The sequence below is a fragment of the Podarcis bocagei genome (assembly GCF_964188305.1).
Source record: "Podarcis bocagei genome assembly, chromosome: 5".
Taxonomy (NCBI): Eukaryota; Metazoa; Chordata; class Lepidosauria; order Squamata; family Lacertidae; genus Podarcis; species Podarcis bocagei.
In genome coordinates this window covers 69404200-69476288 of record NC_138129.1, presented here as the reverse complement: position 1 = coordinate 69476288, position 72089 = coordinate 69404200, and the positions used below count along the sequence as shown (strand labels likewise).

At 42.8% G+C, this 72089-nt stretch overlaps 1 protein-coding gene and 1 long non-coding RNA gene across 2 annotated transcripts; both read left to right on the top strand.

Annotated features, from left to right (window-relative positions):
- Nucleotides 1-29593: 29593 nt before the first annotated feature.
- On the top strand, nt 29594-30894 carry LOC308587453. The gene is made up of 3 exons (XR_014008397.1): nt 29594-29745; nt 30645-30662; nt 30781-30894. It is a non-coding gene; the product is annotated as an uncharacterized lncRNA (long non-coding RNA).
- A 957-nt stretch (nt 30895-31851) lies between these two features.
- On the top strand, nt 31852-71449 carry LOC308587765 (vitellogenin-1-like; the record flags this gene model as incomplete). The annotated part of the gene is made up of 32 exons (XM_081195528.1): nt 31852-31968; nt 32439-32690; nt 35098-35259; nt 36334-36494; nt 37524-37671; nt 37796-37956; nt 38070-38235; nt 40479-40604; nt 41838-42047; nt 42804-43021; nt 43123-43220; nt 52328-52452; nt 53111-53182; nt 53950-54069; nt 54295-54481; nt 55079-55172; nt 55312-55497; nt 59112-59244; nt 60075-60261; nt 60917-61032; nt 61834-62382; nt 62432-62517; nt 63064-63190; nt 64552-64758; nt 65476-65618; nt 65721-65859; nt 66850-66982; nt 68074-68272; nt 68955-69058; nt 69528-69622; nt 69740-69905; nt 71183-71449. 32 exons carry the CDS (start codon nt 31852-31854, stop codon nt 71221-71223), a joined length of 5028 nt encoding a protein of 1675 aa, XP_081051654.1. The 3' UTR covers nt 71224-71449.
- Between the last annotated feature and the right edge of the window lie 640 nt (nt 71450-72089).

The window sequence follows — 72089 nt, the reverse complement described above, 5'->3', positions numbered from 1 at the left end:
AGACGCTAAGACGCTTATCAGCTGATCCGATCAGCAGATAAGACGCTAAAAGCCACTAAAAGCCGCTAATAGCGCTAATCCGCTAATCCGTCAATGGGCTTGCTTTGCAAGACGAAAAAACCGCTAGACAAAGAGAATCACAGAACGGATTCTTTTCGTCTTGCGAGGCACCACTGTACTACTCTGGCAGGAAGCTAAATGGTGTTTCCGTGCACTGCTCTGGTTCACATGACCTGGAAGCTGTATGCCCACTCCCTTGGCCAATAAAGCGAGATGAACGCCGCAACCCCAGAGTCGTCCACAACTGGACCTAATGGTCAGGCGTCCCTTTACCTAACCCTGCTTACCTCTCAGTCTCACTGAATTCAATAGGAATTACTTGTGAGTAGATATGCTTAAGACTGTGCTGTAAAGTATTGTGGAAAAGAGAACATTACCCAAATCGGTGCAAGGAAAAGAGGGATGGCTACTTCGCTTAGGCAATGGCTGCCTAGCTGATCTCAAAGACTGCATAAGCATAGGCTCTCTCTGTGCAATCAAAGTCCATGCATTGCAGATGAGCTTTCCAGCCATGGGAACAAGGTCAGGAGCAAAGCCAGAGGATACAGTCCCACTTCTCCATACAACGTATTAACACTATGTCTCCCTCAATCAAGGGCTCATTTAGTCACATTCTAACTAGCTTTAATTCCTACACACACACACACACACACACACACACACACACACACACACACGTGTCTTGGTGAGGGGGCTGGGATCTGGAATTATATCCAAAATCAAAGACTGCAGAATTATCTCATTTAGAAACACATGGTCTTTATTTGCACATGACAACACAAAAAGAAAAGCACTGGTGGTAGTGGAGGAAAGCAGATTTATGAATTATTGGGGAAATGAGAGATGCATTACATGATTGCAGTTTGAAGGGATATCTCCCCTGAAGCTAAGCAAAATTGAAAAGGCATAGGACTGGAGCTTAAAAGAAACTCCAGTGATATCACATATTCTACCCTTTTAATAGATGATTTGTATGCAACACTTCCAAGAGAGATGAGGGTATTAGAAGCTACTGAATCGGACACAATTGCCTTGTAGACACAGCATGAAAATGTTTTGCTATAATGGGGAAAGTCTATGAGCCTAGATTCCAGCAAGCTGTCTTCAAAGCCACCATCTTTGCAAAGCTTTGGACTAATTAGATCTTCAACACATCTTCTAGTTGAGACCTTTGACCCCATTCCCTTTGCCACTGCTTTGTGAATATTGTCAACAATATGTTGGTCTGAGATGCCATCCTTTGAGACATAAATATCAGATGGATTCACTACTGTATGGCTAGTGACTTTGAGGTGGAGAAACTAACATGATTTTTAAGACTTGATCCTATTATCTGCCATGCCAGTTGTTAGGGTATTGGAGTTGGCATAACAAAAATGATGTGTGGCTTTCGGATGTTATTGTTGCAAGCCAACACAAGACACCACCACCAAGGGATTCGGGTGGATTAGGAGAGTGCCAGATTTACATATGAGCTGAGCAAACTGCAGTCCATGAAATCATAATCTTGGGGGAGGGGTTTTTTGGCCTCTTGCAATTTGTTTTTTTTTTTTTTAACAGGCAGGTTATACTATCTAGGCCCAGTTGGTCAGTAACAGTAAAGAAGAGAACAAGGTTTTGTTTCTCATGATCAGATGTATTAAGTTTGGGCTTCCCAAATTCTCCTAGCTCAGGCCCTCCTAGCTTTAATCTGGGCCTCGGTTGTGCCATAAAGCTAAGGGAAAGCTGTAGAGGTGCAGCTCCTGATAACCACCCACTCATATAATGTATTTAGTACTATTTCAATCTGCACCAGTTCAAATTTAAATGCAAAACACAGAGCGACAAACTTTCTGTTGTCATTTTTTCAAGGGGAAATAGCGACCAAACTGATAACCACCTTGCTATTTCTTCACAATTCTATATGCAAAATGAAACTCCATAAAGAACAATATAGTCATGGTGTTTTTGCTTTCCAGTTTTTAAAACTCATAACATAATAATATTTTTCCCTCATTTGCCAAATCTGTTTTGTGGCATTGCCTCGATCATCAATTTTGTTGCAAAATTCTTATAAATAGTTTGAAGTAGGTTTAAAAGCAGAGGAATTTATAGGAAAAGGTAATTTGGTTTCCTTCATTCTGTTGAGGTTCCTTGTTTCAGTATTAAAAGAAAGACTTTGTAATTCTTTACCGCTGTCTCATGATAACTAGCAATTTAGTTTACTGGGATTTCACCATGACTAACGTTATTGGACCTAAAAGCCAAATTACAGCTCCCACATCTGTCATTTATCACGGCAGCAAATCTTCGGAGAATTCTGAAGGCCATCTGGAACCACGGTAACCATAGTCTCTGGAGACAAGTGTCCTATTAGAGCTGATGATAAAGCTAACTAGAAGGGAGCCTTTGCATCAGAACCTCTGTAAATGAAGGATTTTATTTCAAGTAACGTATCTTTTCCTTCACCGAGCTTCTGCTTTTAAAATCATTGCTTACTAAAATATTATAAGCATAATGATTGAATCATAAAATCATTGGGTGGGATAGGATCTTTCATATACCTTCTGGCTTCAGTGGACCATGACACTAAGCCAGCAAAAAGGAAATATTGATGTAGCAATACCTTTGCACTGACAGGAGACTACCACTGGCATGGCTGAGGAAAGTTTACTCAGAAGTCAGCCCCACCCCTAATAGCAGCATAATGGTAAACAGGTGGGTGTATGCAGTGGCATAGTAAGGGTTGCCAGCATCCGGGGCAGCTCTGAGGGAGGGAAACAGATGGAATACGCATGCACATTCGACTGCTTTAGGTGTCTGCATCACCCAGGGCATTACAGCTGCAGAGATAAGAAATGAAAATTCATTCCATTTTCTGGCGCAGTCACTTCCTAGTTTGCGTGGAGAAGCTATTTACAACGGAGCCTGATGACTGATGCGTGCAGCTGTATTGAGGCAACACCAGGTGTTGAAATTTTGTGCCCCTAACAAATTTTGTGCCTGGGGCAACCGCCCTGTTGCCCCGCCACACCATGCCACACCACTGAGTGTAAGTTAAAATATTTCCAAAGAAATCAATGGAGACCCCCCTGGTTGAACCTCTCCCAAATCTTCCCTCTCTGCCACACAGGCACAACAGAGGATAAGACTGTGATTTACTGTGCACTCAATCGTGGTACTCCAGTGAGGGTATACATAAGAACCATCCAACAGATACAGCCACACAGTTGTAGCGGGGGGGGGGGGCAGTGCTGCTTACCTGGCTTCCCAACATGGAGGCTGCTAGTAACCAAGAGGGTAGGAACAAGGTTACAAGGAAGTTGGTGTGGTGTCATCACAGTGGTAGGAGCATTGGGTTGCTTCTGCCGCTGCAGCTACACCATGCCAACCTCCCCACTGCATTGCCTTACTCCCCCTTGCCTTGCCATGACCTCTGCATTGGGAAGCCAAGTGAACAAGCCCACTCCACCCCATTCTGCCACACTGATCACTACTGCAGTCACTACAACCTGCATATGGATGACACAATCCTACACCACGCAGGGTCCAAGTCTAGACTAGGAGTGCATAAGGGAGAACAAGGATGATAGGTGACTGAGTACTTTGCTAGAAGAGAATGCTTTCCACAAGTGTCAAAACACCAAAAAGTGACAAAGACAAAAGAAACCGAAAGGTAGATGAATAATGATTGAGTTTTCAGAACGCTATTATGAAATCAAGTGAATTCTGATTAATTTTGACAAGGGTAGCCTGCATCAGCTGAATGAGGTTTCATTCCAGTAATAAATGGCGGAGGAGAGGCAGCTCTGCCATTACCTCAAGGCAGATCTCGTCTCAAGCAATAACCCCTGGCAGGTCTATTGTTCTCCACAACTTGCTCCCTAATGTCCTGTGCTCCTCTGGAAAAATCACCTTCTAAATTGAGAAATCATGCCTTAAGGCTCCTTCCTGCCTAGAAATTCCCCAGGAGTGTTGCTTCAGCTGAATGTTAATTTTTACCCTCCGTTGCTATCTCAGGAAGAGGTAGGATTACTGGACATTTCAGGTAACTTACCGTACTCATTTATCAGGATCCTGATGGCTAAAGAGATAAGGTTTTTATTTTGTCTTTAAATTTTAAACCCAATTTGAGTGTAAAAGAGGTGATTGTCACATTATCAACTAGGATCCCAAAGAGACACCATTTCACTCCAGAGGAACTCTCTGGTGGTCTTTCTCCCCCTCCATCACTTTCTGTTGGCTAAAGAGGTGCCACACCAAACCCCAGCCTCATAGAAATGGCAAGTACAAAACAGTTTTAAAGACTCTCTCAAGGCAAATCTTTAAAAATGTAGTATAAACCCCGACAACAGGGAAACACTGGCCTGCGAGCGCTCCAATTGGAGAACAGCCTTTATCAAAGGTGTCATGGACTTTGCAGACACTCGAACTCAGGATGAAAAGGAGAAACGTGCTAAGAGGAAGGCACACTTGGCAAACTCTCATTATGATCAACTCCCGGTGGTAGTCCCCACTGTGGAAGGACCTGTGGATCCAGAATTGGCCTCCACAGTCACTTACGGACTCACTGTTAAAACCACATTTATGGAAGACTATTATTGGAGTCCCCTTCTTTGGAGGTCTTTAAGCAGAGGCTTGACAACCATATGTCAGGAGTGCTCTGATGGTGTTTCCTGCTTGGCAGGGGGTTGGACTCGATGGCCCTTGTGGTCTATTCCAACTCTATGATTCTATGATTCTATGATTCTACTGTCTTACTTGGCTGCAAGTGATCTCCAAAGAAGAAGAAAGAAGAAGAGTATAGGAACATGACTGTTATGTTGAATTAGCCTGGTGTAGCAATAACCCAGCATACAGACACAATGGGATCCTCCTCTCTGAGTGCACCACTGGAGCAATAAAAGAAAACTGGATGTAGGTCTTTATCCACAGTAGTTGAAAGGACACTGCCTGTCTATTGTTTTGGGAAAGGCAGGGGCGTTGTGCTTCAAAGATAAATTCTCACAGCAAACGAGTGCTGGGTGCCTCTGTTTAGTTATTAGCTTTTAGATGTTTTGGCTTGGCACTAGCAAAATCTATTCTTGTAAGAAAGATATGTCTCTATTACAGATTTGTTTAAATGAGTTCAAAAGTTCTTTGCTTCCTGATGTTTTCCCCCCTCTTTTGTCTTATGTCAATCGGTGGCAATTTTCTAGCATCAGCCTCACTATCTTATCGTCAGATTTACACTGTCTGGTTCCCCAGTGCCTTTATCATCAGATCACAGTCAACTGAAACATGAAATGGAAGTGGTGGATGTTGGGTCATATAAGATACAATGGAGGGTTAGACAGGAACAATTTGAGAGCAGGCAGGCAGTCCAGAGCTCTATCAGGTAGTCACATAATAAAACAAAGAGAAGCAAACCTATTATCTAGGCTACCTAACTATTCTTCTATGACACTAGTTCAACATGCTTCCCATATATACTTGGATCCAGGGCTTTTTTTCAGCCAGAACTCATCAGAACACAGTTCTGGCACCTCTCAGGTGGGCACCATTGCCATTGTAAAAGAACAAGGGAGGTGTTCATGGGGAGTTCCAGCCCCTCTTTTTTTCTAGAAAAAGAGCACTGCTTGGATCCATCCCAAATGGGTGGTCGTACCACTTCTGAACCTGATTTATGTTCAGATGCACCCCACTATTCTAACATTAGCTCTGGTTTTGTAAGCACCCTGGTTAAATAAATTTGGGAGCTCCTGTTGTAGCTTGTGCAGGACATATGGATGAACAGATCACTTCTGGTCCATGCCACTTTCACATGTGTCCATTCATTAGCCTGTTTCATCTCAGGTTTTTGAAAAACACAGCCTTAAAAAAAATACATTTTTATATGCATAATAACCTGCATTTCTGGTAATTGCATACCAACAGCTGCAACCATTTGATCACTACTCAAAGTGATATGCAATTCACAGGGCAGTGAGCAGACTGCTGCACTGGAGGAAGATAGCCTAGTCAAAGGTTTGAATCCAGGTAACTGGCTTATTTTTTTAGTAAGCATGAATAGAACAGGAAATGGAATGGGTTGCCCCCCCCCCTTTGCAGATACGTTGGTTTTGTTTTGTTTATTGCTTTAGGATTTTCTTCCATCTGTGCCTGGACTTACTTTAAATGAAAAGCAGAATACACATTTTAAAATAAATAAATTGCAATGCAATTAACCATCAAGGCAAATCTGCAAGTCAAATTAACAAGGTATTCTTGTTGTTGCCAACAAGAATATAATAGAATGGCCTTCCAAACTGAAGACGATTTTCTAATAATAAAATTGCTGCATTTGTGTTGTTGAATCCGGCTTTCAGCTTCTGCCAACCACTGTCAACAAACTCCTTGTTCCCCTTGGCAAAACAAATTATTGCAGCAATGCTGCAGCAGCTTTTCACTGTGTTTTAAAGAAGAAGAGAAATGTATTCTGTTTCAAAGTTTCATCTGGACTTCAGAAAAGGGGGAAATATCCTATGTATGTATTAGTCAATCATAGATCTCATTGAATTCAAAGGCACTTACTTCCAGGTAAGTGTGTTTAGGATTCAGGACTCAGTTCCTGCTTCAAGAAGAATAGTGGGGGCGGGTAGTTGTTTGGGGGGAACAGCCAAAGCAATGCAATACTTGAGGAATTGCTTATGATGTGAAGCCACAAGATGCAGATCAGTAACAAAGAGGCATAAAGAAGTCTAATAAGAAGAACAAAACTAACTTGGTTGCTACTTCATTTCTATCTGTTAGCAACCAATGTGTACCTGCAACTGTCCGGGCTGGCCCCTTCATGAGTTGGAATGAGTCAATCATCTCAACCATCACTCACTGCAGCTAGCCACCCACTTACCAGAATGCCCCTTTGCACCATGCCACGTGCAGCTGTTGTGGCTCTGACATGGCCATGGTGGGGGCTGGACTTTGGCATGGTGGGAAAAGGCACTTCCACCTCCTCTTGCTGTGCCAATTGCAGAAGTCACACCAGCATGGCCCTTTGGCCAATCGTGGGCATGTGATATGGCAGGGCTTGGGAGCAGACCTCAGAGGTAACCTTTTCTCTCTGCCCTGCTCCCTGGCCATATAAAGACGGCCATGCCAGGGCCCAGTCATCAGTCTACACTGGATGCTCCACCCTCAATTTCAGGATTATGGGCCACCAGATACTTAGGAGGAATGACCAGGGAGGAATTTTCCTGTCTGAGAGTTTTGCTTGCCTCTTAGCAATCGTCACAACTTTTTGGCAGAAAAGGCATTGAGGTGGGCCAGTGTGGTGTAGTGGTTAAGAGTGGTAGACTCATAATCTGGTGAACCTGGTTCGCTTCCCTGCTCCTCCACATGCAGCTGCTGGGTGACCTTGGGCTAGTCACACTTCTCTGAAGTCTCTCAGCCCCACTCACCTCACAGAGTGTTTGTTGTGGGGGAGGAAGGGAAAGGAGAATGTTAGCCGCTTTGAGACTCCTTCAGGTAGTGATAAAGCGGAATATCAAATCCAAACTCTTTTCTTCTTCGGCCACACAGGCAAGGTGTGTGGCCACCCTGCTCTGCTGTCATGGCGTATCCCAATAAGGAAGCCTGGATGGATGCTTCATGTCCAAATATCCAGCTGAGGGGTGCATGGGCCTTAGGAAATACCCCCTCAGTGATCTTGGTGAGTCAGCCAGATGTGACGCATAGGCTGACTCTTAACCTTGGTCAAGCCTGTTTAGCGCTCAGCCAGGAGTGGCTGATATTGTGATACACACCCGATGCCTGTGTCAAACCACCTGACATCTGTAATCAACAAAGTTGTGGCCAGCCAACTGACCCGCCTGCCTGCCACTTATCTGCTGCTTGTCTGCAACTCGTCTGTTCCCTCCCTCCTACCCACCCACTGCTGCTACTCTTCCCTTCTTGCCTGCCCACCCATGCACCCTCACTGCTGTGATGCGGACATTCCTAGCATTGCCGAGAAAGGCACTGTGAGGTTGCCCAGTCAGTATCTGCTGCACTGCATCTGTAAACCACAACTTTATAGCACAATCACCTTAAAACTTTGAAATTGCTATGAATGTTCAAAGTGTTTTTTAAGCTGTAGTTTGAGGTGGAGCAAAGTGCTGGATAGGGGCATCATTGCTCCCAGGGTGACCTCACCCATAGTGCCTTGCTCTGAGCAAAGACCCTTTTTCTGAGCAAAGCTAGCAATGTGCAAAGTGCAGAGATGGCAGTAGCAGGGGGGGGGGGAGATTGAGTAAATGGAGGGGGGAGTTAAGGAGGAAGGAGACAGTGGATGAGGTGGTAGTGGTAGGAAGAGGGTTGGAAGGAGAAATGGTAGCTGCTTGGCCTGTCTAAGTAACCTAATGTCTTGCACTGACTCTGACTTAAGTAATTAACAATCACAGCCCTGCAAATAAGGGTTGTCCAGGGATTAAATCTACAACATCTGACCAAGAATCAACCAGAATATTTAAGAAGAGGAAGGATATCACTTTTCATGGAAGAACTCCCTCCGGTTTCTCATCAGAGAAGTGAATTCATGGAGAGGGGGAGACCAGAGGGAGATTTTGGGTCACATGACTGGTATTTTTATTTCCCTTCAAAAGAGGCTTGTCAGCTACGCAGATGTTTGTATAGCTCAGTCTATTTTCATCTTTCTACTTTTCTGTAAAACTTTCCTGCCTCAGGCAGTTAGCAAAGCAGATTCTCCTCTCCCCTTCATAAAGTATCAAGAAAATCAGCTACAGATGTAATCCTTAGAAGGCCTGCCTCACTCACATAGCCCTTCATGTGGCAATCTTTTCATGAAAAGAATGGATCTCTTCGTCTGATTAGTTTAAGTGAGTTTGCGCTGGGAAGAATTTGTTGTCTTGCCTCTGTGGCAGGAGTTATCTCATGAGATTCAGGGATTTGCACATATAATTTGCATTAACACTAATAGGCCATGGAGTATGTGTATAATTCCTTCCTCCCCTTGTTTCAGGAAGAGAGATTCTCTTGCCCTGAGGATATTAATAAATATACTATTTTATTTCTGGTTCCATGCAGATTTTCTTTTATATCACATTCACCCAGACATAACAAAGGACTCTTTTCAGAAAGCATACATTTTCTCTCACCTCAACACATCCCTATGACACACCTTCTCTCTTTTCCCCCCATCTCTGTTGCATTTCTTTTCTTTCGAATAGGAAGGCCAGCTCAAGATAGTTACTGAAAGATCTTTAAAATACATATAGTGAAGGAGCCTTTGTTTGCAAGTACACCTTTTCCCCATCTTTGCAGCCTTGTGACATTCGAGATGTCATGCCATATCATTTTACTGCCATCTGCTGGATAATCCTTGTGAAGCAACCTAAACAGCAGAAGCGGCTGTAGGTGAAGAGTTCTAAACCAAACATGGACCAAATATTGTTCCCCAGTTTTCAGGAAGGTGGTCTTGCCTTTAAATACGAGAAGACCAATGGTCTTTTATAGTTGCTTTCATAACACAATAACAAAAATTTGAAATGACCCTGAGAAGACGAATTGTTGTTTTTCCTAAATCTATAGAATAGGATTTTGTCTAATATATACTGTACGCTTTTGTAAGCAATTTCCCCCTAGCAGAAAGCTTACACACACACACACACACACACACACACTTTTCACTAATATATGTGCCTTTATGCCCACTTTATTTTAGTATATGCATTTTTGTACACAACTCTTGGCTGGAGAACTGCATTGCAAAATTCAGAAAAGTGTAAGTTTTGAACGGTGGCTGCATTTCAGTTCCTGTACTTACTGTTTTAGGAAGCATGAATTCTGTATGTCTGTCTTTAAATGCAAATTGATATAAATTTCTCCCTCATTTCTATTCTTATCCCATCCAGCACCCAACAATTCTGCTCTGTGAATGCTTCCTCAATGCCGCTCTTCCTCATTGCTGTATTTCTTGCAGTCTCAGACCCAGCTGGAGAGAGGGCAGCAAAAAATGTTGGAAAAGAATCTGTGAATATAAGAGGGGCAAGTGCCCCTTGCTGACTTTCTCCAGAAAAGGTAATCCAATTGTCGCAATGTTCTACAAGGTGCCTTTGGGGAGCCTGCATGTTGAAGAAGAAGAAGAAGAAGAAGAAGAAGAAGAAGAAGAAGAAGAAGAAGAAGAGGAGTAGGGGGAGGGGGAGGAGTTTGGATTTGATATCCCGCTTTATCACTACCCGAAGGAGTCTCAAAACGGCTAACATTCTCCTTTCCCTTCCTCCCCCACAACAAACACTCTGTGAGGTGAGTGGGGCTGAGAGACTTCAGAGAAGTGTGACTGGCCCAAGGTCACCCAGCAGCTGCATGTGGAGGAGCAAGGAATCGAACCCGGTTCACCAGATTATGAGTCTACCACTCTTAACCACTACACCACACTAGGTTGGACATGGGTTCAAAAGCACTCTGCCCACCTGTGATTCCCAGCAACTGGTATTCAGAGGCATAATGCATCTGACAGTGGAGGCAGAACACAGCCATCATGACTAGTAGCTATTGATAGCCTTGTCCCCCATGAATGTGTCAAATAAATAAATAAATAAATGTCTGTTAGAGCTATCCAAACTGGTGGCCTTCACTGCCTACTGCAGGAGCAAGCTCCACAATTTAACTATGTACTGGGTGAAGAAGTATACACCCAAATTAGAATTATGAGACAAACACGAGACAGAGAATCCAGTATATGCTTCAGAATGTGTTAGGAACTACCCTATACTAAGGAATTGGAAGTAAGCCCCGTTGAACTCAATGGGGCCTACTTCTGAGCAGTCATGTATAAGATGATACTGTTAATGTGTTTGGGGGACTGCGGTGTTTCGATAAAGGTGCTTTGTCATAAACACTTACATACCAGCCTTAGGAGCCATTGAGCTGACATAGCTTTAAAGGAAAAGATGGCCCAGAAAGGGAATGCAGCTGTTTCAGTAGAAAATAAACACTCTTGAGTTCTAGAAAAGACTCTCATATAAAGCGTCCCCTGAGGTCAATAAAAGAAGAAGCTTAGAATCTGAGCTAAGCACCTTCCATCAAATAATATCTCAACAAAAGCATTATTTTAAGTGGTGCCTCTTGGGGAAAAGAAGGCCCGGAATCCATCAGTGTGGAGAAATAAAAAGCCAGCTTTCAGTAAATTCAGACACAACATTTCAGATCTTTGAAACCACAGCATGGAGGATCAGGAATGGACTTGTAGTTTGCCAGCTTCCAACCATGGTTTTCCACCCTGTGTGGAATTATATATAATTATATATAATTATATAATTATATCTGTGGAGGGGCTGCCTCTCCACCTTTGACCTTTTTGTATTGCTTGGGAAGACCTGAAGGGCAACTGTACATTCAGTTGAACATTTCTTCAGTCTCTCCATGATGGAGAACCCCACACAATTGTAGGAATGTCCAAGGTGGAGGGGATGGGTCCTGTGCCATAGTCCCTTCGTGGATACAGTTAACAATGGCTGATTTGGATTTGCCTGAATTAGGAGAATACAAGCGTAGGACAGGGAGGACACATGAGCACAATTTTTCTTCTTAATATTCATTTAGAATACTGGTAACATAATGTGTGAGAGAATGACAAAGAGAAATCAGTGTTTATTATGGTAACACGCATACACACAAAGAGCTTTGTCATGGAAAAAGGAAACACTAAATTCAAACCTTAGGAAAGAATAGTTCACTGTTTTCTGTTTAGCTATACGCATGCATGTACAGAGGTGTTCCTCCACCTCTCCCCCTTCTGATACCAGGCATGAAAGAAACAACAGAATAACAAAAGAATTGGTTGGGGGAAACAGTTGGGCTTTTTTGAATTCCCAAACAATCCCCTGTAATCCCTTTCTGGGGCACAGAGGCAGATTCTGGGGGTGGGAAAGATTCTGAGCCTTAGGCTGTGGAATGCTCTCCCCAAAGAATTTGGTGTGACTACTTCATTGCTGATTTCTGTTCATGTGGTTTTTTTATGAAATGATTTGGGACTGGTTTGGGCAGCCCAATGAGTTAATATTTGGCTGCTCTTGACTGCTCTTTAGTCCTTTTCTTTGAAAATTGTGTTTTTTAATGGTTATGTGGTTTTATGTTATATGGCTGTTGCGAATTGTTCTGAGCACTTTATGGAAAGGTGGGATATAAATATTGCCATAACAAAAGGAATAAAGGGGAGTTCCAGGGAATTACAATGACACTTCAAGGGAATTTAGATGACATTTTAAGGCGCAGCCATAAATGCCATGCGCTGCAGAAGTAAACAGAATTCTGTCCACCTGCTCTAAAATGCAAGGAAAGTACTTCTTTCAGCAAAGTGACACCTGTACTGGAGAAACCAGGAATTATGTCTGCGAATGAAGTCAGTGATTGCTTTAGCTTTGTACCTGTAAATGCTGTTGGGTCACCCTGAATTTCTTTAAAATAAAATAAAATGGTATGTTGGCAAACTCTGCTTTTAAGCAAACTTTCATCAGACCACTTTGACCTGTTCTCTGTCTCCCTGTCAGAATTATTTGTTCTTTCATGGTGCCCAGAACAATTGCAGGGTAAAGGTTTGTTTACTCTTTTGCATCCTATTCAAATCATTTACTTTTATCTCCGTGCAAAGCTGTTCAAGGGGAATATGAGGTGAAGATATAACTACAGACCAGGAATAACAGCTGCACATTTAAAATAACCAGAAACAGAATTTTAACCATTTTGGTTGCACTGAAATCAAAAAATATGTCATCATATCTACTATACTTGCATTTTGTTCATGAAATTAGTTCAATTTAGTAATAGAATGGTTGCTGGCAGGGATAGGATATTGCATTGTCCTCTTAATTTTTAAGTGCATTATTATAACAACAGAAGGGTTCTTATTCAGCTTATGTTTTGGATCTCTTGTATACAACTGCCCAGCTATTAAGAACCTGTTATATTGTATTTTCTATTTACTGCTCCCCAAAATACAAGGTTGTTGTTGTTTATTCGTCTTAGTCATGCTCGACTCTCCGTGACCCCATGAACCAGAGCATGCCTTGGAAACTGTCACTTTCTTCTCAAAGCTTCTCCTTTTATATGTCCATGGAGTTTTCTTGGCAGAATACTTGGAGTGGTTTGCCAGTTCCTTCTCCAGGTGGATCACATTTAGTCTAAACTCTCGGCTATGACCTGTCGGTCTTGGGTGGTCCTGCATGGCATAGCTCATAGCTTCTTGGAGATATTCAAGCCCCTTCGCCATGACAATGCAGTGATCAATGAAGGGGGAAATACAAGGTACGTGGTGTCAAATGTTCGTCCCAAATAGCACATAGCCTGAGGAATGGCTGATGTTGGTGTTCCAGCATTAAATCCACTTGAAGTAGGAACAGAGAAGGAGGAGGGTTTTGCCACGTGGTCTAAAACAGTTTGCTCTAAGATCAGCCCAAAGTGCTTATAAAGGAGACCTGAGGAAGCACCATGGCCTCTTGCTGCAGTTCATCCATCTCCCTTTCAAGACTCTTGCACTGTGTGTCTTTTGGGAAGCTGCAGGCAAAAGAGGCCATCTCTTTTGCTGAGGTGCAGTCATACCTCATGTTACGTTTGCTTCATGATACGTTTTTTCAGGTTGCATCCCACAGTGACCTAGAAGTACCGGAAAGGGTTACTTCCGGGTTTTGCCGCTCACACATGCGCAAAATGATGTCACACACATGCGCAGAAGTGGCAAATCATGACCGTGCATGTGCAGATACGCCGCTGCAGGTTGCGTTCTATTCATGTTGTGAACGGGCTTCCAGAACAGATCCCATGCGCAACCAGAGGTACCACTGTACTGTATATATCAGCTCTGACAGGCTACTTAGATGATTCAGTGGAAGCTTTCCCAAATAGGAGAGAGGAAGGCAGTTCCCCTTATTTCCCCCCCCCCTATTCCTATGTAGCCCCTTGCACTCCCCCCCCCCCAAAAAACCCCCATTGCTCCAGAGGGATGGAGGATCCCTTGGAACAATTTGGGGGGGAGGGATTTGCACAAACCTCTCTTTCCTCCCCCTGATTACAGAAGCCTCCTCTAGAGCAAAGAGCCTTCCATGAATGAAGAAAGCAACTGGGTTGAATCCAAAGTATATAGCTTCTTCACCTCTTTTTATTATCTGTCAATCTATCCAGTAACCAGTCTCCTGGCCAGTCTTCAGTATGACAAGCATGACACATACACATTGTTCTCTCAATTTGGGACAGCTCATGGGACAAAGATCTTCTTAAAGAAGTGATGGCATCTCACTGTGTGTACCGCTCTCTGTCAGGCTGGTTTCTTTTAATAGCAAAATTGTAGTTTGAAGATTTCATACAGTACAGCACAATGGGAAATGTTATGAGGTTTGTAATTTCCATAGGCTCTCCTGCCTGAAGTCAAAAGAGCAGCTGAGAGCATAAGACAAAATTGTATGTGCACTTGTTCCAGTCCAGGAAAATAATTGACGGATGGAGTATGATCAGCCCTCCAGGAGGCAAATGGAGTTATTGGTGATCATGTCAGTGATCATGTTGATGCTAAGGATTCACCATTCATGCATTATTTAAAATGATGTTAATTCTCCATCAAGCAATCACCTGCTTAAAAATTGCTCTGACTGTGGGTAATAACAGCAAGAGCCGTTTCAGTCTCAGACATGTGTGCTTGGGACACACTTTACATTGGGAAAATAATCAAGTGTATTGCTCATAACTACTGCATAAAGCACTGGATTGTATCCTATGCTGAAGTCATTTAATGGTACACTTGCTCCACTGGTGAACTGTTTTGAGCCAGTGTGACATTGTTGTGCAAGAGAATGCATAAGCAGGTTTCGGATAATTTTACTGCAACAAGTTTCCACCAGTGCAACTGCTGCACTGGATTCTTCTGTTGTATAACATTAAAATTCACCCTTCTGCTAATGCAAAAGACCTTGCAAAAAAACTTCAAAACTACTGTGTAATAGGAACTGTTTGCTTCCTTTGGCAGAATCCTTTCAACAAAAATTGCAAGGAGATAGCAGCAGAGAGCTACAGTCCATCATCCTAGAACATCTATGGGAGTGAATGCCAGGATGCTTCGTGATCCAGCGGAATTACAACCTTTCTCACATCACATCAAGCTCCCAACTGGTCAGATTTCATTCAGTAACAGGGCAGAGCCCAGAGAGTCTGTAAAAGCTTTCCATTCAAATGCAAATCTATATAGGCAAAATGCATCGTCTTGGCTGTTTTATCCTTTTTCCAGCCAACGTCTGCCATCCCATTGCTCTGCTGTCTCTCATCAAATCACAGTCCTTTCAACGCAACTTCATTCAGCTCATTTTTACCATACATACAGAGTCCTTCTTGTATCTTCTCTGGAGTTGTTTTTCATCAGCATTGTGGTCAGGTTGTTTTCTTGCATACATGGTACTAGCCTCGCTGATATTGGGTTTTACAGAATTCCTACATCATCAGCCCATCCCTGTTTCTTTCCATGTACTCACTGGTGAGGCTGACCTCCATACACAAGGATGAGCAAGGGAAAGTGGTACATTAAAAAAAGGTAGCACGGTCAATTTAACTATAGCATTTTTTAATCAACTGGCAGCCTTAACTGTTTTTATGATTATTGGCAAGCAGATGTTTTGCAACATTTGGTTTTGTATTTAGTGCACTTAAACAGATGCAGAAAGGTGTTAACTAGGTATAGGAAAAGCTTGCAATGTGAATGCTAAAATGAAATCAGGATGCATCCCTGACTATCAGATGTATTCTCAATGACACCATTCTTTCCAAACCGTATCATTCCAGCAGTTACAACAGAAACAAGCACTACTTTCCCTCAGCAGTGCACTTTGCCCAGTGCTATGTGAAATTTAGCACTTAACACGTCTCACTTTCTCCTCCACCTTTCCCTCTTGCCTTATTTCTTGTCATTTTCCAACAGTTTTACTTGCCTTAGATCAAGGGTTCATGCAGAACATTGGAGACTGTCATGTGGACTGGCAAAAGGGACATTGCTATGTATTAAGCAGGGCGGCATAAACCAGGTCAGCAAAAATGTCCAGAATTTAGTTCACCTGAATTACCTGCAGAAATTGACACAGTGCAGGTTTTGAATGTTATGGCAAGAACCTGTAACCACAGGACACTTTGTGGGAAATAGAAATACATTTTCTCAGTCTCTCAATAACATGCCAGCCTTTCTAGGTTTCAGCATGAATACCATGCTTTTCTAGCATAGAGTTTCTGTGTTACTTTATAAAGGAAACTGCCAAGCCATTGGTTCTCTCCCAGCCAGAGCCATAGTTGGGTGATCTTGCGCCCCTGGCAGAACTGGCCAGATTGCGCCCCCTACCCATGGACAAATTAGTTCTTCTTTCTGCCTCTCCTCCAACCCCTGCCCTCCACCCATTCAATTCACCCTCTATTTAAAACATTTTCTTATGAGGCAATAATCAATATTTTTATTTATAGAGATATTTATGGACATATTTTAAAGCTGATTTTGTGGCCCTCCCCCTCATCGGCATCCCTGGCAGGGGCTCACCTCACCACCTGCTAGCTATAGCCCTGCTCCCAGCCCAACCCAGAGATTGCTGCAGATTGAATCTGGGACCTTCTGAATGCAAGGCGAATGATCTCCCAATATGCCATGGACTTTTCCCATGGGCTCCAGAAATAGCTAGAAAGATGTTGGGTGGTTGGTTGGTTGGTTGGTTGGTTGGTTGGTTGGTTTGATAGACTGATTTCTAGACGGCCCTTCAACTAAGAATAACAGGGCAGTTTACATTATTACAAATGTAAATACTTTTATACCGAGCTTCTTCAACAAGCAAGATCAGGGTAGGGTGCAATAAAAACACAATAAAACCCAACAATATGCAAGGCCGTATAAAAAACAGCAAAACCAAAGCAGCAGTTGTTCAACAACAAAGCAACAAGAGACTCTGACCAAACGCCGAGCAAATTTCTCACTGAAAGCCCACACGCCTTCCACTGCAACTCTGCATTAAACTAAATGCTTTAGCAGGGCACATTCCCATTTTGCTTCAAGCTACAAAACGATATGTGCTGCAGAAGGGTGGAGTTACGGTAAGTTTCAGATTTGTCTCTTCCCTGGAATAGACATGTGGCATCTGTACAACCGAAGCTACCAAGTCTCTGTGCTGTATTCTCAGCCCAGACCTGCCTCTGACGTCTCATGCATAAGGCCTTCTCTACAGTCATCCATATGCAGTGCAAAGATGTCATTGGCTGTGAAAGCCCAAGCATGCAATATCAGTAAGAGAGCCAGCAGGATGGCTCTAATTTTACTTCAATTTGTCCGTGCCTTACACTGTGACATTCTTCTCTATCCACAGGCCTCATATGTCCTACCCACCCTTTCGCAGACTATTTCTATGCCCCATTACAAAGGCCATAACGCACAAATGTCCATGCATCTAACAGACTGGAGGTGATATCTAACCAAGCTAAGACTTCCTAGTTTAGGTGTGGAAAACTTTTTCATCCCAAGAGCCACATTCCCTTCTGGGAAACTTTCTGAGGGCCACATTCCAGTGACATACCCTCCAACATTCTTCAGATGAAAATAGGGACATTCTATTCTACATCAGTACCCGCTTGCGCCCCCTATATACACGCACTGTTGATTGAATATGGGGAAAAGGGTGGGGCTGGCTGAGCTGCCCCAATGGCTGTTACCAAGAGGAGCATGTAACAATACTCTGCCACCAAATGGCTTGGTTATATGTGGGAGCCTTGGATGATAAATGGCAAAATCATGAAGCGTCCATCAGCCAGCCTTCGGCAGCAGAGGAAGCACCCACACCAGATGTTTACAAGGCTGCAATTCCACACCAGCAATGTAGTCTCTATGGTCAGTGAAGGGCCTTTGTGTGCCTGCGTGAGTGAGGAGCTGGTGCCCTAACCTCTTCTCCACCTTGCAGGTCCCGTTGCACCACTGTGAGCGGCCAGGCCACCGCCATCTCTGCCTTCCCCTGCACTTCTGCATGACATAAGTGGCATAAGTGTTTTTGTGATGGGCCCGCCATTTGGGGGCAGTTGGAGACTCTGCAATGGTGAGGCAGAGGTGGCGAAACTGGCAAAAGTGGGCAAAGCAGTGAATGCAAATGTTACCCTTGCACAGCTTCTTCGCAAGCTCACACACTCTTCTCTGCATCCAGACAGGCAAGAAGCATGATCAGAATTCCAGAGCACATTCCAGGCAGACCAAAGCGCTTGGGTGCAAATCAGGGCTTGCAAGGCCTGTAGCCTGGGGAAAGAACCACACAGCAGATAGAGAATCCTGCATGGGCAACTTTGGTCCCTGCACCTGAGGTTCTCCATCCATGTTCTAATTCAAGGAAGAGGCATTTGACATACAGTACATTAACCCTCTGTTAATTTTCTGCTTTGCTACAAGACTCCAAAATATTGCTATGATTTATTTTAGGATTATTGCATTTGTGATTTTAGTGTGTTTGGTTATCAAAGTTAAGCCTATTTTGCCTTTAGTTTGTAGTGAAGCTGTGTTAAGTGTCTACTCACTAGCAGCTCCAGGTGTCGCTTATTTTAAAACACACTTCTTGTTTTACCGACACCGTCGCTTTCACTCCTTGCATTAAGTACCCCCGTTTCCTAGCATTGTACTAACTCAGCCTGCTCTATTGAATTGCAATCACACACCCTCGTCCATTGTGTTAGGTTAGCACCTCCTTGGCTATAATAAGTCTGAAAGAGGGAAAAATCCTAGGCTCACCTCATCAAATGGAACTTTTCGGCGACTTATTAAAAGAACCCCTGTGGTATTAGAAAATGCACGTTTGCTGTCATCTAGCTAAAAGATCCTTTTAAAAACCCTTCATTTTTATGTGTGTAAAGGCAATTTCTCTGCTTAAACTCTTTGAATTCAGACTAAATGAAATCAAGTGTTTCGAAACTTTTTTTTTAAGGTGCCCCAAAGGCTCACTCGTGTACTGTTGAATGTAAAGAACTATGAAGCTCTCACATAGCTCCCCTTCAATGAACTCATAGAAAATGATTCCTTCATTACTCACCGCCAGATTTTTGTGAAATTGAATAAAATCAGGTTTAGATAGAAAGTAAGAGCTCCATCCTTCTTGATCATGAACACAGCCCTCTAGAGAAACCTCTCTTCGTGATTACCTGTTCCGTAATGAGGTTAATACCTACTGTAGCGGGAGAATTCCCAATTAATGTGGAAAGGACAGGGGAGGGAGCAGAGCTATAAAATTATTCCCGGTGTTAATCGGTTTCCTAACATGGGCCTGCTGTTGTTGTTTGTTGCTGTTACCAAGCAAAATGTTAGAAAGATGCACATCTTTCCTGGCATTAAATCCTGAAACCTAGTAGCCCCTGCTTGCCCATTCTGGGACTTGCCAGGCTCCTTTAATGCTTCATTCACCTTCTCTGATTCCTGCAACTGTTGACATCCGATGAGCGCTGTGTAGCATGATAGACAACATCTTCTTCTCTGCTCTCATTACTGAACCCTGTGCCAATTCTCCTACCTTAATCACATATAACATGCCTTGCTACCACTGAATTACAGACCCATCTAACCTGACTTTGACTGTCTCCTGACCTCTCATTGCATGCTGGAATCACAATCTTGGGAAGCCCATTTTACTTCAAAAGCGCCCTACATGTGATTAAGATGTGAATGGGGCTATTGCTTTGCATACTTCACCCAATAATGATTCCAGCGTATGTGATAGTTCCTGCGTGCCTGTTGAAATATTATCAAAACAGGAATATTTACTTAAAAGATGGCCTGCATTAGTCCACCAGTGCAGCTACAATAAGCAACTCCTTGTTCAGATCTACTGTGTGCACAGAGCTCCTGCAAATGCACTTCCATGGAGAGGTCATCTCTATTCGCAAATGCATGGTGGAATATCTTGACTGTAAACTCTCACAGTGCAGCTGGTAGCTCCATTGCAAATCTGCATGTGAAAATATCAGCATACTCTAAATACATGGATACGTGCCTTCTTAGCTAATATGAATATTAAGGTTGCCATATCTTGAAGAGCAAAAAAAGAGAACAGCCAAGCCGCCAACAGCCTGAGCCAGGGAAAGAGCTGCATGACTGCCGCCGCATGGGGCCACCATGCCCATGCTCCTCTTTCCCTGGCACAGGCTGGCAGCAGCCACACTGTCCAGACTAGCTCAAGCCGCCCAAGCCCTTTAAAATGTAAATATCCACCCAGATGGGCATGTTGACCGCTCAAAAGAGAACATATCCAGGTTTTCCCAGACTCATGGCAACCCTAGTGGATATAACCTTAGCTCCTCTGTGTAATTTTATAATAAAATAATAAAATAATAATAATTACTCTTAAAAATAATGTGCAACTTGAAATTGGTAAATATTCTTTGGTTCGCTTGAACTGGCCCAAAAGTGAATCGGTTTGTGTCTTTAAAAAATCAGAAACAAATCAGTTTATTTTCCATGTTCCAGCCTCCCAGAATAAAACTGGCCAGTTATATGCCTTGACCAAGAGAAATTGATGGGCTCACAGCCTGAAGCACCCCTGGGGTTAGGAGGCACATTAAAATGCCAGTCAAAAGAATGCCTGGGCTTATGTACCCAAAGCTGGGCACTTTTGGTACTGGACCTACAATGCAAACCTGGTCAGTGGGATCCTAGGATTATAATAGACTGCCTGGATTTATAATTGATGCCCAGGGCAGGTTGCTAAAGAGCAGGCCACATAACTACTGTTCCTTCCCAGCAGGGGGCTGTGCATTGTAGCTCCTGTAACAAAGTTTGATCCAATGTGGGGGGGGGGGAGGCCAGAGATGGAGAAAAGGAAGCTGTGAAAGCTGCTTGCTATATACAGCTAAAATTCAAACCAATGTTCAAGAAACAGGCTGTGAATTGCTGTTTTCACATGGTGCGTTTCTGCTGCTGCCATTCTAGTCTATATCAGCAGACCAGCCCTTCTCCTGGCTGCTGTGAACTCAGCCCTCCCTCCTCTGTGCTGCTAACAGCTGTCCTTGGCTGCAAGACAGAATATCTCCTTACATTATCTCTCTCCAATGCAAAAGAGGGAAAGGGGTGGGCACAGCTCGTGCCTATGTGCCCTCAGCTGCGCCACTCCTCATGTTGCCACATACTGCATGCTGTGCTTGAGGGTGCCCATTCACCTACAAGCAAGATGGAGGCTGGGACTGCTTCACCAGACTGCAAGCACACCCTATGGCCTGATACAAGATTTGGCATGAAGTGCAAATTAAAATGCATTGTGGAACACATTTTAATTTATTAATTGAATGTTTTTTTTAAAAAAGAGAGAGAATCAGCAGTAAACATAACATCATGTTTTGTATAAATGTAACACATTCCTTCTTTATCTGTTAAAATATAGTATTGTGACTTATTTATACTTTCCAAAATCCCATGGATTGGCTCAGAATAGACTTCTGGTGATTCTGGGTTAACCTAACACAAGAGTTGGCCCATCTCTAACAGACATACAATGTGAACTATTTGTATTATCTTATTATCATATTTGTATCTGTATATTATCTGTATAACACACTGCGCATTTAAAAAACTGAACTCTATCTACACTGCTTTCTAGTTCTTCCATGGTTAGATTACAAAGGCTCCAGTCTTAACCTGGGAATAAACTTCAAACACAGTGGGACATACTTCTAACAAGGCATAACATTGTGATGAACATAGCATGGTTGGAGATAGTAAGACTTACTACAAAGGAAGTGTGCATAGGATTACACTGGGAGTCTATAATCATCTGCATGCTTATTTTTGAGTGTGACTGGTAGAACACAGCAGGACTTACTTCCATGTAAAGGTGCACAGTGTGCTGTTTTTGATACCCTGCAATGATTCTGCTGTCTTACTTGCAATCACTGGGTCCATGCCAATTATTTGTACTGGTAAATAAGCATGTGCAGCTGTCTTACTATTTTACACTGATTCCCTTATCAGTTGAGTCACTCTGACCTGGAACAGTACTGAAAAATCCAAAGTCTCACATTTACCATCTTGCCCATCCACAAGCAAATTAAAATTGAGCACGCAACCTGCTATTACAAAATTATTTTGGCTTTCAAAGAGAAAGAGGGGTGCTGAGGGGTACACTGGGTCTGTGTGATCCACAACATTAAAGCCCGTGCAGAGTTTGTCTGAGGCCTGGGGCAAGAACCTTGATGAAATAAAGTTATAAACTCAAAAAACAAAAAAGCAGCCAATCCCTGGTGGGCCCCACTGGTCAGCTTAGTCCTCTGAGGCCCAGGGCAATTGCACCTGGCATCCCCCCTTCTGCATGGGCCTGACAACATCACACATGCTGCCATATTGGCCCAGAGAAACAGTTATGCAGTGGGTTGTGTAAGTGCACTAACACAATATAGAATTCCTATCCTGTTCTAAGTCACCAACACCAGGTCCATTTGCCCAAAATGAGTAGACTGCAGGGAAGGGAGAGAAATGGGATCAAGAATGACGACAGCAAAAACTTCTCCTCAATACCCACTGTGACTCTGTCTGCAGGACTTCCTCCCTATTTTGGATTTTACCTAATATGGGGGGGGGCGGCATTTCAGGTGAACCTCCAACTGAGGAAAGGGTTTGCAGAAAAGGTGATCTGTACCACACTGAGAGAGGGGTTACCATGGTAGTGGGGTGACTTCTTACTTTTCCAATGCCTTTATTTTAAGATTTAGAATCTACCAGTTATGTTGATAGACCTGGCATTGTGAGTAATAGGGCAGAGCTATGGTCACTGCTAGGGTCCTTCCTTCCTTCCTACAATGCCTCTGTGAAAGGCACTAGCGTGTCCATTAAATTCCATTTCTTTGTTCATTATACCATTTTATATCCTACCCTTTCAGTCAGGTTCCTAGGGTAAGTTACTACAAGATTTGAAATTAGGAGACAGTTTTTAATACTAAAAAAGAACATCTGCCAAAATTCCTCTATAGCAAATGGTTCCACTTCCAGGCACCTGGGGTTGGAAAGATCTGTCTGTTCTTTCAATTTATCATTTTTCTTCCTTTTCTTTTTTCAGCATTAATATTTTTGTTAAAAGTTTTTCATGATTCAATAAGATATAGAAAACGAATGTAAATTTTAAAAAAACACAGAAAAAACAGCAAGAAAAAAATAGAATGCGGAGTCCTCTCTTAAATGTACCGTATTTTTCGTCCTATAGGGTGCACCGGCCCATAGGACGCACCTCATTTGGGGGGGGGGAATGAATAAAAAAAAATTATTCCCCCCCCAGCCGCGGCTGCAGCCTCAAGCCTTGCACACACCTGCCCGGAGGGCGCCCCGTGCTTCGGGCTGCAAGCTGCCACCCCAAGCCTTGCGCGCCCGGCGGGACCTCCCGCCGGGTGCGCGAGGCTTGCAGACACCCGCCCGAAGCAGGGGGCGCCCTCCAGAGGGCGCCCCGTGCTTCGGCCTGCAGGCTGCTGCCCGCAAGCCTTGTGAGCCCGCGGGAACTCCGGCCGGGCTTCCAAGGCTTGTGGATAGCTTCCTGAAGCCTGGAGAGCTAGAGGCATCAGTGCGCACCGACCCCTCTCACTCTCCAGGCTTCAGCGAAAGCCTGCATTCGCCCCATAGGACGCACACACATTTCCCCTTCATTTTTGGAGGGGGAAAAGTGTGTCCTATGGGGCAAAAAATACGGTACTTCTTAATCCTTACCACCCACAGAAAGTAGTAAGGCCCTTCCTGCTCTTGGCTGGTATCTTTCCTTTCTCTTCCCACTCTCTCTCTAGGAGACCAATATTTCCCTGCCTTCTACCCAGGGCCCCTCCTTCAACAATCTATCACCCCCACACAATTTCCAATCTTAAATTCAGTTCCCCGCATTCCTGCAGCAATTTATGAATTTTTTTAAAGCTCTAGAAAATTCATCAACTTTTTTGTGGATTTCTCCAAATAAACACATTTGTGTATGCAATTTTGACTAAGGTACACATTTCTGCAAACAATGTTTCCTGATATAATGCATTTTGTATGTTATTTTCTTGGATATATTCAGTGTCATGCACATTTTATCCCAAAACATGATTTTTTGTAAACATTGGTTTTGTTGGAGAATTGAATCACAAAATTCAGATAAGCGCAAATTTCAAAAGATGTCTGTGTTTTTGTTCTCACATTGTTTTGGAAAGTGAAAATTTGATAAATTTGGCTTTGATTGCAAACATAATCTAATTCCTCCCCCATCCATACTCTGCACTTTCTTTTCTAGTATGCTTTGTGTACTGTTTAATCCAACCTGAATGATGGCTGCCTTTTAGGATAATGTCAAATCAGAGATGTTTGTTGAACTCTTGTCCTAACTTGTCCACTCCCTTTCTTTAGCACAGGTCTGTGCCGTCTTGGCAGTTTATATGTTGAGACACAATGTATTTTAATTTATTTATTGAAGGCTTTTTTTAAAAAGGAGAGAAACAAACATGAGTAAACATAGCATAAAACTATTGCATAAATGTAACGTATTCTTTCCTTATCTGTTAAAATATAGCATTGTAGCATATTCATGCTATCCTTATTTTACAATATATATTTAAAACTAAACTCTGCCTTCAGTTCCTTTTGATTTTCATATGTTTAGATTACTGAGTCTGCAGTCCTAAGTGCACTTACTTGTAGTATGTCTGATTGGACCCAGAAAAGACCTTCACCCTCCAGGTAAATATGCACAGAATCACACTCTGGGTCACTGGATGCCCCTGTTGTTGCTGAAATCCTGGGAGATGGGTTTTCATTGCCTTTAGATTAATGTTAATACCTATTATTTGTACTGGCACAAAAATGAGTGTCGCTGTGCACATTTTATCAGTGGAGTCTCGGTGACCTGGTACTTTGTGATACAACGTGACATATTTCTTTTTATTTAAAACGTGGGTATACTGCCTGATAATATTTTTAAATATTAAGCTTAATTCTATTGGCCCTCACTCATGCCTTACTGCATTTAGGCACTGGTTGAGCATGTCTGCAGTGTCAACCCAGGACAACGTGACGCACATCTGGGTGTCATCAACACACTGGTGACACTTCACCTAAATCCTCAGATACCCTTTCTCAAAATCTTTATATATGAATGAGCATGTGGAATAAGCTGCATCCTTGTGAGACCCCCCTGCAAAGGCAGAAGTCCCCCAGTGCAACTCTTTAAAGTGACCCTGTCAGTAGGAGCAGAACCAGTCTAGCATCGTGCTATGAACTCCTAACTTACAGAGCCAATCCCAAAGGATACAGTGGTCCCTGTTATCAAAAGCTGCTAAGAGGTCAAGGAGAATCAGAAGTGTCACACTCCCCCTGTCTCTCTCCTAGTAGAGGCCATCTATCAGCATGGTCAAAGTTGCTTTGGTACCAAAACCAGGTACCTACAAAAAGATTCAAATTGGTCTCAATTATCCATCTCATCCCACAGAGTCTGAAGGAAGATGGCCAGCATCCACTTGAGCACCTTCATAAAAGGGGGGGGGGGGTATTTGTAATTGGCAACGCTTGTTGCAATCACCTGGTTCAAAGGAGGCCTTTTTTCAGGAGCAAGAATGATGGGTGAGAATTTAATTGATACACTATCCTTTCCAGAGAGATTTAAAGGTAAAGGTACCCCTGCCTGTACGGGCCAGTCGTGTCCGACTCTAGGGTTGTGCGCTCATCTCACTTAAGAGGCCGGGAGCCAGCGCTGTCCGAAGACACTTCCGGGTCACGTGGCCAGCGTGACAAAGCTGCTCTGGTGAGCCAGCACCAGCGCAGCACACGGAAACGCCGTTTACCTTCCCACTATAAAGCAGTACCTATTTATCTACTTGCACTTAGGGGTGCCTTCGAACTGCTAGGTGGGCAGGAGCTGGGACCGAAAGACGGGAGCTCACCCCACTGCGGGGATTCGAACCGCCGACCATACGATCGGCAAGTCCTAGGCACTGAGGTTTTACCCACAGCGCCACCCGCGTCCCTTCCAGAGAGATTTAGATCCATCTAAATTTCACCAGAAAATGATCTAGGAATGGGGACATTCCTACCTCCACAACTACTAACAACTCCTTGTTCAGCACCAGGGCTACCATATGGCCTGCTTTGTGTGTCAGAATGATATGCTGGCATAGCCCCGTGGCTATCATGATGATTCCTCTTCAGTTTATTGGCCCCCATACAGTCCATCGCTGCCTCCAGACACCTGTCCAACACCTTCACAGCACCTCCTGATTCAGATGGAATGGAGACATGGGAATGCATGCTCTCAACATACTGATGACACTGTACTCCAAACCTCTGAATGAGAGCTCCCAGTGGTTTCATATAGATGTTAAACTGCATAGGAGACGGAATGGACCCTTTGCGGACCACACAGCCCAAAAGCCATGTAGCTGGGCAACAATCTCCTAATACTATTTTCCAGTAGCAATCCAGCAGGTAGGAACAGAACCACTGGAATACAGTAGCTCCAACTCTACCTCCTTCAGTCCCTCCAGAAGAACCCCATGGTCAAAAGCACTGGAAGGTCGAGGAGAACCAACAGGGTAGGATTCCCCATCTGTCTCCTAATAAAGGAGAAAGAATCTTAGAGGGTTCAGGGAAGGCTATGTAGCACACAATGGTCTGCCCACTCCCCATCTCTCAGTACCTGCTGCCTGAGGTGCTGCTTCACATTGCCTCATGATAGGGCCTATCCTAATCCACAAAAGCAATGAGATTAGAATTTTATAAGCCCTGGGAACAGTGAATGAAAAACAGACAATATTTTAACCCTTCTTTAGAAACAGGATAAATAAACTCTCAGTGCTTAACTATCTGCATCCATGCAAGCATTTTGTTTCTTTGTTTGAGAGTTATTTTCCTAATCCCTGCTTTGTTGTTTGGCATTATATGAACAGTATGAAAATGGTCTCACTGCACCATAATTTAACAATGTGAATATAAAACATGGAGACTTCGGGGCTCTTGGTGGCAATCCAGCAACAGATAATAAGACTCCTGTTACGAGAGAAGAATATGCTATGGAAGGACAACAATAGTAGAAGGGATCATTCTCATCAGGTTTATTCATGTTTCATTTATGGAGAAAGCACTTTGTAAATCCAAATCATCCACCTGTGTTGCACCACAACCCTCATAAGCATATACAGGCATCATGTATTATTTTACTCTCACCTTCATGTGTTGAAATTATGGGCAATTGTGTTCACATATTGGGTGCATTGCGGTTGAGCTGTTTTTTAAACAGTAGCACCGTGAAGTTCTACATTCTTTCTTTGATAAATTCACGAGCAACCATGCTTCATTTTTGTCCTCCAAGTGTTTTTTTAAAATAAATAAATTGTGAATTACTTATGTATTATCATTATAATAGTTCCTTGACTGAGCAGTTCTATACTTATTATTACATGGTGGGATATATAGCCCTGCTGCAGGGTTGGAGAAGCCGCCATATCCAATGGAGAAGCCACGATATCTGAGAACATTCCAAAATGGTGGGGAAATGACAAGAAGCACAGTCCCTGGAAACTCTGCCAGTGCCCACCAATCAGGGACTGTGCTGACAGTGAAACCTCAGACAGAAGCAGCCAATGAGCTCGTTACAGTAAGCACATCTTCCCTTGCATCACCACACACATAACATGCAAGACAATGCTAAACCTCCATCAGTCCCAGTGGTACATCCAGGAACAACTTCTCTACTGCAAGTCCCCAGGCATACTGATAGACATGGGTTCAAATCCCCTCGTGCTACTCACAAGGATGGTTTTCGAGGCACATAACAGAGCCCCCAACTCCATGTGCAAGGCGCACACAGCCCTCCAAGGGCAAGGGTTCAAGTCCTACCCAGGGAGGAACTCTCCTCTGACAAGCAGCCAAAGGGTGCGGCAAGAACATGGGAAGAGAAGCACTGCATTAACAACGCCATAGGGCATGGAGTTGGTAGGCGCTCACATTTTGCATATCTTGGTGTGGGGAGAATCATGTCGGGAGCAAAATAGAGGGAGTGCCTGGAGCTCCAAGCCACACTGTGAACACCACGCAGAGCAGTACTCAATCGCAGTAGCAGAGAGGAATGAGACACATCATGGGACATTTGTCTATCCCTGTCCCCATCCCCAGTTGAAGGGATGCTTGTCACCATAAATCTAAGAGGGGTATCACAGAGTTAGCTACTTTTAGATCAGGGGACAGCAAACTTTTTCAGCAGGGGGCCGGTCCACTGTCCCTCAGACCTTGTGGGGGGCTGGACTATATTGGGGGGAGAGAGAGAATGAACAAATTCCTATGCCCCACAAATAACCCGGAGATGCATTTTAAATAAAAGCACACATTTTACTTATGTAGAAACACGCTGATTCCCAGACCGTCTGCGGGCTGGATTTAGAAGGTGATTGGGCTGGATCTGGCCCCCGGGCCTTAGTTTGCCTACGCATGTTTTATTTTTATTTTAAATCATTTTTATTAATTTTCCAATAAAAAACATCCAATTAATATATCCAATCATAATCCAATTAAAATAAAAAACTAAAATAAAAAAGACCAAATTATAATCCAAATTATAATTATTGATTTTTAGATGCTTCCCAAAGTTTTACTCCATGTTTTCGCATCTTCCCCTCATGTTCTTTATACTTCCTTCCTTCACTGTCCACTCATTCACCTCCAGCAACGAGGCACTCTTGTAGCTCCATCTTTGAACAATCCGTGCAATTTTCATGCTTTCAGAGCATAGCTGTTGCGAAGCTGAATGGCACTCTTGATAATACACTGCAAATGTGCTTCCTTTTTATTTTGCATAGCTGACTTGTTCACACGCTCAGCAGAATTCAGGTGAACTTCCACGGCAATAACCGCCTTCATTATTCCTGTAGATAAGTGACACAACTCTGAGTAAATGTAATAATATCATTACAGAGGAGAGGCAGCTGCTGGATAGACCCTCCAATAAATAGAAGCTCAAGTTCAGACACAAGGGCTTCAGAAACCCAGTGGGCTTCCATTCATATTCTAAATCAATCAGCAGCTGGAGAAACTTTCTTCTCTCTCTGCTTCTCAGCTCAATAAGCAGCTGTTACGGTATAAGGCATCTTCCTACGTAATGAATAATAACTCTCAGAATTATTTGAAGTTCTTAATTTCTGACATATACAAAAAGCATCCACACACACACACCACACACACACCCCAGTATTACACTTTATTTAAGTTACTGAACTTTAAACCTGGCATGTGTAGATACAGGAATAATATTTTTAATCATAATCATAAATTTCTTATGCCCTAGCCATCTTACTAGGTTGCCTCAGCTACTCTGGGCATCTTCCAAGGAACATATTTGATGATATGCACTAACATCAGTCTAGCAAAACAGATAGCTTTGAACTCACCCCTCTCCTTTTTTAAGTTTAGATGTGACTGTTTTTATTAAATCTGTACCATTTTATTTCCCATAACTATAATTTATTAGAATTTTGCTTTCCTAGTTTACATCAAACATATATTTGAGCAAAGTCCTGCCATGGTTTTGTAATATCTCTTTCTGACCCAAGCAATGTTTGTTTGCTTGGTCAATCGATAATGTACCCAAAATATGCTGGTTCATCAAAAAAGATGTCCAAGATAATCACGTGACCGAATATCCCTCACTATAAAAGTGGCAGCAACCCATTCAGCTGTACCTTCCTCATCCATGATGAAGGCCTTAATTCTAGCACTGGCATTGACCCTTGTGGGTAAGTATAGATAGGTACTATCTATCAAAAATGCTGGGGGGAAAGTGTTATAGAAATTTCAAATGTAAAACAGTACAGTGGTACGTCGGTTTACAGACACTTCGGGTTACAGATTCCACTAACCCATAAATAGTACCTTGAGTTAAGTACTTTGCTTCCGGATGAGAACAGAAATCGCACGACGACGGCGCAGCGGCAACAGGAGGCCCCATTAGCTAAAGTAGTTTCAGGTTAAGAACGGACCTCCAGAATGAATTAAGTTCTTAACCTGAGGTACCACTGGACCGTGCTTGTTTCATAGCTCTCTATTATAGCAAATAATGGGATGTGGTTCATTTTGGCTCATTCCAACTCAGACCCATTGAAATCAGTGGGTGGTATTCAGTTAAGTCTGTCTCAGAGCAGACCTATTAAAATCAATGGATATAATGTATTTTTCCGAGTATAAGACACCCCTGTGTATAAGACGCCTCCTATTTTGGGGAACTCCAAATTAAGAAAATGGGAGGAAATTGCCCCATGTATAAGGTGACCCCCCCTTTTCTTAACATAATTTTAAAGGAAAAAAACCTAGTCTTATACACAGAAAAGTACAGTACCTTAGTCACATCCACTAATTTCAATGTGTCTGGTCTTCTCTGAGTGTGACTGAGTGTGAACTTAAAATTCTTATCAGTAAATGGAAAATACCTAAAAGGTTTGCATGAATAAAACAACATCTTTTTAAAAAAAAACACCTCTTTTTTGGCACAATTTGTAAGATGCTTAACTGTAAATAAGCTTAACTCTAAGCAGTTTACAAAGATTTCATGCCTATGTATTCCCAAAAAAACATGAAGTACAAATATTCATGGAACAAATGCATTTCCTCTGTTTTAACTTTATTTTTTATCTTTCAGGTTGTCAGCAACAAAAACGTAAGTATCTAAAAAAGAAGTACGCAATTTTGAAAGCTTTTTGGCAGTTTTAGAAATATTTGACGTGATATTTTTCACATGTTGCCTATAATATTTCTTTGGATTTCCCTCCCTCCAGAAACTGAAGGTGATGTTGCCACATATGCAGTCGAATTTCAAAATACAATCAGACTCCCAGGGAAAGGTGCAGGAAGCTCTGGACTGAAATTAAAATGTAAAATTGCCATTGGCCAAATTGCACCAGACCGTAAAGTTCTACAGGTAAGGGAACTTTTTCAGTCTTGAAAGCTAACTTTCTCTGTGAGTTTTTAAAGTTGAGGGGGAAATAATTCAATTTTGTCATGCAACTTGCATAGACCTTACCTAACAGTATTATTATTTATGCAATGAGCGAAATTCCTTTTCGCACATTACCAGGCAATTCTCAGTCAGCTCAAGCCAAACTCAGGCTTGAAGGATTTATTCTGCTTAGTGGTCTAAAAGACAATAGGATGTAATTTCAGATGCACAATAATTTTATTGTGGCATCAATTCAATTGTTCTCCAACTGTGATGCCTTGAAAATTATTTAATCAAATGATGGTTGTAACTAATAAACAAAGACTAATGCATTTTCTAACAAAGTGGGATGTCATTGAATATTGACAATTCTTAATTTCATGTGGCTACTTCAGTACCTGCAGAGTGCAAATGATATTCTATGCACCACTCTGCATATTTTGAGCAATCTGGTGACATTTAAATATCTTTTAAAAATAACAAATGCAGCATGAAAACCTTTGCTGCCTTTTCCTACTGAAATTGCAGGGGTGAAAGTGAGAAAGGGTTTCCTCATAGGTTTGCAGCAGAACCCGTTGTTCCCTGTCATCCTGTCCTGGTGCCAGACGTAACCCTGTTATCCTACCCTAGATTCACTTCAGGTCATAGCCTGGCTACACATAGAGAAAGCTTTGTAAACCCTTCTGGGTTGGAAATTATGTGGGCTTGCTCTAGGCTGAAGACAAGACATGATACAAGAGTAGGGTTCAAAGTCGGTTCACATATTCAAAGTGCTCCTTCTCAGTAATAATAACAGCACACCAGACTTGACCCACTCTGCTCACTCACTCACTCACTCACTCACTCACTCACTCACTCACTTTCACTGCATCCACTTTCTCCTTCCTTTCTGATGGTGGAAGTTAACATAATGTCTGTAGCAAAGGGTCTAAGACAATGCCATTTCCATTCCAGAGACCTGAATGCCTGTACCATTGCTAACTTTCCCCAGATGGTAGAGATGCAAGAAGCTGCAATAGGAGTGGTGGCAAGTGAGAGAACTAAGGAACAGGAGGAAGCAGCAAGACTGCTTTGGTTAGCTGATCAGCCTGTCAGCCCATGACAAAACTGGCCTCTTGGCAAAGGGGAAGGGTCCTATTATCATACTACATTTGTCTTCACTTGTAGTGTTCTTGAAAACTCTTAAAGGTCAAGTCAGTGAAACTAAAATGGCTTCGTTAGCGTCACTTCAGCATTCTTTTAGGCTTCCAACTTCAAATGGCTAGCCTTAGATACAGTAAAAAGACTCTTACACATGTAATAATGAAGTCCTGTCATTAACATGAATGTGTAGTTTACATGTGGTGAAATAGATGCTAGGCGGGAAACATTTAAGCTCTAATTTGTGTTGTTTTGAGAAGGTGTTGTTTTGAAGACTGCCGTTTAAATAACCTACATGGATTCTAAAGGGAGGTAGAAAATAACACAAAATTTACTCTTTGTTTGTGTGTGTGACAGCTTCATAGCGTTGAAGTGCTTGAGCTCAATGGCATCCAGCCACAGCAGGACTTCAAGCAGTCATCCAAGCTGACCAAGATGTTTGAGGAAGACTTACCTGGCATAGTTACATTTCGCCACAGGAAAGGCTTTGTTGATGACATCATGGCTTCAGGACACTTCTCAGAATATAAACTTGGAGTCTACAAAGGACTTCTGAACAACCTGCAATATTCCATGAAGCTAGACCAGAAAAGCTACAACTTAAGAGAGGTGAACTTTTAATTTCCGTTGCATTTATAGTACTGTGGCTTTTATTTTCACACTAGGCACTTACGATTATATGCTGTTTTTATTCGTATTCTCTCTATTCCTGAGAATTTCAAAGAACTTCACTTACATTTTATCAGCAGTCCTTTCAATAGCTGTAAGACTGGCCAGTTTATTTCAATGTAATAGTTTGTGGGTGGGTGGGGAGCAGCTGTAAACTGAAAGAATGTGGCTACTTGCTGAGTTTGTAGCTCATATTTGAACCAGCACATCGCTGTTGACGTTAACTACATCATATTCCTCCAATACTACAACAAAGTTAATAGACCAATATGGGTTATAAATATATCGAAATAAGCAGGAGTCAAACTTCCACCCCTAAAATGAGGCTCATGTACTTGAATTCAAAGAATGAATTGGAGTCAACAGATAAACTTCTTAGCTCTGGTTTAGATCATAATGATCAAATGATGTGGTCATTCCACACACACACACACACACACACACACACACACACACACACCATAATTTCTATTTGCAGTTGCAGATGATCAAATTACCTTTAGAATACCTAATCTCCTACAAAATAAATCTGGCCAAGTTAAAACTGCCTTGGGGATAAGCTTGCAATAGAGTGATGTCAGGACTACACTGTGTTAAATTGTAATTTGGCTCATATTGAAATCCTGACTACAGACTACAGTTAATTTCACTTCCACAGTCCCATATTTACATTAATCAAGCCAATTTTGATTCAGATGTTGATATTTGAAAACGTCTGAAATTATTTTTTGGTATGAAATTTAGAATAGGGTTGCTTTAATTTAGAAAACAAATACTTTAATACAGTAATATTTAATTTAGGAAATTGGTTTGGAAACTGCGACCAATATTCTGTCCCTGTATCACATTGTGCCTAGTTTTATAGCCATCCTATTTTTTCTCCACACTTCCCATTGCCCTAAGTAGGCATCAGACAATGGCATGTGACATCTGTTACCTGATCCTATGTACTGTGGGGGAAAAGTTATTCCTTTTGTCTCTCCTGAATCTCCCATCATTCAGCTTTGCCTCAGATTCTCATATTATAAAAGTGGGAGAACAAATTCTCTCTTTCCGTGTCAATGCATAATGGTATATACCTCTTTCATTGCTGCCACCAAAAAAAAAAATTACTTGCCTTTTTCTTAACTAAAAAGCCCCAAATGTTGTAGCCTTTTTCTCAGAGTGGTTTGATCCAGGTCCTTTGTTATTTTGGTTGCCAATTTTGAATTCCTTCCATTTAAATCCTTTTGACTTAATGCAGGCAAACCAGGTGATACCAGGGTTAGCTGTACAGTTTTAGAGTTTATTTTTTATTTTGTTGCATGATATCAGCATTAAGTAGCTTATTATCATTTATATCACCTGATAAACAGTTCGAGGAGAAGTAGGCAATGAGATTTTAATGATCAAACCTAATGACATAAATGACTGTGATCACAGCTTGCCAAGGTGTTCTGTGTGGCCAATGTGATGTCCCTACTTATGATTACTCACCCACAAGAAGCTTGTTTTGGGAAGGGGCAAGGGTGGGAAATACTTCAAGGGCCAAACTTCACACATTTTGAACTGCATGAAGTGCCGGCATGTTCTTCCAGTGCAAGCTCTTCCCCCATCCTTTCATTTAATGTTGAGTTCCTAGTTTGTGAGACTGATCTGATTTGCAGGGTGCAAATTTGCTCATTAGCTAAAGGCCGAGCATAAGACATATGGAAGGCACTCCAGACTTGAAACACTTTGAAAAACAGTATTCAAACTTGGTAAAAACTCTCCGCATATACAGATATTGCACTTCTGATGAATACAAAATCATGTCGTGGTGTTATAGATCTGAGTGAAACCTGCTAATGTAAGAAAAGAGAGTTAAGGTTCCTCAGTTCTTCAGTGGTGCTTAATTATTGCTGCTTTCATGGCACATCTGCTTCTAAGGATTCTAAGAGAGGATTGTGTGAGTTGTAGATTAGGTGTAATGGGATTTTTAGGGGCAAAGAGCCAGCCCCGACTCTGAAATCTCTTGCTTTTGAGGTTTCATTCTGACTGATCAAATTATTTCACCACATTTTTTATTAAAATTTTCAAATTATCCTTCATATACAATAAGCCCTAATTGGAACTGAATAAAGAACTTCCCAGTGGGACAAGCCATGGCTTCACTGAAGTCCGTCAGGGTTTGCCAGTGATCTTTCAGTAGAAACCTGTGTTGGAATTTTTGACAAGAAATGTGTGTAAGGGGAGGGGGGGGAAGGATATAAGAAAAACTGAGAGGTTCATTAAAGGAGTTAGAGTAAGGTTATTTAAGGCAATTTCACAAGAAGACCAATATTCTCTCAATGAACCTGCCAATCTGATTTATTTATTCGTTTTACAGAATAGTATTTGGGGAAGGTGCAACACAACATACCTTGTTCAAAATGCTGTAAAAGCCGATGAGATCTTCATGACCAAGTCCATGGACTTAAACGACTGTGACAACGCTGCTTTCAAGATCTTTGGTGCGTCGCATGTTACTCCATGTGAAGCCTGCCAACAGGTTAGTATGGGGGTTGTGTGTATATAACTATATCATCTGTGGTCCTGTTCACATTTGCAAGAAGATCCACGACTGGTTGTTCATTTGCAGACAGTTGCATGGATGCTGACCTCTGTTGCAAGCCATTCATTTGCAGGATTTGCCATTCTGTTCAAGCAGTTTTAACATGCGATCACAAGCTGCTAGGTGGGTGGGGATGGGGGCAATGATGTGGTAAAATTGCTAGTACCATATAGTTAGACACACATGGGTTTCCATGTAGAGCAGTCGCAATGTTGCATTGCACTGCAACCAATCTATGCAGCTGTTTGCATGTGCCATTCATGTCTGAGTTGGAAAGCATAAACCACAGAGGGAGGCAGTCAAGTTGGTTGCAAAGGAGTGGGGGGAGCTCAGAAACAATATTATTTTCTGATAGGACAATCCATTTGTTCTTTTCTTTCTCCTTCTCTCTCTCTCCTCCCCACCCAATCACTTGACCAAGCGATCCAATAGAGATCTATTGGGCATCAGATGCCTGGATAGATTCTGTAGTCTGCTAGTTGCCAAACGCAATGGTAGAGATTGCTAATGTAAAATAATATTGATTGAGTTGTATCCAGTGGCGTAGCGTGGGTTGTCAGCACCCGGGGCAAGGCAAGTAATTTGCGCCCCCTAACCCGTGGATTTGCGCCCCCTAACCCTAACCCCCAGATGTTGCGCCCGGTGCGGCCGGCCCCCCCTGCACCCCCCACGCTACGCCACTGGTTGTATCCAGTGCTTTTTTCTAGAAAATAGATGCCGGTACTCACCATGAAGTTGTTACTATAAGTGTCACGCTTATTAACCAAAAAAAGAGAGGTGCCGACAATACACATCCTTGAACACACTGGTTGTATCCAAACAAGTTCTCCTCATCAGATTGGACCAATTGAAATGAATGGGCATAAATTAGCCGTGTGCCTATTATGTTCCATGTGTCTCCTCTGCATGGACCCAGCATTGGGTGCAACCCTATGTGTGATGATTTCTGGACTTGCTATGATTATGTTAAAAATTCTAATATATGACTTGCCGCTGCCTGTTTTCATACAGAAAGTCAAACCTTTCCAAGGCTCAGCTACATTCAAGTACAGATTTAGGGATGCCCAAAAGGGAGACAACGAGAGAACGATTATGCAGGTCGAAGGTGTGGAAATCCGTGAGTTCGCACCATTCAATGAGCTTAGTGGAACAACAGGCATCATGGAGGCCAGGTACCTTTGTATAACTGCTCCCTTTTTACAAATGCTTTCCCGTTTATCAATTCATTAGGCTTGCCATAGGTCAGGAAAATTCCTGACATGTACTGGTTTTCGGGTTTTCACTATTTTTGAGTTAGGTTCCTAAACAAAAAGCTCGACCATTTTGTTGGTTTGCTAATGAAAAATGAAAAAATGGCAACCCTAAATTCACCATCCCAAATTACCTAGTCAAACTTCTTAAGAGTAGTCTCAATATCTACCAGCATTTCATTTCATAAACCTATGGATTTCCCTGGAGTGTCGTGGTTAGCTATAAATCTGAAGCTATGCACACATATAAAAACCATAACAAATATAATTTGATTTTTAAAAAAGGTATACAGTAATTTAAAGCGTGGAAGCCCAGTGAATAGGAGAATCCTGGAAAATCACAGTACAGTAGTGAAAAAATCTCTTCAGACCAAAGTACATGTGATAGCAGTTCATGTTTAAACATGTGCTTAGCTTGCCTGGTTTTATTTTGGAGAAAAAGGAGCCCTGATGCCCCAATCTGGAACAAGCTCCTAATCTCGATTGGGGACGCTGCACTGATTTTCTCCTGAATATCTTCTTTTGGAGGGGTAGTTCTCTTGTACTTGATATGGCTGCTTCCCTTTTTTAGGACTGTGTTTCATATTAATAAATAAACAAGGGTTTCTTTAAAAGAACAGTACACCCATTGAAATGAATATGCAAAAGTTTGTAGAAGTCAACAGATATGACTAAGATTGAGTATTACCCATTATGTGTTTAGATTCAGCAAATCTTCATAATCCGAAGGTCAGATCCACCTTCAAGTAAAGAAGCATTTTAAATTTACATACTATATTTGCTAGTTTAGTCCTGTTTTTTCTGCTGCAAAAGGAAAATTATTATTATTATTATTATTATTATTATTATTATTATTATTATTATTATTATTATTGCAAAGCCAAGAGACAAAAAACAGCTTTCTGTATTTACTATTTGCTCACTAAATTTCATTGGGTCTTTCCACACTAGGCTTAAAATGGTATTCATCGATATGCATGGCCACTTGCCACATGTCCCTTCTGACTTGAAGAGATGGGGCTCACTTACCTACAGGTTTAATTATGAACTTCCTCCTCTTCCTATTCCATTGATAAAGAGCAACAACGTAGAGAGAGAAGTAAGTTTTAAAAATGGTAATGCAAATGGAACTTTGCAACATACCAGTGTTCTTTGCCTGAGGCGTTAAACAATACCTGACAATGCTCTCTTTTTTTTATTTTTTAAAAAAATCTATCCAACAGATTGAGGAAAGATTGCAGTATTTGGCAGGACACCCAAATGCAAAGTTTCCAAGAGATGGTGCAATTAAATACCTGCAGGCTATCGAACTTGTGCGTGACATGAACGATACAAAATATTTAGATTCGATCTTTAGAAAACACGCCAATGAGCCAACACTCAGGTAAGATAACAGAGGAAGTGTGTTATGCTTTTCATGCTTGAAAAGCATAATTGAATAAGATCTAAATTAAAGTGATCAGAGCTCAGACTTGATTGCTGCTTCTTTTCTTGCAGACACCTCATCGTACAACTAGCTGCTGCTGCTGGTACTCCAGATGCACTTAGATTCTTGAAACATAGGTTTGATCAGAGAGAAATCAGCAGGATTGAAGCGACAATGGCATTTGTTACCTTCTTTCATACCTGTACTCCATCTCCAGAAATCCTAGAAACAGCTATGGTAAAAGACATCTTGCATTACGGGGTTTTTTGTTTGCTGATGTTGGCTTTCTCTGAATTGATCTTTTTGGGGGGCGGGGGGTTTGCAAGAATAAGTGCATGCGACTTTAAAATTTGACAGTTCCTACAACCTAGGCATCCTGAAGTCTTCAGACTAGAATTGTTCCATCATTGTATCCTCCAGATGTTGCTGGGCTGCAACTCCCACCATCCCTGACCACCAGCCATGCTGGCTAGGACTTATAGGAGTTGGAGTCCATCACCATGTTGGATTTAAGTTCTTGTTTTCCATGCCTTTGAGCAGCTCTAGCCAAGCCCCAAGAGAAGACAAATCCCATGGGGGCAACAGTTTTTAAAACCCTGAAACACACCAGTTTGGTAACCACCTCAGACATCCATCCTCTCCCCAAGTGCCACAAGCCACTTAAACCCAAACAAATTCTGAATAATAAGTGATATCCAAAGCTACTGGTACACAAAGTAGACCCACTGAAGTCAGACACAAGTACTTTTGGTCCACACGGAGTTCAGTGGGTCTATTCTAAGTATGATTTCATTGGTTTTCCCTCAATATCAGGTAACAGAGCTGTGTAACCACACACATCTGCTGGACAAAAAAACCTATTAATATTTAACTTTAAATTCATAGCGGAGTAAATAAAGGCTAGGTCAATATACAAAGGTGCGTGTCAGAGAGTATGAGGCAAATAAAATCTAACGTATATGCATACCGGTTATGTATGGTCCTTTTAAAATGGCAGTTCCTTTGGCAAGCAGGCCAAGATCCTATGGCTATGGCTATTATTCTTGCAGTGCAGATGATTGATAGCTCTGAAGGCCCATCTTATGGGTTCCTCTTAATGCAGGTCTCTGAAATGCTATGGGCATCAAGGATGCTATTTGTACTATTTGGGTGTTGCGCGTCAAGGTCCCCAAGACACCCCCCAAAGAAAAACACAATTGACAATTTTTGTTTAAGGTTTTTGGCATAATTTTGGCCACAACTTTATTCAAATTACAGCAATGTGAGTGGTCGCTTAGGCATTGGTAGCACTAACTGACCCCGCACGGGGACAGCTCTGACATTCGCACCCCCCGCGAAGTCAGCAAGGGTAAGTCACCTGGGGAGAGAGACGGGACTGGGAACCACGCCTCACCTCTCCCCAGAATGCTCTCAGGGGCTTGCGTGGCCCTAGCCCCTTGCCAGGGGGTTTCGGACAAAAGCATGGGGAGCCCCTGGGTTCCTTTAATGGAAAACCCTTGAAGCAGCAGCAGCATTTTGGAGGGGCAGGCACAGCCGAATCCATACCCCTCCACCAGCCAATTCCAAGACCAATGCCTAACCACAAACCTTACAAGTTGTGACAATTTGCTACGCAGTAGGCAAAAACCAAATGGCACACACTAATCAGCCAAATGGACAAAATTCCTACCGGGTCCCTGCCCCAAAGCAGACAACCCCATGACAGGCATAGCAAGGTCAAGCAAACAGCCTAAAATTAGGGAAGGGAGGGCGGGTGATCCGAAGTAAGCAGTGAAAAGAGGAAGTTCCTCGCTGTGAGCATTGTATTTAACAAATAGGGCTGTCAATCAGCAAATGGCAACATCTAGATTTCCCCAGTAACAGCCCGCCCCTGCTTAAAGGATGGCCAAACCATTTGCCTAGTAACAGTGAGGTGTCTTGTCAGCCCCACCCGCAACCTGTGCTCTCCATGAGGGAGAACACACTTTATCGTCATACCCAGATAGATCCACTGAAATCACTGGACTAGTTCATCATGATGAAATGAAGTGCATTTAATGGTTCTACTCTGAGTTTGACTTAGTTGGTGACAACCCATTTAGTCAAGTCTCTGAGAAATTGTTGGCCTCCTGAAGACTGATGTTCTTATGGGCTATGAAACTGAGCTGGAGTTCCCCAGTTCAAATTTTACCTCTGCTGTGATGAGCCATTACTTCTCCCTTGGCAAGCCCATTATGTATCAGCCACACATTTATATTATAGGAGGAATAATGCTGTCTTACTTGGATAAACAGTTGTAAAAATTACTGAGATGATATACATTTGAAACTCTTGCAACACCATCAATCACTTTATACACTCCCAGCAATTGTTATGCTTTGGGCTATTTTCTCTCGTTTAGTCTGAAATGCATCCAGACCTGATTTAATTGATGCATATGTTAAAATGAGATGAATAATTTGTTTTCTGTATGTTTCAATGACCAACTTGTCTCTCAATAGGCAATTGTGACAGATGCCCTCAAAGGCCCCAGAAGTTTCTACCGCAGTTTTACCTGCCTTGCCTACGGAACTGTTGTTAAAAAATACTGTTCATCCTCAGAAACTTGCCCTGACAAATACATCAAGGTATTGTGCCATTTTTCAATGACATTTCATCATTTAAAGAGTAACAATATAAGGTGCTTAAGTTGGCCTATTATTATCAGCCTACAAGATGCGTATGTTGAGCACAGTCTTTAGAGGAAATTGCAACACATTGAAAACAATGAGATTTTTTGCTGCTGGTTTCAGTGAGTTCAGGATTACTGTCTTCAATTTGAAATAAAAATAAGGTGTGGGAGGGAATTATTCTTAGCACTACACTACCATGGTATACTTGTCTCAGTAGTTCTCAGAATCTTTACATATTATTTGCTTAATAGATCATTCAAATAATCATATAATACTGCTATAAAGTAATTATTACTGTAAATTATTTGAAAATGTTTAAACTGAGTATGATTCACTCCTCACCGAAAGCAATAGCAACACATATCTAGTCATTTGTTCCAGGTTATCTTAACATTAAGCATGGGCAGGTCAGTCTATTTCTAGTCCATGGCAATTCTGCGTGCGTTAATTTCTATGTCCTTTCCATCCTGTTTCCACATTATTATTTGATTAAAAATATCCACACAAATAATACTTAAATATTTAATGCATTTTTAAATATGCATTTCATTTTAACGTACGTATTCCAACCTAAAATCGGCATTTTCTAAGTTTTTTGAGCCAAAATTTGTAAAGAAATAGTTTGAGAAATGTGTTATCCAAAGGATAATTATGTCCTGATCTTTGTATTAGTGAAGGAGGTGCAGCTTGTTATGGATGGGCTGAAAGAGCTTTGTGGGGGAGGGGTTGCTCCTGTATCCATCTTCTTCATTAGAGCTGGTGCAATATTTCTGGCTGTTCCTGCTTTGGGATGGCTTTGATATGGTAGGCCAGGCATTCATGACATCCATATTGAATTCCTGCAATTCACTCTGTAAGGTGCTATATTTAGGTTGGTCCAGAACCTACAGCTAATGCAGAATGCCTCGGAAAGACTATTGAAGGGGATGCCCTATTGAAAGTGCATAAGACCTCCTATTCTGAAAGACCTCCCCTGGCTATGTATATGGTACTTGGCCAACTTTATTGAGACCTGCAACATAGGAGATGCTGATGGACAACCCCTGTCAAACCTACTCATGTCTAACTTGAGATCACAGGCTGTTCATAAAGCTGTCCCCAATATCAATTCAAGATTCAAATCATATCTTTTTTAAAGCAACTATTTTGCAACTAATTTTGAAACCACTTTTTTTTCTTCTAAAACAGCCTTTGAATGATTTTGCAATTAAAGCAAAACGTACATCCGACATAGATGGACAAATGCTGGTACTGAAGGCCTTAGCAAATGTGGGACATGTCATCATTGAGAAGCCCATCATGAAGACCTTTGCAGCTCTCATTTCTTCTCCTGACTCCCTCCATCCTTGCGCTGCCATCTTAGCTCTAAGAGGCCTTGTTGAGAAGTATCCTGCACGGGTAAGAAGGCATGGCATTTTTGTGGGGATCTTGTGGGGGGTTTTCAACAACATTATAGAGCTATTAGGAATATCTTTTTTTTTCTAATGCTAATTGATCATGGTGATACATTATTTCTCAAAGACCAGTTGCATTAGGGACAGGTAGGGAATGAACGTCCAAGCGGGCGATGACTCAGCCCCTGTCTGTGTAGATATGTATACCATTATGCACAGAATTGAAACTCATGGGGGGGTTACAGTGAGAGAGCGGTGTGTGATATATTGCTTTAAACAGTTGAGGCAGCAGATGATGTGCAAGTCACTCACATCGCCAATGGGTGCTTTATCCAGTCGAAATGTGTCTTTCTTCTGTACAAGCAAAAACACATCAACAGAAAATATCGCTTTGCTTTTTCTTAAGTGGCAGATATTTCTAGGAGCCAGCCTTTAGAGGCTCTGTTCTCTAAACGCAGAGAAGGAGAAGGGCCTAAATCTTGCCTGGGCATGTTATTCTGAAAAGCAGGAATCAGGAAAGTTACATTGCAGATAATTGCTTGAAAAGCTCCATCTTGTTTTAACAGAAGTCCCTTACATAATATTGCAAGCCACTGAATTTTGTATGCTGTGGAAGTTGGGGCTGGCTGCCGTGGTTCAAAGAAGAAGCGACAAAATGCCTGCTTAGCATGTACAAGCTATTTGAGCTGTGAGCCAAAGTCATTGTGGGAAGGAGAAAAATAAGAGTGCAAAATTTATACTTTCAATCTATGTTGCACAGGTGGAAGCACTTACTGTTCCAATCGTCATGGACAACAAGATAGAACCCGTAACTCGTAAATGTGCTGCCATGGTTTATATGGAATCCCTACCAGCTCTCCCTTCATTGATGGCAATGACTAATTTTGCATCAGAGACACCCATGTCAGAAGTGAAATATTTCCTGTTAACTCTTATACGTGAAGCGGCCACTTGCAGAGCTCCTGACTGCCAAGAGATGTAAGCATAATTTTTAAAAAATGATTTCTTTATAAAAGGAGCAGTGCACAGCAAACAGCAGTAGTAAATGTGAACATTGTTGGTTAATTTTCTTTATTCAGGGCTTCTGCCTGCAGAGTGGCACTTAAAGTACTGAGCATCAAGATTCAACGGCCTAGCTATCGCCACAGCATGGTTTACTTCTTTGGTCTTCACAGTGGTAAGAGACATGTGTTTTTTCCGCAGATACTATTTATTCCTCCCAGAATAATAGTGATTGCTTAAAATATTAAAAAGATGAACCTGTTGTTTCAAGAGTAAAAGCTGTTTGTTTTAAGAACCAGAAAGAAATCAGCCATGTCTTGTCATGTGACTAGCTCAGAAAGCACAGGGAAAGACCTGGGGAGGAAAGTATGCATTGGGCAGGGTGGTGTGCAGTCTGCAAAACCAAAATGTTCTCTCATCCCTAAACTAGAACCTATAAGCATTTTGACTCATATTTTAAGGGGGGGGGGTACATTTGCTTTTTATGCCACAAACCTATGTTATACAGTGGTACCTCGGTTTTCGAACGTCTCCATTGGCGAACGTTTCAGTTTTCGAACACCGTAAACCTGGAAGTAAATGCTTCGATTTTTGAACGTGCCTCGGAAGTCGAACATGAAACGCGACTTCTGTATTGAGTTTTCTGTTTTGAGTTTTCCGTTTTATGTTTTCGGTATTCGAACGTTTCGGAACTCGGACAGTCTTCCGGAATGGATTACATTCGAAAACCGAGGTACCACTGTATTTTTTTTTAACTTCATCCTCCTATTAATAATGTAATACCAATGATACATTTACTGGTTGTTTGGAGGGAGAACAAGATAACACACCTTGTGTATTTTAGGCCAAATGTCATGTTATTTTCAGGCAAGTCAAAGTTTTACATTATATAATTTAAGTGGCTCCATTCTTAAATAACCATGAAAATCCTAGAGTTTTTCTGCATATCCCTGGGGAAACAACAACCGCCCTACAAACAAACTCAATACCGTACATAACTTAATAAAAATAATATAGGCTCATTTAATAGTTGTGTAACTTATTAGTACACTTGAAAAGCTAATGACAAATATTTCATGAAAATTTCAGAAAATGCGAAGTTAGATTTTTGCACAGTGCCTTAGGTTACTGCTGTGCCTCGTGACTTTTACATGACCATGAAATCAGTTTCATAATAAAAATAAGTACCATGAACATGACTAGGATATACAGACCTACTACTTCACAGAGGTATGTAGGGAGCTCTTGAAGAGATAAAATAATTTCATGGTATATGAAATTTTCTTCCCTCCAAAGCATCTTTATTGTCATATACTATTTTAAAAGTTAAAGGAATGAGATTTATCTCCTTAGTCCTTGCTCAGTTTTTTTCATGCACTATAAATTTAAGTAGAATAACTTGCAAATACTTCCAAGATTCAATAGTGTGAGTGCTTAAAGTGGCATAAACTGCTGGTAACTGTTGATGACCATATTCAGATATTAGCTAAATTGATATCATGGCATGAAAAATATATTAGAAATTACTAATATTCTATGATTAGTATCTCCAGAGAAGGAGTAGCCAATGTAGTACCCTCCAGATGCCACTGAATCACAACTCTCATCAGTCACATATAACATACTGAAAATGGTAAGAAACCAAAAGACATTTGCCACCTTTGCTAACAGTTTCATAGAGGTATCATGGTGTCCTGTTAAAGACAGGTGGTAAGATACAGATTGCTGTGCCAAATTACTTTTAGGAAGCTTAAAATGTCTAGCAATACAGGTTGAAATGCCAAATCAAATGGCACTCCTTGTTCAGTAACAGTTAATTATCAAGTAAGCTCCAGTGAGGGTGAAATGCTATATAAAATATATTCTTTCCCTTTCATCGCGTCTGTCAGAGCTGCTTCAAGATCCTAGCTCACAGAGGATCACGCTAGCCAGCGGTCATTAAGTAAAAGTCTTTATTGAATTACAGTTTCCATTCTCACGCTGCTGTCTGCAACTCTACGTCTACTAGCTAGATCGGCGAGGCTCCGTCTGAGTCTCCGCCCCGTGCGCACCAACTTAATATCCTAGCCTTGCTCCACCTTTTCCTCCTGACTGTCCTCCTCTGGGTCCCTCTACCCCCCGGGGCTTCTTCCTTCCGGGATTCTTCTGACGCTGACCCGGACCCTTCTGCCTCCTTGCGCCGGGCTTTAGGACCTGGTTCCCTTTCGGGGCTGCTCACTGCGCCGCCTTCCTCTGCATTTGAACTTGGCGCGCGCGCCCAACCTTCCACTTTCCTCTTAACCGTTTCTTCGCTCCCCGATGGAGGTGTGGCCACTCCTGACTCCTGCCCTCCCTCCTGTGGTGAGCTGCCAGCGCTTCCCCCCTGGCTCCTTTCCTCTTCCCTGCTTCCTGGCGGTGACGCTGGTCCCGATTTCCAGCTGCTCCCCCCTGAGTCTCCTCTGGCTCTATCTTCCTGGGATGCCTCTCTAGATTCCCCCCTTGCCCTGGCCACTGGTGCTCCTTTCTGTGAATCCTCTGATTCACTGGAAAGACTGGGAGATCTCGGGTCGTCGTCATCACTCATCCTTTCCTCTGTCTCCTCCCCTTCGCTCTCTGTTTCCTCCCTTGCCCGTGCCTCTGCACCTAAACCCCTGACATCCATCCCCCCCTCGAAGCCCCCCAGTCCCCCCTCCCCTCCTTCCGGTGCTGGAGCTGGGGGCTGCTGTTGCAAAGGGACGAACGTCGGATATCGGTCGCTTCCCGTGGCAGGCCTCCATCGGAACTCTTCCGGGTCTTCCTCCCTGCTCTCGTTGACGACAGTCACCTCCTCTTCCATCTCTGTGCCGCCATGCTCGAAACCAGGGTCGTCCCCGAAAATGTCCATGTCCGTCTCTCCCGCACTTCCTCCAGGCGGCGTTGCTCGGCCGGAACAGTCCAGCCACTTCCTGCGGAACTGCTCCTCCGGCCTATCGTCCCACCAATACGAGGGTTCTGAGACAGATCCCGAGGGTGACCCCTCCGGGGAACGGACGTCTCGTGTCGGTTCCTCGTCCGAGTCGAACCCCCTGAACGTGCTGTCCGAAAGCGTGGGCGTGAAAAGCCAGTCGTCGAAAAAGTCCGCTGGCATAGGTCTATGTGGGAAAAGGGCATGAAACTCGTCTTTGAGCAGAGGTTCGTCTAAAGCGTAGCCCGGCACCCAGCTGTTCGCACTGGCCGGGGTGCCCTCCCTGGCGAGAAAGTATTCTACTCCCTCTTCCCCCCATCTGGAGTCCAAAATCTCTGTGACTTCGTTGATGCGCTCCTCCTGTGCCACTCCCGCGTGCCCCGTTCCTTCTCTGAGCGGACTCGGCGCCGTTCCGGGTTCCTGGAACCTGTGCGGTGCCTTGTAGGGAGTGAGCACCGATCTGTGGAACACCGGATGCATTCTGGAACCCTCCGGAAGCGCCAGCCTGAAAGCCACCGGGTTGACCTGCTCTTCGACTTGGTAGGGCCCCAGTTGTTTATGCCCTAGTTTCTTCTTGGCCAACGACCTGGCCGGCACTGCGTGGGCTGCTAACCAGACCCAGTCTCCCACGTGGAGCTCTTCGCCAACCCTTCTGTGTTTGTCCGCTTGTACCTTGTATGCGTGTTTAGCCAGCTCCAGGTGGCGCCGCAGCTGATCGTGGACTTCCTGCAGCTCCGACGCGAACGCATCTGCTGACTGCGGCTCCCCTTCTCCCCTGCATTCCAGTCCCGGGAAGGTTCTAGGGTGCCGCCCGTTGTTGGCGAAGAACGGCGTGACGCCCGTGGATACGTGCTTCGTGTTGTTGTAGGCAAACTCTGCAAGCGGCAGGTAATCCACCCACGTCGCAGGCTGTTGGTTCGCATAACATCTCAGGTACTGCTGCATGATGGCATTGGCTCGCTCCGCTTGCCCGTTGGTCTGCGGGTGTCTCGCCGACGCCAGATTGATCTTGACGTTTAGGAAGCCCATCAGCTTCTGCCAGAAGTTCGAGATGAACTGCCGCCCGCGGTCGGACAGAATAGACCGTGGCAGACCGTGAACCTTGAACACGTGGTCTATGAACAGTTTGGCGGTTTGCTCTGCCGTGGCCACCTTAGCACACGGAATGAAATGCGCCATCTTGGAGAACAGGTCCACCACCACCAACACTGCCGTCTTGCCCCTTGAGCTGGGCAGATCCGTGACAAAGTCCAGAGCCACCCTTTCCCAAGGTTCGACCGGAGTTTGCAGCGGCTCCAACAGTCCAGCCGGCGGTTTGTGCACCGTCTTTGCCCTCTGGCAAGTGTCACACCTCGCCACGTAGTCTGCGACCTCCCCTCTCATTCCAGGCCACCAGAAATCCCTGGCTACTAATTCCACCGTCTTCTCCTTGCCAAAGTGCCCGGCCGTGGGTGCGTCGTGCAGCTGCTGTAGCACCTTGGCTCGAAGTTCGTCACCCGGCACGTAGATGGCCCCTTTACGGATGAGCAATCCATCTCGCAGCTGGAAACCGTTGGCCGCTGCCTTGCCCCCTCGCACCTCTGCCATCTTTGTTTGTGCGAAGGAGTCCCCCTGCAACGCTCGCCGCACCGCCTCTAGGTCCACGGTCGCCGCGGCGCACGCCCACACTGTCGGTGCAAAGATGTGCATGGCGGCCGCTGGTGTTGCGTCCTCCAGATACTGTGGCTTGCGGGAGAGAGCGTCTGCCATGATGTTGGTGTCCCCCGGGACATACTCTATTCGGAAGTCGAAGTCCGCAAAGAACTCAGCCCAACGTATCTGCCTCTGGTTCAGGAACTGTGCCGTGCGCCAGTGTTCCAGATTCTTGTGGTCCGTGCAAACCTGCACCGTGTGCTTGGCGCCGATCAGAAAGTGCCTCCACGCCTTGAACGCTGCATGAATGGCCAGCAACTCCCTGTCCCATATGGTGTAGTTCTGCTCGGACTTGCTGAGCTTCCTGGAGTAAAACGCTCCCGGCCGCCACACGCCCTGCTGGTCCTTCTGCAGCAGGACCGCCCCCACTGCTCTGTCCGAAGCGTCTGTCTCCACCCTCATCGGCATGCTGGGGTTGACATGAAGCAGCTGCTCTTCCGACGCGAAGAGACGCTTGAGGGCCTGAAAGGACTGCTCCGCCTGCTCTGTCCAGATGAACTTCTTCTTCTTGGAGCTAAGGGTGTCAGTGATGGCCGCCGTCTGCATCGCGAAGCCCTTAATAAACTTGCGATAGAAGTTCGCAAAGCCGACAAACCGTTGGACCTCCTTCCGGTTGCGTGGGCTCTTCCAATCCAACACTGCTCGAACCTTGGCGCTGTCCATGGCGAGCCCCTTGTCAGACAGCTTGTAGCCCAGAAAATCCACCTCCGGCACGTCAAATTGGCACTTCTCCAGCTTGGCGTAGAGCCTGTGTTGCTTTAGCCTGCCCAGCACTTCCTTGACGTGCTTGTCATGTTCTTGCTGCGACTCCGAAAAGATCAGGATGTCATCCAAGAAACAGACGCACGTCTTGTAGAGAAGTCCCGCCAACACGTGATGCATAAATGCTTGAAAAACGTGAGCGCCATTTTGCAGTCCAAAAGGCATAACTCTGTATTCGTAGGTACCCAGTGGCGTGAACATGGCTGTCTTCCACTCATCACCCTCCCGCATGCGAATGAGGTTGTACGCCCCCCGCAGGTCCAACTTGGTGAACACCTTTCCCTTCCGTACCTTCGCCAGGAGGTCGTCGATGCGGGGCATGGGGAAGTCCGACGGCTTGGTCACACTGTTCAAAATCCTGTAATCCACTACGAGTCTTTTTTGGGGCGTGTCTCGCTTCTTAACAAAGAATACAGGACTGCCCCCCGCTGCCTTAGACTCTCGGATGAAACCGCGCTCCAAATTATGATCGATGAAGTCTTTGAGTTCCTGCAGTTCGTCCTCAGACATGGAATACAGCTTCCCTTTAGGCAGCGCCGCCCCCGGCAGCAGGTCAATTTTGCAGTCATATGGTCTGTGAGGGGGTAGCCTGTCCGCCTCCTTCTCGCAGAAAACTTCCAGAAATTCTGCGTACTTGTGGGGAATCGCTTGCAGCGTGCCTAGCAGCAGCTGTGACTCCTCTTCCTCTCCTTCCTGCCTGGGTACGATGCAGTGTTCAGCACAAAAGGAAGAGCCGAAAACCAGCTGCCTCTGGAACCAAGCCATCGTTGGGCTGTGCTTGTCCAGCCAACTCATGCCCAATACAATGGGCGTGTCAGACAGTTGAGTGACGTTGAAGCTGATGACTTCCCTGTGATTTCCAAGTCGCATCACCATTGGTGGCGTCTGCTTCACCACTTGCCCCCCTAGCAGCTCCCTGCCATCCACAGTGACAACCTGCAGGGGCAGTGTGGCCGGCAGCAACTGCACAGCGTGCCTGTCGACAAATTCCTGCCCTATAAAGTCCGCGTTGCTGCCGGAGTCGATGGTGATTGGCACGTCCATGGTGATTCCAGTGGGCAGCTGGAGAGATGCTGTGAGCCTCACTACTGGTTTGGGCGGGAGGGGGTTCACTGGCTGTAAAATCTCTGGGGACTGCGTCACTAACACGTCTGGCTGGGCCCCAGTGCCTCTTCCTCCAGCCAGACATCGTCGTTTCCCTGCTGTGGTCCTCCCTGCTGCGTTGCTGCAGTCACCATTGCTGAGGCTGCAGTAAGCTTGTGGGGCCTCTGGGGACACTCTTTCGCCATATGCCCTGGCTGCTCACAGACGTAACACTTCCTGGTCCCTCTAGGAGGCTTCGCCTTCACTGCTGCCGGTGCTAGGGCTCTGGTTGCTGACTGAGCCCTTGCACCTCCAACCTCCATAGGTTCGGCTCCTCCTCCTGGCGGAGGCGTGGATTGCGCCCGTGCTGCTTCTCTGGGAAAGAAGGAGGGGCCCCCGGCTGGTTCGCGCCCTCCACGTCCTTCGTCCTTGCTCCACGGACGTCCTTCCAGCCTCACCCCCACAGCCAGTGACCTCTGAACGACCTCCTGGGTGGTTCGGGGTCTCTCCCCCCTCGCTATCTCATCTTTAATCGAGTTGTGCAGTCCCTCCCAAAAGAGGTCTCTTACAGGAGCCGAATCTCTGTCCCATTCCAGGGCGCTGACCAAGGCGAAAAAGCGGGCATGATACTGTCTGACGCTGGCCCTCCCTTGTCTCAGCCCATGCACCTCCTTCCGTGCAAGATCAATGTCAATACTTGATAAGAAACACCCATCCATCGCTTTAATAAAGGCATCCGCATTCTGGAGCGCCGGATCGTTATCTCTCCATAAATTGCGCAACCATGCTTTCGCCTCCCCATGCAGATGGGACATGATGAACCCCACTCTCTCCTGTTCATCTCTAAAGTCTTTATGCAACAGTTGCAGTGCGCACAGTACGTCGGCTCTAAAGTTGGGATACTGTTGCAGGTTCCCATCGAAGTGAGAGAGCAGTCCGCCTGTCCGTCTCGCCAACCCAATTCCCTCCTGCCGGGGTGTTTGCTTTGCCAGTACGTCTAACCTGACCTGGAGATCCCTGCAGGCGGCAGCTGCCTCGTCCTCTCTCTTCCTGGATGCGAGAACCTCGGCGTTCAGTTGTGCCACTGCTTTTCTGAGGTCCTCTATCTGCTGCTCAGCCGTCATGTCTCCTGCCGTTCGTGAGCTCGCTAGTGGGCGCCTGTTTCTCTCCCCTCCTCGAGGCTGCAGATGCCCACAATGTAGAGACGGAGCCTACTGTCAGAGCTGCTTCAAGATCCTAGCTCACAGAGGATCACGCTAGCCAGCGGTCATTAAGTAAAAGTCTTTATTGAATTACAGTTTCCATTCTCACGCTGCTGTCTGCAACTCTACGTCTACTAGCTAGATCGGCGAGGCTCCGTCTGAGTCTCCGCCCCGTGCGCACCAACTTAATATCCTAGCCTTGCTCCACCTTTTCCTCCTGACTGTCCTCCTCTGGGTCCCTCTACCCCCCGGGGCTTCTTCCTTCCGGGATTCTTCTGACGCTGACCCGGACCCTTCTGCCTCCTTGCGCCGGGCTTTAGGACCTGGTTCCCTTTCGGGGCTGCTCACTGCGCCGCCTTCCTCTGCATTTGAACTTGGCGCGCGCGCCCAACCTTCCACTTTCCTCTTAACCGTTTCTTCGCTCCCCGATGGAGGTGTGGCCACTCCTGACTCCTGCCCTCCCTCCTGTGGTGAGCTGCCAGCGCTTCCCCCCTGGCTCCTTTCCTCTTCCCTGCTTCCTGGCGGTGACGCTGGTCCCGATTTCCAGCTGCTCCCCCCTGAGTCTCCTCTGGCTCTATCTTCCTGGGATGCCTCTCTAGATTCCCCCCTTGCCCTGGCCACTGGTGCTCCTTTCTGTGAATCCTCTGATTCACTGGAAAGACTGGGAGATCTCGGGTCGTCGTCATCACTCATCCTTTCCTCTGTCTCCTCCCCTTCGCTCTCTGTTTCCTCCCTTGCCCGTGCCTCTGCACCTAAACCCCTGACAGCGTCCCAGCACTGTTTTGTGACAGCCTACATATAGAACAAGTAGTTCAGCAACAGAATGGCTTGCATTTCACTTTTGCATTCAAGCTAGCATAGCTGAGGGGGATATATTGAAACTCCCTGCTTGATGTCATGCAGTCATATAGAGGAGGGAAATAAATCACACACAAAAAAAAGTCACATTAGACATTATAAGAGAAGGGTGGAGAGCGCTAGGCATGGGTCTACCATTTTGACAGCCCTATGTCTGTCATAACATCTTTCTTGTGTGTCTATTCACACTACAAAAAGAGTCACTTTTCTGTGTTTCTTTAGGCGAGGCATAGGCAACAGCTTCCTCCAGATATTGTTGGCCAATGAGGTGTGGACATTGCAGGGGTGGGACTAGATGACCCTTGGGGTCTCTTCCAACTCTACGATCTACAATTCCATGAAACATCTAGAATCGGCCCATTGACTTAAACCAGGGATGGGGATATTTCCCAGTCATGATAACAACATTTTTTTTAAAAAAACAACAACTGGAAATAACAGAGAATCGGTGACCTTCCATATGCATAGGAAGTGCTCTGTGATGGAGCTGTAACTCTCTCCTCCAACATGTTCTATAAAGTCTTGTTCCCTCTCCCTATTCCAGAAGAACTGGTCAAATGTAGAGAGAGTGTCAAGCCCAAATCACAGTACACAGACACAGTTGCCTCTTTTTCTTATGCAGCTGGTCTTGTACATGGAGTTTCTTCGCTTTTTCATAAGATGCAGTTTTCACATTAAACAAGTAGGAAATTAAATTCGTATTATTATGCAGTTTGAAGAACTGACCGGCCTTATTGCTTGTTGTTTTATCTCCCTTTTCAGAACGACTTATGGCTGGTTTGAGAGCTGAGGTTGTCAGCATAGGCAAAGAAGGAAATATCCTCCCATTGTTTACCATGTTCAAAACCAGGGCAAACATCCTTGGCGTCGCCTCTGATCTTGTAGAGGTAACAGATGCTGTCCATTATAAATTCTATTAGGCCTGTACTGTTAGACCTTGAATTTATTTTCTTACAAAAATCATTTGAGTCTGGCTTGTTTCTATAGCATGAGCATTCCATACACTAAGCTTTGAAAAGAAGGGGGCAGATCATCCTTACATGGTGTCTCCACCCCCATCATTCAGCCCGGACGCTGAGGTCCAGCTCCAAGGGCCTTCTGGTGGTTCCCTCACTGTGAGAAGTGAGGTTACAGGGAACCAGGCAGAAGGTCTTCTTGGTAGTGGCACCCGCCCTGTGGAATGCCCTCTCATCAGATGTCAAGGCAATAAGCAACAATCTTACTTTTAAAAGACATCTGAGGGCAGCCCTGTTTAGGGAAGTTTTTAATGTTTAATGCTGTATTGTGTTTTTAATATTCGGCTGGGAGCCGCCCAGAGTGGCTGGGGTATAAATAATAAATTATTATTATTGTTGTTGCTAACAAATTACAACTTTTGCCTATAATGGTTTAAGTTAACTCATGCTCAACCAGCCTTCATAAATGTATTAAATGCAAGTGACTGAAACATAGTTCTTAATTGTTTAAAATATTCTGAAACTGCTCTGATTTATGTAAAGCATAGAAAGCCCTTTTAACTGTTTCATACACCCCCTTTCAACACAGGTTGGCGTTAAGAGTATAGGACTATCTCGCCTTTTTGGAAGGGCATATGCAGAAGGAAGGCTCCATGACTTGGTAAGTGGGCAGCATAATAAACCTCGTAATGCGTTATTACTACAAATGCTATGTCTGTTTAAGGCCCAAAATTGTTTAGGCACATGATACCTGCCATACTAGCATGCTCAGTCCATAAAATTTGATAGAGATGCTCTTCTCTGTGTCCCATTGGTACCCATATCCAAGCAAGGCATGGCTGGTTGGGATGTGCTACATGCTTGGGATGTGCTTACCTTTTCTGAATCTATTTATTGATTCATTTATTGGATTTATACACCGCCCTTCGTTGAAAGATCTCAGGGCAGTTCACAATATGAAAATAGAAGATAAAAGCACAAACAAAGAGTTAAAACAGAAACAAAAAAGCAATAAGTCACCCCCAAACACATTTTAAAGGCTGCAGAATGTTAATCGGCCAAAGGCCTGGTTGACTTTCACCCAAATGGTGAAATTCCCTAACTCAGGGTGTGCCTCTTGTTCCTTTTCACAGCCTAGCTTATTTATTTATTTCATTCAAGAAGACATTTGACCTGCCAGAATGAGAATTCTTTTGCAGCTGATTCCCCCTGCCCCCAATCATTTTGGTTTCACCTTCGATTTAATTCTGTTGTTGTTGGTTGTTTAATCGCCATTAGATTTCCCTGTTGTTTTGTTTGAGTGTTTTAAGCCACCCTGAACATTGCAAACGCATGTGTTGCAAAAAAACGGGTACACAATCATTTCTTAAAATAATAGACAAAAAAAACAATAAAAATTTCAGTACATTTCTATTTCTTATCACACAGCCCTTCGATCAGAAAAAAGGAGGACACGACCCAACATTTGGAGGACTATATCTCAAATTAGCACGCCAAGAAATCGCATATGTGGAGCTCACTCCTGATGTGATCCAGGATGCATTGCAGGTGCCTCTTTTGACATGCATGTTGTTTAGATATAAATTATATTTTCTTCTTCTTCTTTAGGCTCTTGAACGTGATTGCTTTCAGGATTCGATTGGGTGCAATTATAACTTTTCAGCATTAGTTACTATTGCACTGGCAACCTCTTTTTCCTATGAAAGGAACAGTGACATGAAGCCTGTGATATTCTCGTTCTCTTTGTTTAATCAGCACAAACTTTCTTTGCAGATATTCCATGGCAAAATGCCTCTGCCCTGGATAAAAGATTCTGCAGATAGCCTTAAAAATCATCCAAACATGCAGTGGGAAAACAATTTAGTATCTGCAGAAATCTACGGTGTTGTGCCTACATGCACTGGACTTCCACTTCAAATAAACTTGGTTCATTTTACTCACACATCAGTCAATGGAAACGGTAAGGCAATAGAAATTTATCAACTACCAAGCACAGCGACTACCTAGGATGGTATCTACACATGTATAAAAAATGCCACGAAAATGCTTTTTCAAAAAAAGTTTTGAAAAATACATTAAATTTGCCATAGCTCACTGTCGCCATCTAGAGTCACATTTGTATATTACTCTTTACAACACATTTAAAATGTTTCATTTGCAGCTGTATATAGCTGACTCCCTAGGACTCCCGGTCTTGGGTTTTACCATGAGAATGGTAGCACCTCATTAAAGTGGTACAGGAAAAATATATAAGGACAAAAAATGTAGTGTGAGGTATCCCTAAGACTGTGTTCCCGAGCACATTGAGTTGGAAATGACTGGGTTTCAAATATATTTAGAATAAAAGATGCTGGGGGCAGGGATTAAATAAGCATTCCAGGGTTTCAGTTTTCCCCCATTATTAACTGTGAGACAAATAGCAGTACTCAGGGCAAATTTATCCCTTTATCAAAATAATATCAAAATAGAAACAAAATAATTGCAATTTTATATATCACATTGTGCATAATAATTATTTTATAGCATGCATTTGTTTTATTTGCTTGCTTTTAAACAGTTCAGTTATCCATGAGTCCTGAGCCAACATCACATTTGAGTTTGCCTGACTTGCTTAACATCGATATGAAACTGAAAACCAGATTGTCTGTCAGGTAAATAGAATCACTGGTACATGAAATGACGAGGTGCAATTCAAGTGGTGCAAATGTGCCCTCGGTATTCGTAAACTCTTTAACGTATAGTTGCCATAACATCACTATAATGGGTTTGTTTGGTTTTTTTCATTTTTAGCATGAACAAAGATATGCTCGTGACGATGGGAATCGTTGTCCCTGAATTCCAGGCTATAATACAAGAGAATGTCAAAATGGTCACCAATATCCCTGTGAACGTTGATATCTCTATGAACATTAAGGAAAAGACCTTCAAACTTGAACTTCCACCATGCAGAGAGGAAACTGAACTCATGTCTTTCAGGTAGGGCTAGCGAAAATTGGTAGAACACCCCTCCCCCCCTTCTCCCGCAATACATTTTATAATTAGTACTTGATCTCTGGAGTTAATTATTTTATATTATCTAGTGCAATGGACTTATTTTAAAGTTAAACACTCCAATCAAATTTATGGAGGTGTCAAGTTGAGATTGGCAGAGTTGAAAGACAGTGCTTTAAATTAAAAATCAGCTTTAAATGCTTGAAGATCATGAAATATGTTTAAAATGTTTGACATAAGCTTTTTCATAGATAATTAGATTGCACAGAATAATCCTATAATTGGATTTTTGAAACCATATTGTAAGGTTTATATACTATACAATTTTTCCCTCATCTCTAACGACATTATTAATTGTTACTTTAACATGTAAGTATACTGGGGATTCTTTTACAGTCAATACAACAGTGTTGCAAGGTAGATCAATATTGGTATCTGTTGTCTGTTTATCTGGGTGACAAACTTCCCATTAGAATTCATAATGGCCTTTGGCATTAAAAAAACACAAAAATCTGAGTACTAGTAAAGTTAAAGCGAATGGCATAAACTGTGTAAACAGAAAGTATTTCAAAACCTTACCAAGCAATGTATTTTTGCATTGTTTGGTGAGCCAACAAATGAATAAACTTAAAATTACAGTTTTCTACATAATATCAAGAGGAAGAATGAGCATATAAAACTTGTGGAAGACCTAAATCTGAAGATTAAAGCAGAAATATTGGAAAGCTACCAGAGAATGCATAGTCCAAAATATAGCCTACAGTTCAGTGACAAGTTGTTGAAAAATATACATAGTACTACCTGCATTCCAGTTTTTAAAATACTTATGAGCAAGGCCAATAAAAATAGCTTCACTTCACATATGTAAATTATTTGCATGGCTGATCACAAATGTGATTGATTATGCATCCATAGAGGATTAATTGTTTTTCCTTTTTCTTTTTGGTGAAAGCTGGGAGAAGATTTAATTTTTCTTTTTCTTTGGTAATACATTGTATAGAATGGCACAAATAAAAATCATTAGGAAGGACACTTCCATTTTGAAGGGCATTCTTCTTTTTTCTTGTCCTCACAGTCCTTGTACTTTCTACTTATCCTCACATGCTGGTACATGTACCTTCTACCTAATTCCCCCCCCCCCCGTCAAACCTTCCTACTTGCTCCAGTATTATCCAACATTCCCCAATCCCTCCTAACAATTTTGCATGTTGGCATATGGAATTTGTATGGATGCATAAGTCTGGCAGAATCGGTTAGAAGACTGGCCCCTTTAGCCTTGATTACTCAGTAGTTAATTAAGAAGCGGTGCAAGTATCCTAACACAAGGAATGAGTGGAAGATGTTTAGTATCACATCATTTGATCACTCTGATCTGATGGTGGGAGTGGCCATTGCTTGAAAAACGTGGGCTTTAAGATGTTCTCATGGCATTTGATCTCTGATTGCTCTTCTCAGTCAAGAACCTCATTTGCTGATGTTGCAGTCATTGAACAGTGACCAGATACTTATGAGTAAGGAGCCTTCTGCCCAATCACATGATTTGTTGTGGCTCCCTGTACCCTGCTAGAGCTGGATCAGGCAGCTGATTTCTGCAGAAAACAATATGTGACACCTGTGTTGCCACTAAATTTATTAGCTCTCTCTTATGTTCAGTGGGGAAGAACTGATCATTCAGTTCAGTGGCAAATGTAGACTATTGGGTTAAAAAAAAAATAACAGTACTGAGAGAAAGATTAGGGTGGGGGAGTGATGCCAACTATTTCTGCCTGGAGATACAAACCGTAGTTTGGTGACGGTTTAAATTATTAAATGTGAATCAAGTGAAAGCCACTTCCTTTTAATCTATTCTGCCCAGATGAGCCATCTTAAAATGCAAGTTGATTTGTAATTTCTTTCATCCCCTCGGCTTGTCTGTGAGAATATTTTTTGTCCCTTTTCTTAATAAAAAATAAAGAAAAAATTCCTGAAGGTTCTAGCTAAGCTTGGTGTGGGGTGCAGCTGTCATGCCCTTTATCTGAAACAGAGAACTTGAACAGAAAACAAAGCCTGTGGGTGATAAGGTGTCATTTATTTATTTTGACTTGACTGAAGTGCTCCATGTGAAGCACAACTTGCATGTTCTCTACAGTACCCTCAGCACTGCAGGCACCGACAAGAGGAAGAGAGAGAAAGATAAAAGGAATGCAAATCCGCCTTTCAAATAAAGTAGATTAGGTGTTCTTAGGCTTCCCTCACAGAGTGTGAAGCCCATTATTCTCAACATGGGAACACCGACCACCTCTCAGTTCACAGCCAGGCAGGTCACTTCCACCCATCTGTGTTCGCAAAACAACCCCCAGGCGACAATATCAGTTGCTTCCGTGAAATACTAACAATGGAACGTGTGTGTTTGTGTGTGTGTGTTTTAATGCATTTTGAAGCCATGTAGTTAGAAATGTAATGCCTACATCATAAATATGATTGGACTACCAGCAGCTTAGAGATAACTTAGTTAAAATTCTGTTGAGTAAATATACTGCTAGTGTTTTACAGCACAGGATGCAATCTTCATGCCTACCTCCCTTGGAATCATACTCACTGGATTTAGTAAGAGTTGCTTCTGAGTTAATTTGTGGGATGTGGAAAAGCAGTAGTTTGCTTGGAAGCAAATTGCTCATGTCAGCTGACTGACTCAAAGGAATGATATTGTAATATCACCTGATCACATTCATAGCAATAGTTTTACTTATTTTATGTGAATAATAAGCCAGTGAGTTAGGCTAAGCTAATCCAGCAAACATCACAGCTGCAGAATGAAGGTTCAGCCTATCCACCATGGTAAACTATCCTAGCTATATTTCTATGCACCAGAAATAACAACGTAATGTTTTTGCTATTGAGATTTGTGGCTTTAACTGATTGATAGATTGATCAATTAAGATTTTCTCCCCTGAATGGTTTCCTTTGTTCTTTTTTCTGTCCACTGTTCTAAATGACACACCAAATTGGGGGCAGGACGGAACATGCCCCACAACCCCTTTCACCGTGCTTGCTCATTGCACACAAGTAACCCATGACAAGGGCTACGTTTTTAATAGAGATCCTATCACACAGGAAATACCTTTGTGTCTAACTGCCCCATGGAAAACATATCATTGTACCAGAGCTTTTGACTTCCTTATATTTTGAAGTGTGTCCTTTCTACGGCAGTGTCCCAGACAGAACAGAAACCCATCACTTTAGCAGCTAGGATATTGATTAAATCCCAAAGCTGGGATTGAAACTATGTCAGTGGCTTGTGCATTGTTTGTTTGTTATGTTTTTAACTTTGGCAGAAAATTAGGAGCAGTGAGCATGAAATAGTTGAAGTCTGAAAATGGCCACCCAAAATAGATGACACTAACTTGATTTTGTTTTAAAAGATGACTAGTCATGGCTGCCTAGTCATTTTTGCCTAGTCAAAATTGTACCTAGGCATTTGGGTTGCCTAGGTACAATTTATAGAGCAATTTGCAAGGAACTCCATGTGTGATCAAGTCCATACTACAAGGCACAACCCAGATCTTTTTTAACATATTTGTGCTTCTAACACAGCATTTCTTCCTCTGTTTATCCAACAGTGCTATGACATCTGTTATCACTCGCAACCTTGAAGAGGCACCTGCTACCAAGTCAACTCCACTTTTCGTCCCTCAAACTGTGTCTAAAATAATAAGAGGCTCCTTTGAGTCAGCAGAACGGAATGAAAGAAGGGTAACCCATATTAGATTTTTGTGTGCACTTTTTTGGCTTGAGAAATGTTTCTTTTACATAGAAAAGAAGTTGTGTGAGCTATTTTTAATGTGCCCCCCCCCCAGTAAAACATTTACAGTTCAGTCCTATACACATATACTGAGAAGTATATATCTCAATGAGACCTACTCCCAGGGAAGTGTAAAAACTGACCTACTGGTACAAATATAAATTTAGCAGTCATAAAAGCACTATAGCTACCATAAAGCATTTATTTGTTATTCATTAAAGACAAATTCCCATTACAATCAGAACTTTAATCATGTATTTTATTTCAGGATTCTGGGGGGATTTAAAACTGGGGTCTAATAGGTAGAGAACAGGTATCTTATTGTGTCAATGAAGAACATAATTGCAGTTCTCAATGTCAAGTAAATAAGTAGTGGCCTTGATCTAAATAAACTTAGCTATGAATAAATCCTACTATGCATGACAGCTCTGGGATGTAGTTTTAATGGTGTAGTGGATGTAACTTACACTCTTGAAGCAGGATGTAAATTGATGCAACTAAAGATGTTAAGTCCTGAAGGCTGAGAACAAAACCCTAACGCAAATTAGAGCAGACGTATTGAAATCAGTGGACTTACATTACTTCACACTGGAAATCATCCTGTATCCCCCCCCCCCATTAAATATTAGGGCTTCCCTTAACCATTGGTCGAGATGCCGCGTTTTATATATGCAGCGTTCCAACTGAATTACTGATCTTTACCAAAATAATAATAATGATGATGAGGCAGAAGTCTGAGATTGCAATCTCTCATGCTGGACTATGTTCATCATCCATCCAGGACCAAATTTCTGCAGAACAGTCAGAACATTACAGGCCTGCCCCTCGTCGCACTGAGTGTTTTGAAGCATGCACATTTGGATGCAGGGCTTGCGTTGAATGGTCAAACATTTATGCTGGGTGCTCCATAGATGACTCTCTGTACAACTTGGCTGGCGAACATACTTTTAGAGTAACACTCAAGCAAGGTAACTCTTCTTTATTCTATGATGTCTGTTGGGGTGTGTTTGGTTTTTTTACAAAATGCAGAGGGGTTCAGGGAAAAGAACAGGAGCAATATTTCCCTGGACAATTGGCAGTCCTTCTGGATAGTGTGGGTTGTGTCATATGGGACTGGTGGTGGTGGAGAGCAGCTCACAAAAGGCTGTGGTCATGCTGTAGTTCAGTGTCATCTGTCGGCAAATGGCACTGTGAACCACAGTGGATGAAAGCCTAGGAAAATATACAGAAGGAGATGTGCACACAGAGACATACCATAAAGACTTGTGCTTGGTTAGAACAGACTCATTGAAATCATCTTAATGACAAAGATATTATTATTATTATTATTATTATTATTATTATTATTATTATTATTACCCCGCCCATCTTGAACAGGTGACAAAACAATCTGAGGTTTAAAGTTTTACTACCATAGTTCTCAAGCTGGCCTTTCACTAGGCCTACCAGTGAAGCCACAGATTATGCATGGTGGTCACATAACACATTCATATGCCATACAAATCAATGGACCCAACTGGTGGCTGCATGTATCAAAAGCGCCCATTGACTATGTTTCAGAAACCATGATTTATTGCATAGATAAACCATGCAGTAACACTAATACTAACTCTATTATTTCAGCTGAGAGAAGAGCACCCATTGAGAAGTTACGATTGACTGTTCAAGGAGGCGCTCATTCTAGTTTACCAATGGTGCGTTTGACGAGAGATGAAGAAAGACATTTAAGAAGAATTCAGGTATTTCTGATAGCAATACATATCACCATGTGGGAGAGGCTACTATCCATATGGTTTATATTCTACAACTTGTTCTAGCTTTCGGACAGCGTGTACAGTATTACATTTAAGGCGTTAAACTCAAGGGTGGGGAACCTTTGACCTTCCAGATGTTGCCGGAGCCCCATCAATCTCAGCTAGCATGGCCAGTCGCCAAGGGTGTTAGGATTTTGAGTCCAACATAGGGCTGCCATACATCTGGAATTTCCTGGACATACCCAGGATTTGCCAAAAATAGCGTCCACACAGAATTTCCATAAATCAGTTAAAATAAAAATTGCTCAAAAATAGCTCAATTTTTTAAAATTTCAGTTTTATTATGCAAAAGCAAAGCTCAACAACTTTTGTGTCTGGATTTTCTCTTATTGAAGTATGGCAATCTTAGCCCAACAGCATCCAATATCGTGAACTAAGGAAGCAATTAGTTGAAGACTGATCTTGATTGTATATGTGGCCTATGCATTTGTGTAAAACGTTTTCTTGTGCCCCACGGAGGTCCCTTTGGTGCTGCAACAATGTAGGAGACAGCAGTTACAAGCTCTCTTTGCATCCACAGCAGGCGCAGTGATTTTTGCCCCCGGAACCACACTCCATTGTCTCTTGAGACAGATGGGTGCCAACAATTTTGTGCAAATGAGAATCTGCAAATTAGCTTTCCCCCTCTGGCCAGACAAGAAGTACCTTGTTTGCGAAATGTTCTTTTCAAGCTTAGAAAACTTAATATGACTGTGTTTGTTTTTCTCTGGGTACTTCCCCCATTAGCCCATCAGCAGCTCCAGCGAAAGCGATAGCGATAGCTCTAGTGATAGCTCTGACAGCTCAAGCAATGATTGGGATGACCGTGATGACGATGAAATGATAGATATGAAGCAGCAAGAACGTTATCAGAAGCACCCCAGGAAGACTTCTTTGAAGAGCAGCAGCAGCAGCAGCAGCAGCGACAGCAGCAGCAGAAGCAGTGACAGCAGTAGCAGAAGCAGCGATAGCAGCAGCAGTAGCAGCGATAGCAGCAGCAGCAGCGATAGCAGCAGCAGCGACAGCAGCAGCAGTAGTAGCAGCAGTGACAGCAGCAGCAGTGACAGCAGCAGTAGTAGCAGCGACAGCAGCAGCAGCAGCGACGACAGCAGCAGCAGCAGTGACAGCAGCAGCAGCGACAGCAGCGACAGCAGCAGCAGCGACAGCAGCAGCAGTGACAGCAGTGACAGCAGCAGCAGCAGTGACAGCAGGAGCAACAAGAAACAATCCAAGGGACGCCCAAGCAAACAGAAGCATGTTAAGGACAGCCATATTGGCAGCAGCAAGAGACCTTCAGTAAGTGCTTTCTATGAAACGACTGCCGAATTGTTCCTCCATTTACCAGAGTGCATTTGATTTACCTTTCCCCCCTTCTTCTTCTTCTTCTTCTTCTTCTTCTTCTTCTTCTTCTTCGTCTTCGTCTTCGTCTTTGTCTTCTTCTTCTTCTTCTTCTTGGAATTTAGAAGGACTTGCGAGGTCTGGAACTGGCTAACGCGAAATACATGGCACACAAGGCAAAGCAGCAGGTGAAGCACCAGGTAGTTTTGATATTCTTGATTCTTTAAAATGGACTTCCTCTCTGAGAAAGACGACAGAAATCCATGTCACGCGGGTCAACCTTCTTTGGGGCAAACTCACCCAAATAAAAGGCAGTCCACCACTGAAACTTTTTCTGCACCATTTTAAACGGTGCCTAGGAATATAGCCTGCATGTCTTTGCAACATCGGATGCTGCAAATAGAGTTGGCTTCGTAACTCTTTAGTTACGAAGCATCTGTGGCTACTGTCTGTAAAGAGGCTGTGAGCCATCCATGTGTCTGAAAAGCACTTGGGACTTTGGAGACAGAAAAAAAATCCGCCTTATAGTGTGAGTGACAGGTCCTATATATCACAATGTCATCTCCTTCTCATGCTGTTTATTTCTCTTTCCATTTTATTATTATTATTATGGGGTGAAAATCAGCAAGCATCAAGCAGTTCATCATCAAGCAGTTCATCATCATCCTCTGAATCCAGCAGCAGCTCTAGCAGCGACTCCAGAAACACCAGAAGCAGCAGCAGAGACAGAAAGCAGAAAGGCGGAAGGGGCAGCTTCTTGCGGGAGGTAAGTTTATAAAAGTGAAAAAGAAGTCATTGCTTCATTCCTTAGCTTAGGTCCAGGTTTCAGTCAGGTAATTAATTTACAGGAAGTGGCTAGCAGAGTTATCAGTTTTTCTCCCTACTTTTATTTATTTCCTAAGTGCTTCTTTAAACTGCAATCTGAAGGCAGCCCTGTAATGGGAAGTTTTAAATGTTTGATAATTTAGTGTGCTTTATAGACAGTCATACCTTGGTTTTCGAACAGTCTAGTTTTCGAATGTTTCGGCTCCTGAACGATCGAAACCCGGAAGTGACTGTTCCAGTTTTCGGACGTTCTTATGGAAGCTAAATATCCGACATGGCTTCTGCAGCTTCTGATTGGCTGCAGGAGTTTCCTGCAGCCAATCAGAAGCCGCTCTTTGGTTTTTGAACATTTTGGAAGTCGAACAGACTTCCGGAATGGATTACGTTCAACTTCCAATGACTGTATGCTGTAAGCCACCCAGAGTGGCTGAGGAAACCCAGCCAGATGAGTGGGATATAAATAATTAAAGTTATTATAGTTGTTGTTGTTGTTGTTGTTGTTGTTGTTGTTGTTGTTGTTGTTAAATACAAGAGGAAAGCATTTTCAAAACAGCTACAATTCTTGTTCATGTGTCTGTCCTAGTCACAGTGGAGGCTAGAATCTGCGATTAAACAAATGAATGTGGTTTCACTTGCCTTATGCTTTGAGTAACATCTGTAATATTGTTGCCATTTTTAATGCGGTGTGTGTGTAATCTTTATAAAATGTTTCAAGATTTCTCTTCTAATAGTAAGTGGTATAAAAATATTACTGAATATTTAAGAAAATGTTACTCTTCCCCTTCTATCTCTGGTTCACCCTTTCAATAGCACTTTCAGAAGTACAAATCAAATCAACCGGGAGAAAGCTGGGTGGCAGAGCATAAGGAAATGGAAGCAGAGTTCAGCTCCCCCTCCCCACGCACCCTTTTTAGTGTTAAAAGTGGACCCACCCTCCCATTTTATAGATGAATGGGGCAGGCAAATAATTATACCTCTAGATTGACATCTGATTTTGCTCTTAGCATGAAGTACATAAGGTGTCAACCACAGACTTCCTGCTACAGTTCCCAAAGTTTCCTGTAAAGAGATTTGATTGTTAAACCATGCTGGAAATTGTAGCTCAGTGAAGGGATTAGGGGCCTCCCAACATCTCTTAGCACCCTAAACAAAGTACAGTTCCCAATAGTCTTTGCGGAAAGCCAGGACTGTTCAAAGTGGTATCACAGAGCTTGAAATTTATGGTGTGAATGTGACTCTAGCTGAAGGGAACTGATCATCATAGGCATTAAAATGGTGCCCTTTTGTTTTTCTGTCTTTCAGGACCAGTACCATGGTGATTCACTACGACCTTACGTTACCATTGTGGCTGAGGCAGTTAGGAGTGATAAGAAAGAACAGGGCTACAAATTTTCAATGTACATGAAGCATGACCTCTACAAAGCCCAGATGAAAATAGTTGGAAGTGAGCTTGCCAGAACCAAGTGGAGAGCATGTCTTGACAGTGTTGTGCAACCTTACACACTCCAGGTAAAAAGCAAAACATTTTTTAAAAATGTGCTTTCATTTATTTTTGTGGTTTGTAAGACAATTTTCAGCAATGCTTCTCTGAAGCTACGCGTGATAAACTATTGAAATACAATAAAACAAATTTTCACTAATAATAAACATCGAATAGATTAAGAACCGAGGCAGAGCAGTTCTTATTTTTAAAGATAATAGAAACAATTATCCCACACTAGCTAGGGGGCACAGATTATTACAGGCAGAAGAACTGTTTAAGTTGAAAGTTCACTAAACTTCAGAAATCAAAAAGCATCTCCTAGAATGTAGAGGGAGAAGTTGCTGCATCCTGGTGCAATAACTTGAAAAAAGAAGTGTTCCACCATACCTATGCCAATCTCAACATGCAAGTTTGTGAGGGGTGAGATAGTTCTTTAAATATCCCTTACCCAAGATCATTTAGGTTGGCCAATTGCTTGTTTATGAACTGTCAACTCATAGGAAAAAATTAATGGTGGTCTACAATACAGTTACTAAAGCACTCATTGGATTCTGTGATAATAAAACACAGAGCAAATGGCCAGCCCCAAACTGTCTCATTGTTAGAACAAAAATATTTTCAGCATATAAAACAGGGGCATCCCTCCCAATGCAATGAAGATGCCATTGTGATAGGATCCAAATGGGTTGTTGGCTTTTCATCCCCATGGTATTAAATAACTTTTTTTTTATTTCCTACCTAAGAATGAACTGAGCTGGGGTGACAACTGCAAAGATTACAACATTCGAGTAAAGGCTTCCAGTGGGCTGGTTGCAGAACGGGACGCATTCGAAATTGAGATGAAATGGACAAAGGTTCCACGCTATCTAGAGAAATGTGCTGCTTGGTATAGCATCTACCTCATTTCTTATTAAACCTAATTGTCGCACATATTGGGGGGTTTTTTAATTTTAAAAAATCTGACTAAATCCTGTTTTGTTTCATCAAGGGTTATGGATCTCATTCCTGGTATTGCATACATGAAATACTTCACAGCAGTTTATCAGAAGAATCCTTCACGCCAGGTTCTGTTCAGAATAGTCCAGTCCTCTCCATGGACAACAGCTACAATCTTGAGAGTTCCCGGGGCATGTATTTGTTATCTCTTTTATTAAATATGGGTTATTAAATAAGTGTAGTTTGTCTTTGGGGAAGCAACTGGGTGGTCAGCAAGTATAGAGAACATATATTTTCAGGTTTAATTCAACCACATACCATCAAATTCGGGTGGTACACTTAAAGTGGGTGATTTTGCACAGCAGGCCCCCTACTCCCTAAAAGCAGAGTTTTTTTCCAAAAAAGAAAGTGATGTGAAAGTGTGGAATAAGAATTGCTTGGTTCAATGTCTTATACTGTATTGGCCCGAATATAAGCCACATCTTTAAAATTCAAAGGGGAGGGGGGAGAAAAAAAGACAATACTTGAATATAAGCCGCTCCCTTAAAATTCCACAGGCACTCACATCCGTTCCATTTTACCGTATCTCTGTTTCAGCAGCGATATCACTAAAAGCCCTTTTTTGTAAGGTTGCAAATTTAAGCCGCACTTTAACATTTCACAGTCAGAATTTGGAAAAAGAAGAAGTGAGGCTTATATTCAAGCCAATAGGGTAACTTGCCCCAAACAAATCAAAATGGTTGCTCAATCAACATGCCCCTGGAAGCAATCTGTAGGTTGGATCCATATTCTGTTTGTGTCCTTTCCACAAACAGAAGGGATTCTTCTGTTTGAAGATTCAGTCAAGATCCAGGGAGGAAGGAGGGAGATAGTTTCTCGGTGCAGCTGCCTATATTACTTTTCATGCTCCTCCCAATAGTCCCCAACCTGTGGAGAAGATTTTGAGGGGACACAGGGAACTTTAAGGGGAAGGAAGAATCGACAAAGATACCACCATCTCCACTTCCTCTAGTGAGAGTAGAACTGCTGAGTTTAAATCAGTATGTATCCCTATGGGTTTAGAAAATTTGGGAAAAAAGAAAGAAAGATATGTTTTAGTTTATGTAGTTAAATGATAAATCAAAACACAAGCTTTGTCTACAGCCACATTGGTCCTTATATATTCATTCTTTGTTTTCTAGGAAACCTTTTACAGAGATGGCCTCTGTTTTCCATTTTCTTTACCCGCTTTCGAAACTCCATATTATCAATCTTCAGCAAAAAGGGCATATGATTTATTTGAATTAATGTCATGGGCACCCAAAGGAGGTGAAGGTAAATTAATACTTTACTTACATCAGGCAAGTCTTTAAATTTAAAGCATTGCCTGCTCTTAGCTTCTAACAGGACCATTTTGCAAGCATATTGTTTCTAACTTTAAGCCTTCTGTTTAGCAATTATATATTGTAAATGGTTTTAGTGATTTTACACGGCTCATTTGATATATTTTTTAAATAATTATTATAAATTATGATGTTGTTCTTCTGTTTTGTAACCCGCCTTGCAACCTTAAATACATTGAAATGAATAAATAGATAAATAATTGACAGCACAGTCCTATGAACGTAAACTCAGACATAAGTCCCAATAAGTGCAATAAGACATACGTATGCCCAGAAAGTGTATATAAATTACAACCACATTATCATTGATCAAACTGCCAGAAGGAGTTTTTTTGCTTGCTTATAGCCACAAAAAGGTCACTTATCCATGATCAGGGTGGGCAGCAGTTATGGCCTGGCGCAGTACCCCAGGACCGGGGGGGGGCAGCTCTCTTCTCCAGTCTGGTTGCTGGTTTTGGCCTTGGGCAGCTGCAAGGAGTAATGGGATTGCCTGCCACAACTTTAAATTAAACTGGTCAGTAGAGGCTGAAGGAGCAGATGGGGCCTAGGCCACGGACCAAAGTGAGCGAGTCTTCGTTCTGGTCCACCGCTGCTCTCGTTAAGCCACCTTGGACTTGGCAGCGCAGTCAGCAGAAGATCAATCCTTGGTGTAGCTTCTGAAGAGTAGGTTGAGTCCAAGCATTACTCCATCCTCAGGCAGATACAATATCTCAGGGTATCCCAGTAAAGATGGCTGGATGGAAGCTTCTGTCTTAATGGCAGCCTGACGGGGGCCAGCTTAGTTGACCTGCATCTTTTGTAAAAGTGGCAAAAGTCTGACAAAAACTGAGATCTAGTCGAACTGAGAGGCTTTTTTGATCAAACAGGCTTCCCCGGTTATTCATCCGAACTGCAAGGGATGGAATCTAAGTCTAACAAGAAAATGTACTTCCAGACATCTGCCTAAACATTGCATATTTCTGGCTATCTTATGTTCACTGCTGCATCTGACTTCTTTTTTTGGGGGGGGTGTCATCTTGCCAGCTGTATGTGAGGTGGACAACGAACGGATCATGACCTTTGATAACAAGGTATTCAATGTAACTACAACCAAACATGCCTGTGACCTTTTGGTAGTCCAAGACTGCAACAAAAATGAAAATTATGAACCACGGTTCCGTGTTTGGATATCAAAGTCCAGACCTGATAGTCCAGGAGAGGTTCACATCAATATCTCTTCAGAGTAAGTTTTAACAAATACACAGCTTTTTCAGATGATATAATCACAAGGAAAAAATAAAGGTTTAACCTTTACAGTGGTACCTCAGGTTAAGAACTTAATTCATTCTGGAGTTCCGTTCTTAACCTGAAACTGTTCTTAACCTGAGATACCACTTTAGCTAAAGGGGCCTCACGCTGCTGCTGTGCTGCTTTCTGTTCTCATCCTGAAGCAAAGTTCTTACCCCGAGGTACTATTTCTGGGTCAGCAGAGTCTGTAACCTGAAGCATCTATAACCTGAAGCGTCTGTAACCCGAGGCACCACTGTATTTCCGTTTCCCCCCTTTAATGGGAACTGCATTAGAAATAATTGCAAACTGGGCCACAGGACCCAGACTGCAGAAATGTGCAGTTTTCTCAGATCTAAATGGAATCAGATCACAGTTATCCCATGCCATGCTGCTGATGCCTTGAGGGGTCTATAGTAACCAATATTGGGGGAAGAAATGCATTTGGTTTCAAATTTAATGTGAACCTACTTCCTTTCAAACCACAGCGAAGGCAGCATGAGGAGCCTCAGGGGGGAATTGGTGCAGTTTTGCAGTGCACTCGTAAATGACAACTATGGGAGAAAGATGGGCTGCTTCACGCTGATTGTTAATATCAGTTTTTTCACCTTCTAACAAAAGCATTCCCCTCCCCCCAGGATCAGAAGTTATATCAGAATCTTACCTACCATGAATAAGCTTTCTTTGTTATACAATGAGAATCGAGTCCTGCTTGACAAAAAGGAGTTTGAAGATGAGAAAGGTACTGCATCTGATATTACGCTTTTTCTTAAATCACAACACAGTTCCATTCACCTGAGTCAACTTAAAGCCATGTACTCTGACTATTGGTTATATATTGGTAATCAATTTTATTTTTAAAAAAAACAAACCTTGAATAACTTGGGACACACCCACCCTGCATAATAATGAAAGAAAGTAAACATTGAAAATAAGTTAGTAAGCCTTGATTAGTAAAGGTGTGATGGGTTAGCTGAGTATCCTACCCATAAATTTGATTAAAATTTCTGTACACGGTAGTCAATACAAGCTGATGTCACAGAATCTCGCAGCGAAAATTGCTGTGTCTCTGGTCCCATTCTGTAGGCAAGACTCAAAAAGTAATGTAAAACGAATGAACAAAATGTGCACATTTCTATGTACACTGCTGAAACATGCTCTTGTGCTTGAAATAATTGGTTGCCATTTTAAACTATTCCATCTCTCCACAGCGCACGTTAAAATGTGTAAAAATGAGACCACTATTGCTATTGAGGCACCACTGATAGGCCTAGTGAATGTGACGTACGATGGCGAAACTCTGATGGTAAGTCTGACAGGCTGCTGCTTTTTGTGCTAGGATTCCTTGCTCCATTCCTTTAATGCACTGCATTGTAAGGATACAAACACAAGCTTCTACAGTAAATGTCCATTATCCATGCAGATTACAGTCGCTTCCAACATGAGAGGTAAAACCTGCGGACTCTGCGGAAACAATGACGGTGAAATGAGTAATGAAGCCCAGATGCCCAATCAAGAACAGGCCTCAACCACTACAGAGCTTTTGCGTTCCTGGTCTTTGACGGATAGGTGTGATAGAGGTGATAGAGGTCAGTTAAATTTGGAAACTACATTCTCCATACAACTTCCCTAGGAAAAAAATGGCACAGCACCACATCACATCCCTCCCAGAGGCACTTGTAGCCGTGGATGGAATTGCCAGGCACTAGTCATGGTGGCAGCAACACCTTCTAGCCACCTTCTATCTGGAATTTGGGCAGTCTTTTAAGCTTTAAAGGCAGCCTTCAGAGCAGCCTGTAAAGTTGTAAGTAGCCTTCAACAAATATTAGGGGATGAAATTTTCGGTGAGAATGGAACAGAATAGGCCTTGGTTTGTCCACATGCAGAAGTGCCAAGGCTACCTGTCCATGCCTAATTCCCGACTACACAAAGTTGGGAGGGGACAATGACAATTGTGTTGTCATTGATCTGCTATGCATCTCTCAGCTTGAAAGTTCAGGACTCTCTACTTTCTACCATTTCTACCATTACTAAGGCTGCAAATGTGTCTCTGTGAGCAGAATGCATGTCCGAAGCAGAGAGTCTTTTAAGACAGAGGTGGATTGCCATATACCCCCTTCAACTGGGATCACAGCTGTGCCTTTCATAAGGCAAAGCTGACTGCCACTGCAATGGAAGGAGGAAGGGAGAAGTGAGGCTTTGTACCATTAATGCAGACAGCTGGTGAATGTCACTCTCCTTTCTGAGTGGTCCTGTCCAGGGTTTGCCTCCCTTCTCGTTCTTGAAGAGGCTGGTTAGTTCAAACATATGTGTGCCTCTAGAAAATGTAACTTGAGAAAAGAGACATTGCACATACTTTTGTAAACCAAGAAATCATCAATAAAAAATATGTAAAAACAAAAAATGTACGTGTGACATTCAAATCCACCACACCATTGGGTTATCTGCCCATTAGTATTTCACAGTTCAGAGCTAGCTGCTTGGTTGAATGAAGTGATCTTTAGCATGTTGCCTTAATATGATAACCCACATATCCCTGCAGAAGTTTTCTTCACCAAAAATAGCATTATTATTTGAAAAAAGGTTTTTTTTCTTTTTAGCACTTGCCTCTTCCTTTGCTTCTTTCAGTTTGGATTTGCAACTGTGTGTAAAAAACTGAAAGAATTACCAATTTTACGCTGTTTGTAGATGTAGAGACAAAAATTAGAATTGTATACAGCATTGTAAATATCCCATACCCATTCCAACAAATTATTTGACTGGGGGGTTTTGTTGTTGTTGTTAATTCAAGGTGGGAATGTCCACACTGCTAAAAAATATATCACTTGGACTCTGTTGATTGATGGTGATTTTCCTTTTTTGACAGAAATGGAAGCAACGTCTGACTCAGAGGCTTGGGCAGCTTAGCTCTGAGAAGACTCCAGACTGGGTGAACATTACCCTGACAACGTACTTCAGATCAACCTTTCGATATCTCAAATTAACTGAGTTATCTCGAGAACCACCTTGGGGATGCCAGTGCTACATCAAATGATAAATATATTAATTAATGTTAATTGGAACTAAACTAAAATCAAATGCATTCTGCATTGTATGAAGTTCTAAATAAAAAATACATTGTGCATTAAATAAATATGTGTGATCATTTTTTTCCTTTTCCACAAAGCAATTGGGCTGAAAATATTTTAGAGAGAGAAGGAATCATTTATTGTTGGTTACTGTTCAGCTGTCACTAAAATAACCTCAACATCTTTCATAATAAAAACATGCTAACATAGTCTACTAGTTAACAGCTGACAAATTAACATGCCATACAGGCACAACACAGAATTTAGATTTCAGAAGGTTTATTTCTTTATTATTAATGACATTTATATACCACTTAATTATTCACATTGCTAGGTGGTGTACAGAAAAACAATCCACAGAAAATGGGACAACAAGGCCTTCAAAATTTATCCTAAAACCAAATATTACCTTCAAATGCCTGCTGGAACAAGGAAGTCCTAGCCATGCGCCCAAAGTTCAGCAAGTGGGAGGGAGTTTCACCAGCTTGGATCCAATACTCTGACTCCATGCCTTCTAGTACTTATGAGTTGTATGTCTGAGCCATGGGGGAACGCCAATAGACTCCTCAGAGATTGCAGTGATCAGACAGGTCCTTAAGATATTCTAGGCCCAAGTTGTTAAGGGCCTTGTAAATTAGCAGAAGAACCTTGAACGTAGCTTGGTAACATATGGGTAGCCAGTGAAAGCTTCTAAGGACTGGAGTT